The sequence below is a fragment of the Erpetoichthys calabaricus genome, chromosome 4, assembly GCF_900747795.2.
Source record: "Erpetoichthys calabaricus chromosome 4, fErpCal1.3, whole genome shotgun sequence".
NCBI classification, from domain to species: Eukaryota; Metazoa; Chordata; class Cladistia; order Polypteriformes; family Polypteridae; genus Erpetoichthys; species Erpetoichthys calabaricus.
The window spans coordinates 190,263,004-190,335,092 of NC_041397.2; the positions used below are offsets into that span (position 1 = coordinate 190,263,004).

Sequence of the window (72,089 nt, forward strand, 5' to 3'; positions counted from 1 at the left end):
TGGCTGTAATTTAGGAAAGCTGGAATACTTGGATGGAATCTCAAGCAGACTGGGGAGAGCATGCAGACAACACTCAGGTAAAAAATTGGGTATAGAATTCAAAGTCAAGACAATGGCTACAGCACTAAACACTGCACCATCTCATATTATTATTATTGTTATTATTATTATACTGTATGACGATATAATACGGTGTGGAAGATGACCCGGGCACAGACAGGTGGACACATTGAAGTCACCTAACACACGTTTATTCTTCATACTATTATTTACAAATGTGACCCACAACCCCAAAGTCCCCAAAGTCCTGGCCAACAAACAATGCCTCACTTTTTTCAGGCTGCCTTCTTGTCTCTCTTCCAAGACCTTGTCCTTCCTTCACTCCCGACTCCAGCCATCGAATGGAGGGGGGCGGCCCCTTTTATAATCACCCGGATGTACTCCAGGTGCCTCCTGACAATCTTCCGCCGGCACTCCCCAGTGTGGTGGAAGTGCCGGCTGCGCACCCGGAAACACTCCAGGTGTCCCCGATCCTCTTCCCCCCAGCACTTCCGGCCCGAGGTCCAGGGCTCCAAAGGCATTGGGGTGCCCCCTGGCAGTTGACCATGGGCCACTACAGGGTTGAGATTCCAAGCTCTACACCCGTGGTCCCCATAGCCACCAGGGCGGTCACCCCCACATGGTCTGGGGGAAGCGTAAGCCCTCCTCTGGTCCCCCAGCCACCTGTGACAATGGTAAAGGGCTGCAATAGTCTAATATCATCATTATTATAATTGTAAAAGCCAAATCTTTTTAAGTTAATGTTAACGGTAAATTAACCTTAGTTTTTGCTTAATTTGAATAGAATGTAGCTTCCACATAGATAATAGAATATTCTGTTTTAATACCCTATAAGTTAACAAGTTAATTGAGTGTTCTTAATATTCAGTTATGTCCCTCTGAGACAATAGAATACTGTACTCTCATATTGGAGGCAGACAGCCAGAAAGGCATTATGGGCATATAGTTTTCTGACTGTACTAGCTGTGCTAGCTGTCTGAGATGGGTTGAAATGTAAATAATCAACATAGACCTCAGCGTTAATGTTGCATATGTCTCTGTTATGTGCCATTTGGTAGGGAGTTTGGAAAAGCAGTGTTAATCTTTATGATGTGTTAATCAGTGTTAATCTTTCCATCTGTTGGAAAACAGAGAAATAGCAACTGGACAGACAAACAGACTTCCACACAAATAATTGTGCTTTTATTAACGTGAACAAGGTGTGATACCTGTTTAAGACAGATTGAAATCTAAATAATCAAGTATATGTTTGTAGTGCATCATGCAATGTGTATATCTCTGTTATATGTCATTTGGTATTAGATTAGTAAAAGCAGTACTAATGTTTGTGATTTGCCATCTGTTGGAATGAGAAAGACATAGCAACTGGATGGACACACAGACAGACAGGCGCACACTTGTTCTTTTATTAATGTGGAGTAGCTGCGCTACCCATCTAAGATATGTTGAAGTTGAAATAATCAACATAGACCTTGGCATTAAAGTTTACAATGCAAATTGCAATGCATATGCCTATGTTATATACCAATTGGTATGGGATTTGTAAAAGCAGTGTTATAGTGTTTGTGATGTGCCATCTTTTGGAATGACAAATGAAATGCATTTCATTACTAAGAATGTTTATAATGCACCATCTTTTGGAATGACAGTGATATAGCAATCAGACGGACACACAGACACTTGTCCTTTTATTAATGTGGACTATCATAAGATGGGTTTAAATGTAAGTAATCAATGTTGACCTCAGCATTAACATTTGCAGTGCACCATGTAATGCATATGTCACTGTTATATGCCATTTGGTATGGGATTCGTAAAAGCAGTTTTAATGTTTGGATGTGCCATCTGTTGGGATGAGAGATGCAATGCATTTTATTACTAAAAATGTTTGTGATGTGGAATGATAAAGACAGACCTTCTATTAAGGTGGCTGTACGTATGTCAAATGTATGTCCTAGTGTATGTGATTACATAGAAACTTTAAGAAGTGTAATCTAGACACTTAAGCCTTAACAGAATATCACATAGAAGAAGTTTTCCTTGTTTTGTGCGTATTATCAACCATCTCCTTTATTTTTTTGTGTGACAATACTAACTGCTAGAAAGCCTTTCTGGTAGCTGCTTTTTGAACCACTTTAAACTATTTGGAAATCCTTGACAAGCACAGCTACAACAATATTATGGGTTCATATGTTTATGTTTTGTGATCAAAATTGTATTAGTTAATTAAAGATTACAGATCATAAAAACTGATGACAGTAAAGTTTATAAAGTAATAAAACACTCTCCACCCAATTTTCCACCCCAGGTCTGTATGGACAATTAAAGTCCTGAGGGGAGAGCACAACAAAAAGAACCTGAGGATTTAGAGGGGAATACAAAACTGTAAATTCAGCATCCGACATTATTTTTAGTCAGAAGGGATGTCAAACTTGAAGACTGCTGTTTCCCAATCTCGTCGACTGAGGATTTCAGATTACATGACTAAAAATTGTTAGGGATGCCAAATTCGATGACTGTTTGCTGACTCTCCAACACTACATTTCCAAAATACCGTGAGCTTATCTCTTTTTCTGACAGCCAATAACATGTTGTCTGACAGGACTGCTGTTGTACAAATGCTTCCCAGGTACAGTGAGTTCAGCCACAATCTTTTTTTTTTTCCATATTCCATTCTGTCATGGTATGTAAAATATGAGATATCAGACAAACCTTCTCTTCTGTATGCGAGGTCCAAAACACCTGCCTTATTCCTCATAGCTACATATTATGCATTGTATTTCTGAATGAGCATTCAATTGTTCTTAACTCTTACATACAGAATCTACCCCTAAGACTTATGATCCAAATCAAACCTGTTGGATTTTTTCAGGGTGAGTGACAGACTGGTTGGACTCAGTGACTGGGAATGTCAGGCTACACAACTGGCAGTCACGGAGCACAATGTGACTCTCTCTGACTTGCTAAAATTATGGAAATGAAGTCTACAACTGAAATTGCTGGAAAAGTCACATAATATGGCAGGGCCTTTACATCGACAGAGGGCCACAGCTCCCTACTGTGAGACTGAAGACACATTTTGTTAGGATACCGGAGGTGGACACACTGTTAATCCATGTTGCACGTAATTCTAAGGATATAAGATTAATTAAAGAGGTTGTCCAGAATAGCATAGTGGGGCATTACAGAGCAGGAGGCTAGGGCCAGTTTAGCACCGATCGTATCCAAACAGGGTAGCCACTGTTGGAAAATTGAAAGGAAGAATCCAAGAGAAGAAAGATATAAGAGAAGAAAGTGTGTAGGACAACAAAAAAATCAAGACAGTATGCCAAGAAGCCAAGACTGTGGAGCATGTCCTGAACATGTGCGTGAAGTCACCTAGAGGAATGAAGAATGGGGAAAACACTGAGGATAACAAACTACTGTATGTGCCTAGGGTTAAATACAAATGGTGTACAAATTTAAATGAGATATACTGCTGATCATAACAGGTTGAAGCTAGGGTAATATTTTTAAAAACCAGAGCAGTGAAGAAGGAAGAGTCAAGCTCCCAAATCATTAGATCTGGAAGTATGCAGGATTGTATACAAAGTAGAAGCAGGTTTTAGTGTAGATGATAAAGATGGGATAAATGACAGTAAAGGGGAAGATGAAAGAGAAGAGGACAGGGAGACAACATAAGATTTCATCATTATTATTTCATAACATAAGGTTATCATTATTTCTCCTTGTGTCTGCATGGGTTTCCTCCAAGTACTCAAACTGTCCAGACATGCAGGTTAGGTGAAATTGTTAAATTGGCCTGCCCTGTGTGTATCTGTGTGTGTGTGTTCATTCTGTTATGGCATGGCACCCTGTCCTGATGTTGGTATTGCCTTCGCCCCAGTGCCTGCTGGGATAGGCTCCAAATGCTCCATGATCCTGCCTTGGATAAGTAGTTTTAGAAAATGGATATATAGATGGATTAGTTTAATACAAGATGTTTATAAAAATGGAAGAATGTATAGTCAGCTTTCGCAATTCATGGAGGTTAGGGGTGCAGGACCTGTGAATACAAAAATCTGTGAATATGTTCAACAACCTATAGGCTAACACACACACACATATGGAGGCAACACATTCACACACGGCACGATCACAATAGTATGTGGTACTGTATTAAGATAACAGTAAACTGCTCTTTTCATCACATTTTGGACCAATGATTATATTCTAAGTTTACTGAACTAAATACAAAGTGAAAAGTAGCAAGAAACATGAGATGGAATGATCACCAGTGGGAGACTGGCTGGTGAGACAAAGATGCGTGGCGTCCCCCAGACAAAGTGCATAGTTTCACAGTTCTTTAGTAAAGTGTGACTTTTTGCAAAATGTAACTTTATAAAATACATTTTTATATATATTTATGGCAGTAAGTGATAAAAAAAAATGCATACATTCTATGCATTTATGACTGTTTAAGCTTTCATTACATTTTCCAGCCTAGATAAGTTAAGCAAGTAAGTAATAAGCAATAAGCAAGTATTATAGAAAGCAGGGTGTATTCTGTCAGACAGGACTCACCCACCACATTCTCAATTTCAAATTCAGGTCTCGGGTCCCAAAGGATAAAAAGCAACCAGTTCAAATATTCTTTCATTCCAACTGCTATTAATGTTCTAACAATTTTCAGTTTAAATAAACATCCACAGGGTTAAATCATAAGATGAACAGTTAACATTTCCATCAATCATTTGGAAAGCCTAAATGCAGTTTTAATTTTTATATACATTATATTTGATCTAATGTGTCATTGCAATATTTTATTTATTTATACAGTTTATGTCTGATGTTTGTGTTCTTTGTGATGTATTTTTAATGTTATGTCGTGATCCCTTTATAAAATCTGCTGGCAAACCAAATATCCGACAATAAAATTGAATTGAATAAATACCAGTACCCTGGGTTGGACAATATCGGCCCTGGAGAGCCGCAGTGGCTACAGGTTTTCATTCCAACCCAATTGCTTAATTAGAAAGCAATTCTTGCCAGTCTTGCACCTTATTAAATTTTATGGCTTGTTAGTCTGCAATGTAAGGTTCTTATATCATAGATTTTTTCCTTTCCAAGGATATCATCCAAATAACTTGAAGCCTAAAATGGATAATTTTCAATCGGTCACATTTTTGTATTAAGTTTTTTTTTTAAATCAAACAGTGCATGATGAACACACACAGATGTAAATGAAAACAAACTGGACGGAGAACTGCTGGCTGCTTTGTCATTTACATCTTATTGCTAATAAGAAGCCATTTAAACAATGAATGCAGCTGTTTAAGATTGCAATAAGCAATTAAGGGTGTGGAACCTTAACAAGCAAGGCCACTAAAATAAAGTATCAAAATGTCACTTAAACAATAAGTACTTCATCAGCAATAATTGTTTTCTCATTAAGAAACTGGGTTGGAACAAAAACCTGCAGCCACTGCAGCTCCCCAGGAATGACACTGCCCACACCATATGAGTGTTGTCACTGGAACTACCATCAAGTGGTTGCTCCTGCCCCAGAATAAAACAGTTGAGATCTTTTCACCATTAAAAAAGATTTAATGGATAACCCACACACATAGAGAAATGAGCAAAAGAGAACCCCAAATATCATAAACAAGAAACAAAATGAAGCCATTTGATCCCTTTGGGCCTACCTACAAGGATTAATATCCCCTGGTCCATCAGTCAAGTAGGATAGCTGTTCTGCTTCCTCACCTTCCAATACCTCAAAAATATTCTTCCCTGGCACTTCTTGATTGTTTCTCTCTCAATAGCTGACATCCATTCTTCTTGTCTGCTAAGGAGCCCCTTTCCAACTCAACCCATAGTTTGAGATCCTATTGCCGTTCTGTAGGATATTTAATTCCCCCTACTGCTTGTGGTTCACTTCCATAGGTGGAGTTGTGCCATAACACTAATAGAATATATTTGCCCTTGAGTTACTACTGTGTTTAGGGGTTGCACAGAAACCTATTGACACTGCCTAGTCTATATTTTAGACAACAGGATTTCCACTGTCCAACATGGGATACTCCTGCTGTCACCTGCCAGTCACCCATAGCTTTTCACTCATACTGGAAAGCTCAGGTGTGCTTAAGATTTGTTGGTCTGCCTGCCTTCCATCCATCCATTCCATCCATCATTGACAACAGTGGTTCCAACTATCTCCTATACCAGTGTTTTCCAAACTCAGTCCTGGGGACCCACTGTGGCTGCAGGTTTTTGTTCCAATTAGATTCCTAATCAGTGATAACACCTAATAACACTGATCTCATTTAATTAGCGGGTATTATTTTTCTTTTATTCTACATTCAGAAAAGCACAGCAACATGATTTTTACATTTATAAGACATTTAGAAATATTTCTGCTTTTGCTATAGATTTAAATGCTTAACTCTCTTTTGTAGATTTCATTATACTTTGCCCTTTCTCTGTGCAGTTTTTCCCTCTTTGTTGTATCTTAATAATGACAATTAAAAATGAGCAGAGCAGACACGCAGGGAAACAACACAGAATAATCAAAGGCTGCAACTACTTCAGCGTCAGACCCACTAAATAGTAAATAATGGATTAATTAAACAACAACACCTGGAAAAGTAGAATGAAAATCGACATGAAAATATTGAAAAGAAAAAAATACATTATTCCCATATTACTGCTTGGTACATTTTAACATATATATGTATGTATATATATATATATATATATATATATATATATATATATATATATATATATATATATATATACAGTATATATTTTACCAAACTTAGTTTTCTAATTTCTATATTGTTCCCAAAACACAGATCTTGGGAAATAACAATTCACTTAATTAGCCCAGGAGTTGTAACAAAAACCTGCAGCCACAGGGGGTCCCCAGGACCGAGGTTGGGAATCACTGTCCTAGAGGCCCTTTTCTCCTTTTCTGTTGGCCTGGATAATGCCTGGTGCTTTCCTGCCCATGTTCCATCTCCCTTCTCTCATGTCTGTGCCCTGACTACTACCAAAAACAGATGTTCTGCACTTGCTGGTGTGAGCTTCTAGCACTCTTTCTATGGCTCCTAATAGACCCTTGCTCCTTGCATATCTGGTGCTATTTTTCTTGCAGCCAACCATTTCAACATTGTTTAGTGAGCAATATGACACCTTTTATTGGCTAACTAAAAAGATTACAATATGCAAGCTTTCGAGGCAACTCAGGCCCCATCTTCAGGCAAGAGGTAATACATTATCAGTTGTAAGTTTGATTCTAGAATGGTGGGGTTGAAGCTACAGTGTTAGTTAAAAGTTGAATTTGTTTGTTTGAATTGTAACATCAGTCCAACTCACCTCCAATCATGGACTGGCACATAATGACAATCTGCCTCCTTCTTTTTCTTTCTGATGGCTTTTTTCCAGGGTCCAACCATCATCCTTGCCACAAATCTGCTCAACCCTTTACCTGAAAAAGCCCCTCTCTGGTTAGTCCAGGAACTAAAACAGCTAACAGGTGTTAGAACACATTATTTTTAACTTAGCATTAAATAACCTATACCAGCCTCCCAGAACTCAGTCCACATATTTTAGACATTTTATTCCTATTTTCATGAGATGTTATCAACAAAATGAAAGAAGAGCAAGGCTTTAATCAATAAACCAGAAGGAAAAGAAAGACCTTTATCATCTTCTCATTCTTTTTGAGCAGTGTTCCTTAAGCTATGAGTTGCAGACATGTTTGTGGTGGGTCACCTTATGATTAGGTAATAAAATTAGCCAAGTTAATCCAAACCCGAATTCAGTGACGACTGATAAACCACCCTATGTTTACCATACCATTTACTGTGGTAGTATGTAAAACAATGCAGATGTATCACAGGAAGCTTTCATTTCTATGGTACGAAAACATAATAAAATATCCCCTACAACATCATCTACCCCTCTCACAACCAGTGAAAACAAACAAACTGTGATGATTGACAAGCAAAGATGGTTATAAGAAAGGGGAAGAGAGAGAAAGACAAACAAGTTTTTGAGGTGATTGGACCACTGTACTTGTTTGAAATAATGGAAACAAGATGAACAGATGTGGAGCGTTTTTTAGCGTGTTATGAAGGGCAAGTGAATAGGGTTGAGTGTGTATGTTGTATGGTTTAAGTGGCCACGGTCAACTGGCTGGTATCACATTGTGTGTTTGCTGCTACTCCATACATTGAATCTAAATTTGTAAGAGGGGTGCATTGAGGATTTTGAATGAGGCTTAACTGTCCAAAATGGGATACTCCTGTGCCACATCTCGTGTTCAATTTTATGCCATACATTGAATTTAAATTTGTAACAGGGGTGCATTGAGGATTTTGAATGAAGCTTAACATGCCTTGGCGAGGAAGAATAAACCAACTCCAACACAACATACGTATATCACAACAGTGCATTTGTTACAAATCAAAAATGAGGAGGTGATATAAAAGTGTTGAAAACTGTGAAGGAAATTAGAAGAGTGGATACCAGCTGGTATTTTAAAATGTGTTCTTCAATTAGAACACACAGGCACTGATGAAAGTTGGTGAAGGGTAAATTTCACACAAACACAAGAACATATTCACAGAGAGGTCCATGAATGTAGATTCAGCAAATGTTTAACCAGAAGTTTTGTTTTCTTGGGTTCATGGAAGTGCAGTCTTATTTGCGTTGCAGGATCAATATCTCATGCTAATAAAAAGGCCAGCATCTGCAGAATGCTGATAACAGGCTTTAAACCAAATATGACATTTTAAATGGAGAGGAAAAACTGAATCCAGCACTTGAAAAAAGAAAACTTCAACCTTTTATTGAAAATCTTCTAATTTAAAGTACAATCCCCACCCCCCATAATGTTCATTTTTTTAAAAATCCTAATGGCCCTGGTTTCAATCCAAGAATGAGATTCTGAGTCAAGTAGGGACAAACAAAGTGGCTTCTGAAGAATGACAAATGTCCCATGCATGTACTCTAGGGTACAAACAGCTGCTGGGGGTTATAAGAGTATTGTCTTTTTTGGGGTCTCAAAAGTAGGATCTCAGAGCTCTTTGAATTATTTAGAGAATTGGTGCTGCATGGAATCAGTAATACGTATATGATATCCATCTTGGATTCTGTTGCACAATCCACCAACAGGAGTATGAAAATCACATCTCTCCACAGATGTTCTATGAGATTTCAGTCTGGGCTTTGCCTTAGCCACTTAAAAACAGTCAGAGACTTGTCCAGAAGCCACTCCAGCTTTGTCATGGGTGTACAGTATGCTTTCTGCTTTATGAAAGGTGAATTGTCGCAAAAGTCTGAGGTTATATGCATTCTGGAACAGATTTTCTTCAAGGACATTTCCTTATTTGGCTGCATCCATCTTTCACTCAGTTCTCACAAGTCTCCCTGTCTCTGCCGCTGAGGAGCAACCTAGAAGTAGTATACTGCCACCACCATGCTTCACCATACAAATAGTATTAGGTAGGTGAGGAGCAGTGTCTGGTCTTCTCTAGATACAGTGCTTTTAGTTCTGCCCAAATAATTCATTTTTTGTCTCATCAGAACAGAGATTTTTTTCCTCATGTTCTCAGAGTCAATTAAATGCTGTTGGTGAACTCCAAGAAGGAGTTAGCCACTTTACCGTCAAAACTTGCTTGACGGAGTGATGCAGAAATGGTCGTCATTCCGACAGCTTCTCCCATCTCAACAGAGGACCATCAGGTTCTTGGCCACCTCCCTGACCAAGATCATTCTTGCCTGGTTGCTCAGTTTGGCCAACCAGCCAAATCTATTTCACAATTATTGTCGCCACTGTGGTCCTGGAATCATGCAAAGCTTTAAACATGCTTTTCTACCCTTGCCCTTATCTACATCTAACCACAATTTGATCCCAGAGGTCTAGAAAGAGTTCCTTGGACTTCATGGTTTGGTTTTTGTCCTGACCTGCAGTGTGAGTTGTAGGACTTTTTATACTCATGTGTGCACCTTTTCAGAACAATGGTTTATTCAATTTGCCACAGGTGGACTCCAGTCAAGTTCTAGAAACATCTCAAGGATAATTAAAGCAAATAGGATGCACCAGTCCACAATTTGGAGTGCCACAGCAAAGGGTCTGAATACTTATATAAATGAAAGATTTCAGTTTTTGATTTTTAATAAATTTGCAAACCTTTTCGACAATGTTTTCACTTTATCATTGTGGGTTATTGAGTGTAGGTTGATGGGCAAAAAATTCTAGTTTATCCATATAAAACTAAATCTACAAAACAATAAAGTGTGTAGAAAGTGAAGGGGTCTGAAGACTTTATAAATGCACTGTATTTGGCGATTTCCTTTTAGCTAGCCCTACGAACATGTTTACATTTCCAATATCTTTTTTGACCAGACACCCTCCAGGAGGCTGGACAGTAATGAATTGGTACATGGAATTATTTTTATCAGTAGCTAATGTGGCCAGCAGGGGACGTTCCAGTTCCCCAAAAACCTGACACAAAATCTCGGATACAAGTATAAGATAAATAAGAGGCTTTTATTGGGTTAAACTCTTACAGAGAAGAGTTTCCCACACCAGAGTCACAGCTTGAAGAACAATCAGCACACAACAGTCCTTGGCCTTCATCTGTGTCTTTCTCTTTCTCTCTCTTTCTCTGTGCCTCCTCCACTCCTCTTGGCAAGCTTTGTCCTCGTTCCTCCCGATTCTGGCTCCTGAAACTGAGGCAGTGGGCTTCCTTTGTGCAGCAGTCGTGAAATCGGCAAACTCCAAGTCCCATGATGCCTTGTAGGAATCCAGGGAACCGCTGTAATGTGAGGGCTGCCACCTAGTGATTAAGGGGAGACAATCTCCCTTGTCTGTTGTCTCCCCCTGTCTTTCCATGGTAAGGGCATCCCGGCAGTGTAAGTATGTCGGCCATCCTTCACACTGACTGCTGCTCAAATTGTGATTGGGAGCCCCCTGGGAGCACTGACACACATACACAAGTGTGGCAAGACACAGAATAAAGTCCATGCCTGTTTTTATTTACCTTTCTGTCACTCTGACACACATGTGTAGTGGGCAAGAAACAGAATGACAGAACACATGAAACAAAGTCAGATTGGCTCAGCTAATGCACAAATGGTGGCTGCTCTCTTCAAGTAACCACCATTTTTCTCATTATCTTAGTAGCTAGGGTAAAATTCTGATAACTTTTTATATGACGCAAAAGTTTACAAAATGTTGACAGTGTGCTAGCATGCACCCTTTTACTCTTAACTTGATAACTGATGCTATAAAGTCAATATTATGTTAGAGCAAATGTGACACTTTGACCCTGATTATAAAATACCAGGCTAGCAAAATACAGGACAAAAAAGAGCTTTTATTAATTAAAATCAAAGAGAGAAGAAAGGGTTACATAGAGTAGACCCCAAAACAAAATATATCTTGTGTGGACGCTAGGGGCGCTGGTGCCCCGTGAAACCCAACAGACAGACGTCCAGAACACACGTATAAAAGCACTAAGAAGAATTTTTAATTCTTTTTCTTAAATACAGTGCACAAAGCACCACACACACCACGATCCACCAATAACAATAATCAATAATAATATAACAATAATCCTCCACTCCCAGCAGCTTTGTCACCCAATCTCCCAACTCTGGCTCCCTTTGCTGGGTCTCCAACAGTCCTTTATATATTCTATGACCCGGAAGTGCTTATCCTCTTCTTCCAGGTCAAATGCCACATCATCCTTCCTCAAGCCTCCCGGAAGTACTGTGGGTTTCCGTCCTCATGACTCCAAAGTACTTCCGGGTTGTAGGAGAAGTAGAAGTTCCCACGTCCTTTATGAGCTCCCCCTGGCGGCACCCACGGCACCCAACAGGGCTGAGAAAATTGACTCCATGTCCCATGATGCCCTGAGGGAATCCGGGGTACATTTACCGTCCAGGGGAGCTGCTACCTAATGTCCTAGGGGAGGCAGTGTCCTGGAAAGGCTGCCCTTCCCCACTCTTCCCGTTCTGGGACATCCCGGCTGGATTGAGCTGCCGGCTGTCTGTCACACTTGTCATATGGGCTTCATAAGTTTAGACATTTTTTTTATTGCCATGTTATCAATCATCTCCAGCATAATCTCTGCTTACAATCCCTCCTACACCTTCCTCACTGAAACTACTAATTCTTCACTGATGAAAAGCTTTTATTCTTTCCATCAGCCCACTCTAAGCTCATTCAGCTGTGTGAGGAGGCAGGTGTTCAAACCCTCAGAAGGGCTTGATGGGCCAGAACGAGATAATTTTTCCAGCATTCTGCTCTTGCCAATGTCCAGACAGGACCGAAGGCATATTGCTAATAACCAAAATACTAAACAACGCTTCCTGTCATCCAGAAAAGTACAGTATATGAATTCTCCACACTTCTGATGGTGCATCCAAATGGCTAAAGCAAGTCCAGAGGTCCCATACACACTTGAACATAATGTCTATTCCATCTTTTATGGCCACGTTGTCCAGTCTACGGTTTTCTTATTCCTTTGACAACTGAGCTACACACGCAGTCCTCAGAGGAGCCCCAGTCAGGGAAACTCCATTCACTGAATGTTAAGAAATAATCAGAGTTTATGTTGTTTTTCTCCTGTACTTTTGATCGAATTTAACCTAAATTAAAAACAAACATTTTAGTATTGCATCTGGAGACAGATAATGGCATCATTTTTGACTTTTAGTATACATAAGATCCTGTCTGGCTTTACCATTTAGGTAATCTAGGTGGTCACCTAGGGTGGCAAAATTTAGACTGTGACATTTTTTGAACAGTATAGACTTTGAGCTTTGAACACTCAGAATCAATACAATTGCACAATTCTTAAAATCATAAGATAATAGATAGACTAGTCATTTAGCCCGTTACAATAACGGGCGCTAGAACAGTAGTGCATAAACATTAGTAGGAACAGTCTATATTAAATGGCAAGGGACTTTGACCTCATTCTTTTTGTTGGTCGTATTTTTCTTTCTTTCAGCCTTTCTTTTGTTGATGTTTACTTGCTGAGCTGACCGTTCTTCGTGGGCTGCCGCCGTGTATTGTGTGTCTTTAATTTTCTGTGACAGTAATACTGTCTTGTACGGCTTTATTCAATAAGGGCGCGCACAAAAAGGCGAGCTTCAAAAGGGCGACCTCAATTGAGCGCTGCGAATAAAGGCGTTTGTAGATAATTTAGTTCAAATGGCTCTGGAATATGTGAAAAGCAACAAAGGTGCAGATCTTTATTTACGCGCGCCTTTATTCGCTGCGCCCAATTGAGGTCACCCTTTTGAGGCTCGCCTTATTGAAGGATACCGTCTTGTACGTCCGTAATATACCTTTAATTTTCTCTGGTGGTAATACAGGTGTGCGCGTCGGTAATATGCCTTTAATCTCCTCTGACAGTAATACTGGCTTGTATGTGGCTGTAATATGCGTCACTGTATTGTGTACCTTTAATTTCCTCTCGCAGTAATACTGGTTTGTATTTCCGTAAAACGCCTCTAACTTTCTCTGACAGTAATATCGCGCATCGCACCGTGCCCTGGGCATGCGCACTTCACCAGAAGACACCCACACACGGACACCTGGACGCACACAGGGATTTTATATATATAGATAATAATAGTCCTGAAAATGAGCATTGGACACACAGGCACGGCAAAATAAAATTAAATGACCTAATCAGTAACAGAACTGCACCTCTTAAATCCATTGCTAAAGGATAATTTAATTCATATCTTTAATCATCTGGGTTTACACATTGGTTCCCAAACTGTGCAACTGGCCTACAGGGGCACAGTGAAATATTCCAATATTAGACATCTTTTGCAAGCATAAATCCAAAAATAATTCAAAACATATAGAAATAATAATACAGTGATCCCTCGCTACATCGCACTTCGCCTTTCGCGGCTTCACTCCATCGCGGATTTTATATGTAAGCATATTTAAATATATATCGCGGATTTTTCGCTGCTTCGCGGGTTTCTGCGGACAATGGGTCTTTTAATTTCTGGTACATGCTTCCTCAGTTGGTTTGCCCAGTTGATTTCATACAAGGGACGCTATTGGCAGATGGCTGAGAAGCTACCCAACTTACTTTCTCTCTCTCTCTCTCTCTCTCTCTTGCGCTGATGTAGGGGGGTGTGAGCAGGGGGACTGTGTGCAGCTGCTTCCTGAAGGACATGCTGCACAGTGCTTCGCATACTTAAAAGCTCAAAGGGCACGTATTGATTTTTGACTTTGTTTTTCTGTGGCTCTCTCTCTCTCTCCCTCTCTCTCTCTCTCTCTCTCTCTCTTCCTGCTCCTGACAGAGGGGGTGTGAGCTGCTGCCTTCAACAGCTTTGTACCGGCGGTGCTTCGCATACTTAAAAGCCAAAAAGCCCTATTGATTTTTTTTTTGACTGCTTGCTTTGCACTCCTTTGAAAAGGAAGATATGTTTGCATTCTTTTAATTGTGAGACAGAACTGTCATCTCTGTCTTGTCATGGAGCACAGTTTGAACTTTTGAAAAAGAGACAAATGTTTGTTTGCAGTGTTTGAATAACGTTCCTGTCTCTCTACAACCTCCTGTGTTTCTGCACAAGTCTGTGACCCAAGCATGACATTCTAAAAATAACCATATAAACATATGGTTTCTACTTCGCGGATTTTCCTATTTCGCGGGTGGCTCTGGAACGCAACCCCCGCGATGGAGGAGGGATTACTGTACCACAGTCATAATAACAATATCCAACCCTTTTTCTAAGTTAAGCTTTTCTCCGGTGCTTTGATCGGTTTATTCACAGTAAATGATGCGCCACCGACGAGACTGAAGAGTATCATTTTGAGAACAGACCTGAATGAACTCATTCAGATGTCAGGCAACAATTGTATTGATCTGAATTTAATTCTGCATTAGAAGAAAATCTTATTGAACTGTCTTATGACAATACACTCAAGGTAAAATTTGGCAGCATGGATCTTACTGACTTTTGGCTATCAGTAAACGATGAATATCAGCTGCTAAGCAATAAAGCTCAGCGAATCTAAATTTCTTTTGCAACAGCCTAATTTCGCCAGTGATAAAAAGCAAATACTAATGAGAAAATCAACGTAGAACAGGAAATGAAGGTGGCTGTATCCAGTATGATTGCAAAATTTGAAAAGATGTGTAGTGAACAACAGGCTCATCTGTCTCACTAATTATTCCCATCAAAAAATTGTTTGTGATTTTTGTGATGTTTGATGTGGAATCTTTTAAAAAAAAAGATTATTGCCGGTTCTTAACAATTATATTAAGTGTAAAAAGAATATAAATTACTTTGAATTGAATAATTTACAATGTACAAAGACATCAACAAATATTTAATTTGAAACGGTCAATCATCATAGTCAACTAATTTGTAAAATTGGCCTTTTTTCAACTATATGGTGCAGCTCAGAGAAGAAACGATTAAAAACTATTCTAATTTATAATCATTTGCGTTTACTTTTCTTATAACTAAGCCACCAACTGCGCACTGCAACTGTCAGGTATGTATTATAGAACTATAAACTATATTGTGGTTTAGCTTGGGGTGCTGTGGAAAAATCTTGAAACATTAAGTACGCCGTGAAGAGAGAAAGTTTGGGAGCCGCTGGGTTTACATTATAACTTGCATTTAAGTGAGGCAAATATTGTTCTCCGTTGTCCACCACTAAAAAAATTCTTCAAAGGTTGTCCATTAATTGGATAATTATATTGCATTATTTGCAAAAATTAATGAGGATACAATAAATATTAATTGTGGGTAAATGTTTAAAGATAATCATTCTACTACAATTTCATTGAATGTTTGTAATTATATCAAGTTTTTCAATTTATTTCAGTCATATAAATGAAAAGTATATGTTAATGGAGCTGAAATAAATCCAAATCGTCTTATGTGAGATCATCTACTGTTGAATTCTGCTCTGTACTTGTACTATGTTTATTGCACTATTATATTGTATTGAGAGTTAATTGTGTTCTGTTCTGTGTATTGTATTGTATTGACCCCCTTCTTTTTGACACCCACTGCACATCCACCCTACCTGGAAAGGGGTCTCTCTTTGAACTGCCTTTCCAAGGAATCTTCCATTTTTTCCCTACTAGGGTTTTTTTAAGAGTTCTTCCTTGTCTTCTTAGAGAGTCAAGGCTGAGGGTGCCGTCAAAAGGCAGGGCCTGTTAAAGCCCATTGCGGCACTTCTTGTGTGATTTTGGGCTATACAAAAATAAATTGTATTGTATTGTATTTTTATAACTAGAATGACACCATCAACATAAACTACCTGTTAGGCTAGCAGTTTAAATAGAGAGGTGTCGTAATAGTTAAAGTGATAATTTGATTATTGGAAGCCTATTGCTTTTTCCAAAGAGAAACATTAAATGTAATAATTACAAAAATAAGTAAATAAAGCAAGCCTGTAATGCAGCTCGATACCTACATGTTTTCAGTAACGGCACCCTAAAGTCAATCTTGTAAGCAGACCTTGCTATATGAAATCAAATGTCTCCCTCAACGTTTTCAAATTGTAAATTCACTGTTTTGTATCCAAACCCTTCATATTTTGCTCTTCCCCAGTATTGGCTCCTCTCTCGTGTCTCCAGGTTTCTATGTGCAGACCAGGCACTGATACTTGTATTCAAAATAAGAGGGGTGATGGGGTGCCATTTCCAACTTCGCCCAGGGTGGCAAAAATGCTAGAACTGGCTTTGCGTAAGATTGCAATAGTGTGTGACAAAGCATATGCAAGTCAAAAGATGAATTGAAAATGAAATTTCCAGAGTATTTCACATATTACGTGGCTTAGTGGGTGAGAAGCCACAACAATTAGGGAATGTCTCAGCAAAACTATAGAGAAGTTGTGGGTCCTGACTGGCTTCTGCCTGTATCTTCATATAGATGACAGGATTGTACTCAAATTAAAATTTATTTTTATGCACAATTGTGGTAGCAACTGTTACGTAACTTTACATGGCAATATGACACTTGAAGAAGCCTGGCCTTCTCCACCAAGTTTTTCCAATCATCCTGATCTGGGGCTTGATGTCTCCAGCTGGGTTTCTGAATGGCTGGGTACAGGCCGCGGTGGGTCCTATATATTGATATGCAGGTATTGTAAAAAATCGTAAAACGCCTCCTGCAAGCAATACACGCACAACCGGGTCCCTGTCTCTTGACCTTATCATGGTGCAACAGTGGAGTAGCAAACAAGAGCAGGGCAGAAGGCGAGTCTTCGGTGCCTTAAAACGGGAGGAGTCAACTAAGTGACTAGAAGAGGGAGCTATTTGGAGAGCTATGAGGGGTCAGAGGGTTGTGCGTAGGGCTAACAAGCTCACCACAAAAAGCGTATCAGTCATGTAAGCTACATTGAGAGACAGCAACCTGTAACAACTGTACTGGACCAATATAAAGTGTAAGCAGTTACTGACAATGTTAAAGCATTGTGCTAGCTGAATATCAAAGAAGGTAGATGAAAAAGGGGTCCTGTGTAGTGTAAAGTGGTACAGGAAAAACATCAAATGAGTATTAAAGAATCCATAAAAATATAAATTTGCCATTTTTCCACATCTATGTGTGTAAGCACGCAGATAAAATGTGTATCACTCCTGTTAGAGCTCTCTTGTTTGTAATAGAAAAACAACTTTTTTTGGGTTTCTTATGGTTCATGGTGTTCTTGGAATGTGACATTGACCCACCCATACGTCTGAGTAGTCTAAAGCTCCATGGTTATCTAGCTTAAATCGGTAAATCAATAAGCACTTGGCCAATTTTTCAACAGTTTCTGGTAAACATGAGACCCATAATTTGTTCTTGCACAAATTTTCAATGGCACATACTCTGTACTCAATTTCCAGCACCTTTAAATAAAAAAAGAAACTTCTGGAGCCTGAATGTGTTAGGCCCACTACCATTGTTGTCGACTGTCTTCTTTCTTTATGTCCCCCCCCCCCCCACTCCACCAATAATGTCATTTCTTCTTCCCAAATCTTCTGATTATTTTGAAATCGGTTGTCATATTTACTTTAAACAACTACAGAGAGCAAAGATGGCTACAGATATTACCTAAAGTGTTCTTTTTTAAAGTATCGTTGTAGAAAAGTGCAACACAAACTCAAATCAACTCATTTTATTTTGCGCTTCGTTTTCTTTCCATACTTCAGATGCTATATTAAGATTATTGGTGCAAATGTAAGAATGAAAAAAAAAAAATAATAATAACAAAAAAACTCAAGAAGGTTCAGTAGTGATAAATGTATGCCAGTTTAATTTTTAAGGGTGTCACACCGGAGGGTCAAAATATATTTTGGAATGAAAAAATAAACTATAATACAAATATTGTATATATTACCATGGAAACAAACACTGCACAATTTTTGACCTTGTCTACAAAATCTTAAACAGTAGGCCATCCTCGATTACATATTTTTCTATACCATATTGTAAATGGAATATTAATGCAATGTTTACACTGATGTAACATTGGCAGACACTTTAGGATACGGAAGCAGAGGAACGTCCTCTGAATGCACATGGTTATTAATCCAGTTCAAATAACGAGACACCCTAGTATAAATCCCATAGAAGCCTGGCCGGGCACATCCTTTGCCCCAGCTCACGATTCCAGTGAGAAACCAGGTCTTAATATAAAGCGTGGCATGAGGTCCGCCACTATCTCCCTTGCAGGAGTCCTGCTTTCCTTCAAAGTAGCCAGCACAGAACATGTTCTTGGTAATATTCAACTTGCTGTTCTCGACGCACTCCTGTGTCTTTAGCCGTGGCACCGTCAGCTTACGCAGAATGGAAGCAGTAGGGCCGCCTTCACTGAGTTTGCCCCACCCACTTACTGTTGAGTATCTCACAGCTGCCAGTTCATTCTGGGCCAAGTGCTTCTCTGGTAGGCAGATGGGAACAACATAGTCGGAGTAAATAATGGGCTTGTCCAGTCTCAGCAGCGCAATATCACTATCGGTGTTATCTTTTATATATCTTTCATGAATTATTATTTTTTTAACTTTAATCGTCTGTTCAGTACCTTCATTGACATCAATTGTATGTTCACCTGTTAAAGAGAGGAAAAAAATAAGACCCCCAAAAATGTGTAATTAGTATGAAACAATATAAGTTAGAAAACTGCAAAGAATTTTGAGGCCGTGCATCCTGTGGCAATACAATACTTATATTGTCATTGTCATTACAATTCATTTCCCAGAATTACAGCAAGTCAAATCTAAATTAACATTTACTGTGCCAAGTTGGATGTTTCAGTAGTTCATGCTGCTGTCTCATCACTCCAGGCTCTGCCCTCGTCTATGTGTTCTTCCAGTGTCTGTTTTGTGAATGTTATTTCACAAATCTTTATTCATCCAGGGTAGGTGTGAGTGTATGCAAGAGTGTGCCAATGGACAGACCTCCTGTCAAGGGTTTGTACCTGCCTTGTGACCAATGCTGCTAGAAAATTTTCAGTCTCCCAGTCTCTGTGTCTACCTGGTCTCTGCTATCCAGCAAATGGAGCATCTCAAACATTACCACTGCTTTCATGAATCCTGCAGCAAATGTTATGAAACAGAAACACAGAAATCCAACAGATGGCATATCACAAACATTAGCACTGCTTTTATGAATCATGTACCAAATAATATGCAACAGAGACATAGCAATTGGATGAACACACTGCACAGCAATGTTAACACTGACATCGACATTAATTATTTAGATTTCTACCCATCTTAGACAGGTAGAACAGTTAGTCCACCTTAATAAAGTGCCGGTGTGTCTCTTTATGTGTCCATCCAGTCTCTGCTATTGAAAAGATGGAGCATCACAAACATTAGCAGTGCTTTTATGAATCCTGTACCAAAAGGTATGTAACAGAGACACAGCAATCAGATGGATCCACTGCACTGCAACATTAATGCTGAGGTCTTTGTTTATTACAATGACTAGGGGGTTTGCCCCCTGCTCACTTTACTCGAAAGCCAACCCTGGCTTGCACTGCGCACCAGCCACTTCACATCTCTGCTGGTCGTGTTGTGAAGATAGGGGTTGAACGCACCCCAAGGAGACATGGATGCTCCTCCAAAACCCCCTCTTAAACAGTGATACAATGGGAAATAGTTTTTTTCTACCTCCTCTTTGCTCGATCAGCTGCTGGATTGCTGCTGCTGCTGTGCAGAATGATTTGCATCTCATGCGCCGCTTTGAACATTTATTTCCGACCCCGGGCATGGTTAAATCTCTTGGCACAAAGTCTTGTCTCGCGGGATGTGAGTTCTTGATATTTTTTAGTTTATAATTTAAAAACAGAATAAAAATCTGAAAATCTAACAACATCATATTAAAGTTCGATGAAAAGAATGATACCAAACATATATATGTAGTTTTTAAAATAAGCCCAATTTACAAAAAACATGATATAAAATCATTGCACAAAATTGTTGCACATTTAGGGTTAGGATTTTATATATAGAGAGTAGATTTCAACCCATCTCAGGTAGTGGTTTTCATATTTCTACAGTTGAAACCCAGGCACTTTGTTGGACCTTTTTAAGTTCACATAGAGACAGGAAATGAACAGAGCAGATTCAGAGAGCTGATGTGTTTAAGAATTAAATCAAACTATAGAAAGTCTGTTGTGTGGAGGATAAACCGGAAGGAGGACAGGACAGTTCCCCAAGGTGCAGCAGTATCACACACCACCATTTCTGGCACACAGTCCCTCAGCTTCACAAACTGATGTCTGTTGACAGATGGGTTTCCCTCCCATTTAACCCAATGTTCTTACCACATTGCCAAAAATGTTCATTTTGGGTTATTTTACAGAGTGTAATTTAACACTGCCAGCGCCAGTGTAGGAATATGCATGAGCGTGCCCTGAAATGTACTGGCACTCCATTCACAATTACCTTACACCTTACACCCAATTAGTCCTGGTATCATCATTCACTCTTAAAAATGAAGGTGCCAAAGTGTTTATCCATAGGGGAAACATTTATAGTTTCCAAAGGAACCATCTACTTGAAGGATCTAGAAAGAACCTTCTATAAAAGGTTTGATAAATAGATGATGACAGATTTGTGAAATACCATTGAGTTCCTGATTTTAAATGGACTCTTACTGTGTTGAATACCACAGGCTAAGTTCAGGATTTCTTGACCTGTTGTATCCTGTTAGGAAGCATACAATACCATAAAGGGTTCTGTTTCTTCCGCATATTAGAAACATTTTCAAAGGATCAATTCATATGTAAAGAATTGTTCCCACAATGAAATGGTGATAAACACCCCAGTAAGGTGCCATTAATGAATTGGAGAGTCTTTGTGACCCTGATGTTATGTAAATTTGATAATAAGTGGCAGGATGGATATTCTAAGGCCTCTTATAACTCTCTATAAATTCCTGGAAAACAATTTGTCTTAGAAAGTTAACTAATTCACATGTTGTACATACCAACGACTGCTTTCAAGTTAACTGTAGTTACTTTAGGAAAGCAATGAGCTGCAGTAACAACCCAGAGTGGATGAATTATGACGCCACCACAAAAGTGTTTGTCTCCATAAGCTAAGAGAACCTGTGAAAGAAAAAAACAAATTGTAATCCTGCAATCTAGTCTTGCCTTTTGTGATGAATATTTTTCTTAAGTAAAATCAATTAGTTCAACATCAGAAAACATTTTTGCTTGCTTGCTTCTTGGGTAATGTTATAGTTGTTGCTATTAGATACTAAAGGTGTCCAGTTTATTAGGATATCTGGTTTAATTATGTCTTCTTTTGACCATTCTTTCTGCTTTTTGATTTATGAGTTGGGGATTTTGTTTTTTGAAAGTTCTTTTGAAGCTTGTTCTTTCCACCAAGTTATTTTTGCTTTAAGATATTCTTGTTTCTTTCCTTCTCCTCTGGTCTAAATAACTTTACTCTTTGTTCATGTTGTGTGAAAATGTTCATAGGTGTTTGTTTTATCATTGTCTAATAAATGCATTATTTAATTTTTTTAAAATTTTTTTTGAATTTTTTTGGGATTGTATGATTTTGGCCTTACCCTTAACAAAAAATCCTAACATAAATACAGTAAAAGAGTAATTTGGTTTGCGAATGTTATGCAAGATGAACAAAATTTTTTAATAAATTTTAACTTGATATACAAGCAAGGTCTTGCAATACGAGTAGTACGTATACACTTTGTCTGTCGAGTGTCACGTGACCACAACTGAGCTGATGGTTCTTCTCTCTCTCGCTGTGGGAATGTGACCCATGCTTGGTCTCAGTTGGCGTGCCTCACTTGTATAACATTGTGACCACATGTGTGTGCGTAAAGCATTTTTTAATTTTGTGTCCAGGTGTAGTGACTGTTCTTTAGTACCTGTACTGCAACAAAAACAATTTGTAGAAAAGCACCACCCGAATAAGGCTGTAGCAGTGCGAGCAATAAATCTGTTTAACGACAATGCAATATCACATTTCCGTGAAATCCTCAAAAGGAGGCAAAAGCAACTGTCATTGGATAGGTTCCTTGTTAAATTCGCAAAAAAAGAAAAAAATTCCAGTGAGCCAACAGATAGCAGGGATTCCGTTAGTTACAGTGAAAGTCATCCTGCACAGTAATCCTCCTCCTCTTCACCTCTCTCTCGTCTCCCTCACACCAGGTACGATTCTTTTTAAAGGTAAAGTGCAGGTTAATTTGTTTTATGTATTTTTACTTTATATTTTGTATTAATCATTTTTATATGAATGTTTTTGGGTTTCCATTATTTCTTTTGGGGAAATTCGCTTTTGCTTTGGATAACAAGCACGTTTCTGGAACAAATTGTGCTCGCAGACCAAGGCACCACTGCAAGTGTAAAATGTTAAATGTAACTTTTCAAAGAATTCACATAACACGTATTTTATGTTTCTGCATAATTTCACCCATTGTGATCACAGACTCTAGGACCTGCAGATTTTGAACTTTTAAAAGTTGTATTCACAGCAAACCACTGGAAAGATGACAGTACAACCCAAAACTGTAGTGAAGGTGTAGAAAGCAAAGGAGCAACAGCATAGCTGTTATGCGTCAGATTAGATTTTTGGGTATTTTGTGTTTTTATTGTATTTAAGGTCATTTATACTGTTTCTCTAAATGTTTTTATGTTCCATGTTCTTTATGGGAGGAGCGCCTAGAGGTGGAGTCATTTCTTCTGGACCCTCCCTCTACTTATAAAAGGCTGGGAGCTGGACCCATCCAGTAGTGGTTTGTTGAAGATGTCAGTACTGTTTTTTTTTTTTTTTTGCTGATTGCTAGTTTATAGATTTTTGTGCAATTGTATTGTGATGAACATGGAGACAACCTTTGCATAAAGTCATGAAATCAGTAACCAAAAGCCCCTTTAAGGACAAGAATCCATTAGCCTACAGCCTGAAAGAAAAAAAGGGCAGATAGAGATTCTTTATAAACAAAAATATTTATTGCCCAAAAATGTTCTTCTTAACAAAAGCTCCAAGGAGCACAAAAGGCACAGCAGGAGTTGCCTGAAATAGGCAATCCCAAAGCAAACAAGTCCCCAAAAAACAAATCCAGAAGAAGAGTTCAAAAAAGACACGGTAACAATAATCACTAGAACTCGCCAAAAAAAAACCCAAGTATGTTCAAATGAACCGCAAGGGACTGCTTGTTTCTCCCGCCTTTATACGGCTGAGAACAGCCCTTTGACGTTGACAGGCAGGTCGCTCCACCTTTTGGGGAACCTCCCACAAAACACAAGGAACATAAGAGAACAAATATAGACCCTTGGGGTCAGTTGCAGTGTGCCATGAGCTCAGGATGATCCTGTGTTGATCTTGTCTTAGTACGTATTGACAGTAACAAGGTTAACTTCGAGTTTAGCACAGTTGCAGTGTGCCCCAGAGCTGTGGACTTGCAGTGGACCAAGACTAAGGCTAAGTGCAGTTGCAGTGGGCTTCTTGCATTCAGAGAAGGGGAGAAATATTGGCTCAGCAGGTTTAACAGACTTAGTACAGTGGGTAACGCTACAAAATGAATTTGGCATGCATCAGACAGACTGTTATGGACATGAAAAAGCACAAATATGCCATTAAAAATTTAGAAACCATATTTTATATTTATATTTAGGCTGAAGTATAGCATAATACCGTATCAAATATATTTAATGCAATGCCACAGAAAATGGCAGGCAATGCACTGAATTTTATATATTGCATAATATAAGAAATAGAAAATATGGATTAACCAACCATTAATATTTAGTAAAAAAATCCAAAGAGTCAGTGTGCACAGAGCCAACTCAAGGGTACATACAGTAGCGCAACTGTGCACTGGTGTGTGGGTGCTGTTCCTCTCCTTATATGAGGTCAGAGTGGCGTTATATTTCTATATCAAATGAAAGAGCTGGGAGGCTGAGGCTGAGGAGGCTTGGGGGATGCCCTTTCATATTTGTTTGTTACATGTGAAGTGCTAATGTAATAGAAGGTGGGTGAGGCACTTGAATAAACAGTGGTCGGTGCCTACTTGGCCTTAGCAAACAGCTGGTCATGGGTGTTCCTAATGAAGAAATCACTCGGTCGCCAATTCAGAAAGTATGCATTGAAAGAGGCTGCCAGTTTCTTGTAATTCTGTATTCCGTCGGAGTGTGATGGTGAAGTCTTTGTGAGCATTCTCCAGATCTGATATGCAATCCCTCACAATCTTATATGTAATTCGCCAGCCTACTCACTCACTCACTCACTCACTCATTCACTCACTCACTCACTCATTCACTCACTCACTCACTCACTCACTCACTCACTCACTCACTCACTCACTCACTCACTCACGTCTCTCCGAAGCCGAATGCGCAGTCGCCTTCTGCGCACATCTGAAGCCGAATGCGCAGTCGCCTTCTGCACAGCTGCCCGAAAAACCTTACGATACCGACATCGTGGCAGGCGGCGGATTTACGGCCGCGAAAATTCAAAGAGAAAGGCGACTTCGATTAAAGCTCTAGAGGCCTGAAAGGCGATTTCGACTACAGCTCTAGGCCTAATTACGCATTCATTCAATACACCTATATCAGGTTTGTGGAGCTTATACTTAATACTATTCCATATTGTACTGGAACATTCATCATTCAATATTATACTATAGGCCTGGAAAAATCATCAACTAACAGTACAAGCCTGTACAGTAATCAGTAAAGCGGACTACAATCATTACAAAACAACTTCTTTGTTACTTATCATTTGTTCTTCATACACTGCTGACACAAACTCGTGCCCGTTTCATCTTACGTTTTCGAAACGGGCTCTTTGTCTAGTATGTAATATACAGAGCCTGTGCCCTACTGTGAAGTTTGCACTGCAATGAGGAATTGTTTATGAATATTGCCCTGCCTCTTACTTGATATCTTATATGCTTTGGTGACTGTTAGATTAATTTGATTATTAGGAAAAGCTTGGTGCATAATGAATGATGTGTATCAACTCTTCTGTATTATCTACTTAACTGGCAGGGCTCCACAGACCCCATAGTGCCTCACACATATATTTACAATCTATGAACATCACACATAAAAAATGCACCAGGGGTTTTGTCTCCCTAGGAGATTTTAGCCAGTAGTTATTTGTACATTAATACATGCACATTAGTACAGCAACAGATGAAAATAAATATAATGTCAGATTTTAGTTCAAACCGTACTCCAATACAGTAAAGACACGAAATGAATTCATCAAGACTAAAGTGGCAAAATGAAATTAAAGTTAAAAAAAAAGCTAACATTTAATTTGAATTATTTAGCAGACCTCCAAATATACCAAATTATTTTCTTTTAAAAAAGAGGCATCTCATAGGGCCAAACTAAAAATCTCTTTTAAATTACACCAAAGATCCTTTGTTGAACCAAGGCTACCAAAAACTCACATAAAGGTCTGCTAAAGCTGGAAAATGGCAAGAACAGAACCATTAAAATACCGTACATTAAAGACTGACATGTTTATAGGGTGAATGGCACATTCTGGCATACTGTTCTCATGCAGTCTGTATCACTTTGTAAGTATTTACTCTTGGAAATATACTTGAACCCTGTTTTGCAGCCTTTTATATGCAATATTGTTTCCACATATACAGTTAGGTCCATAAGTATTTGGACAGAGACAACTTTTTTCTAATTTTGGTTCTGTACATTACCACAATGAATTTTAAATGAAACAACTCAGATGCAGTTGAAGTGCAGACTTTCAGCTTTAATTCAGTGGGGTGAACAAACTAAAGCATTTTTTTAACACAATACAGTTGTACAGAACCAAAATTAGAAAAAAAGTTGTCTCTGTCCAAATATTTATGGACCTAACTGTAGCAAAAGCGTTCAGCTACAGTAAGCCACTCTAATATCCTTCAGAAGATTAAATGACTTTCACGTTCTGAAAGTGCCTACTCAATTAAATGACAGTAACAGTTTGTCTCTAATTTATTACAAAATGACGCAGTGTATTTGCATGACATTTTCATTGACATCTTCAGCGATCAGCTGTTTATTTGCTTTTCCTAGCTGTCACACAAAATAAGGCAGTGGACCTGCACATACATTTTACAAGGAATGGCATTAGAGGCCAGCCTATATGAGCCATCAGCTCCAAAGTGTGGAAATAAACAGAAACACCTCCAGTATACCCGACAGCACCTTCTCTCTCCTGCCAATACAGATAATCTTATACTCTAACAAATTCAGTAGTGAAGGCATTTATACAGCAACATCTAGTGACATGCAGTGGAATTCCAAACTGTCTATGGTCATGTAATGTTATGTTTCAGCTAGTGTTCAGTTATATTTTTTTGTTTAAGTTTGATTCATTTGTTTATGTTAATTACTCATTTTTCATTAGTTTTGTGTATTATTGTACTTCTGTACGTCCATTTGTTTACTATGTTCCACATGTTTTGTGGATGGTTCCCCAAGAGGCAGGAACACTGAGGCATTGGTGAGTGGATGCTGCTTCTCTCCTAATATGACATCAGAGCAGGATCATATTTGTATATGAAATCGAAGAGCGGGGAGGTTGGAGCTGGTGGGGCTCAATCTCTGTCAATGGACTTCAACGCTGTAAAGGCTGAGAACACACAGTCCCTTTTGGTACATTGTATGCGCTGGGCATTAGTGAGTTCCCTGAGATTATTGCTTTGGTTTGTTGTTGATTCTCTGGATATTTTGATCTCTTTGCTGTTTCTCATCCTTTCTTTATATTTGTGTTTTTGGGACTTGTTCACCAGTGGATTGTCTATTGTGCTAAGGCAACTTCTGGGCCTTTTGCGCTCCTTATAACATGTGTGCTACTTTTTTATTAGAACATTTTTGAAAATAAAACTTAATAAAGATTCTTCGTTTGCCCCTTTGTCATACAAGCCAAGCACTGACAGACCATTCTGTTGGGTTGGTTTTTTGCAACAGCTTTTTGAGACTATGTGTGAAGGAACTCCAAAGTCCATTACACATAAGTTTGAATATGCAAGTGGTAAAAAAAGCAAACAATATAAATGAGAAAGATGAACAGTAGGCATTAAAGAGCCTACCATTCACTTGAAATACAACAAACCAGCAAATGAATAAAATTTATACATTACAATATGTAAATACAATTATATGAAAAATATATAACCTGCATTCCAGAACAGATTGTAGCAGGTGCCACATGTGCTAATGTTCCTTTGTTAGTTTGCGTCTCCTTAAGGAGTACCTCAGGAAATCGGTTACTGAGGGTTCACCGAAAATGGGGAACTACACCTTTAAGGGGAAGACACAGCACGGACAGGACGGTTGGGCTGAAGACAATTTAGCCCGGAAAGGAAGGGAAAGAGACATCAAGCAGTGAAGCAAGGAGCAGTAGCACATTAACACTAAGAATCCACATGCAAGCCACCTGCTGGAAAAAGGTTTTGTTTTACTTAGGGTTGCAAGGGAGGCACGTCTTGAAGATCAACTTTTTTTTTTAGTTTCACTGGAGTGATTGACTGTTGGACCAGTTGGACAGAACATTTATGTTATTGGCATCAGCTGACGACGTATTCCATTGGGCTTCCGGCATTTCACCATCCTCTTGAACTATAATGACAATAAACCAATGTGTGATGATTTGTGGGAATCTGGTTTATCTCTAGTGAGATGCATCTCAGACCCTAATTTGTGAATGTTTGTCTTTAATTCTTGTTATGTACTTGTTGTTTGGGGAAGTACGTTTAAACTGTTTTGTCTGTTAATATGCAAATATACTTTTTTTTTCCTTTCATTGCTTTAATTCTTTTTATCATATGCTGATCTGGGGCATGTGGTGAATGAGTCAAATAGAATGAACATTGGTCACGTAACCCTGAAAGATTTCTATAAAGTGCTGCAGCCCTGGGCTTAGTTGTTCTCCTGGGATGGCGGTAAAGATTAGTGGTGGCCCGTATGGGGACTGACTAGTATACATCCGCTATCTCCTTTCATGCACTTTCACCGCCATAGTTCAGATGTCTTCTGAGGATTTGGCATAGGAGGCTTCCAGCTCAAGAGAGGGGTCAGAGAGAGTTGTTGTGCAGGATGAGCACATCACGGTCAGGGCGCACGAAATGGCGGGTGAAGCAGCAAACCTGCTGGATTCTTTATACATATCTACACTCCAAGGTGCAAAAAGGTGAAGACATCTTGTTGCCATGATGATGTCATGAAAAAATAAAAATACAATTTTATCACATCCTGCAAATGTGTTCAAAACATTAAAAAAATTTTAAAGAGAAAATCATGTTCCAAAACAAATAACGTAATAAATGTATTCATAAATATTCTTAATGACAGGCTTGGCCTTAAAATGCAATTAAAGAAGTATTTCCTCCACTTTTTTAGACCATCTCTTAACTACAACTTGTTATTTGTACTTTGATACTGCACTATAAAGGTCTTTTATGAAAACTGACAACAATGAGTGGAGTGAACAGAAAAGCCACTGTTTGTAGCCATAACAGTGGAAAAAATGGTCTATTCTAATTGTTTATAATAGTTACTGGGATTTGTTCATTTCACATTTAGTTTAAATAATTTTATGTACCAAAGCCTACCAGATAGATAAGAAAAAATATATTATACAGATCATGTTTTTTTCATGATTTTATTTTCTTTACCTGCCATGGACAATGTCCTTTTGGGCAAACTGTTCCACCAACTATTCGTCCTCGTGTGTCGTCCTTTACTTCATCTGGATTTGATGTTTCAAGTGGGATCTTCCCACAGGGATACTTTACTGTTGGAATAAAAAAAAATTCTTTCAGGCTTAATTTTGAATTGAATCATTTAATATATTGATGCTGGTACGTTTAAGATTTGCACACAAAAAGGAATGAAACGAATGCTGTAAAACAGATTGAGGTTGGTCTTGTGTATTAGGAATGGATTCCAATCTTATCTTTATATATGCTATGCTACCATGGCTGTTCATTTGTCTGTCCAGGATTTTAAATCACCTGTAGCTCACAAACCGTTTGACCTATAGACCTGAAATTTGGTACACATATACTACGTGACGTCTACTATCCACTTTTGGGGTGATGATTGACTTCCAAGGTCATTCCTGTTTTTATTTTTATTCTATTTTATTGTAGAATCAACTCTTGGCAGCGGCCAGCAGGGCAGCCATGCAGCGTATGCGTACAGGCGCTTTTCTCATCCCTACCACCTTCGCCTTCACTTCCCCTACCTCCTCATATCTTAAATCATTATTGAGGCAGATTGAACACTTAAGTGCTACTTTAAGTGAAAAGTTAAAGAAAATGTACCAAGTAATTGCAACACAAACACTGACTTAATCAGTTTTAACGCGAAAAGATGCCGACAAAAATAGAGAAGAAGCGGGCTGCTGGCGTGGAGAAAAGAAGAGCTGCTCAGGAAGCAGCAAGTACATCAACCTCTGAGAAAACGAATGATAAACGTACAGAGAAAGAGTATGAAAACTATGAAGTCAAGTGTATTCACTACACGTTATGGTGCAGTGCACCGTTACTAGTTATGAATAAATGCATAAACTATTAATTGAGTCATGTCATTTTCTAACCTTCTTAATCAAGGCCAGGGTTGTGGGGGGTACTGGAGCCTATATCAGTTAGCACAGGGTGCAAGGCAGGAACAAACCCAGGACAGGTACCAGTTCATCGCAGGGCAAACACACACACACCAAACACATACTAGAGCCAAATTAGTGTCACCATTTTACCTAACTTGCATGCGTTTAGACAGAGCTCTGAGAGGAAACCCACACAGACATGTGAGAATATGCAAACTCCATGCAGGCATAACCAGGGACACAAACCCTGGTCCCCTTACCGTGAAGCAGCAGCACTACCACTGTGCCACCATGTTGCCCCCTATTGATAGTGTCCATTTCAAATTACAAATATGGAAAGGGCTGGGGGAGACAAATTGGGGGAGTGCTGGGATAGGGGCAAGTTACTTCTTATTTATCCTTTTTACTCCAACAACTAAGGCTGGGTTTATACTTCACGTGATATGACGCATGCTGCAGTGGACGCTCCTGCTGCTCAAGCGTTTTACTGTTTATACTCACGCGCATACTTTACAGAAGTCTGGAAGAATCCACCAGGTGGCAGTGCGAGATATCATCACGGTAAGAATAGGTTTGGCTTCGCTGTGTTGTGAATTGCCTGGAACCCCCATTAAATTCCAATGACACCTTACAGCAATATCTCTGAAAACGATGTTTAATGATTAAATCCATCAATCCAGGGATGTGTCCATTGCATAAGCTCATTGCAAGGTGAATACAAGCACACACATAAACTAGCGTCATTTTAGTGTCACCACATCTGCATATCTTTGGAAGGAAACCGGAGCACACTGTGGAAACCCAAAAGGAAAACATGCAAACTCCAGGCAGAGAATACCAGCGACGTGACTCCCTGCGAGACAGCAGTGCTAATGCTCCGCCACCGTGTCACCCCCATGTGTGTAATTATTAACAGTATTCATTATTTAAACGAAATTAACGATTTATTTGCAAAATGTAACATACATACTTCAATGCATTTCATCATGAAAGTGATATCAAGTATAAATCTTAGGAATCTAAATGTGCAGAGAGTTGGAATATCGTACATTTAATGTGTTCTGTGTGGTGATCTATTGCTGTTTGGCGCTGATGTCAGGTCCAGAGGAAGCCATAGAAAAAAAAAGACGGCACAGAAGATGATATGTGAGACTTTTAAAATGTATTGTGTCTTTACGATCGGGAATATGCGACGGTTGAATATAAAAGCACCACGAATGCATCTGTATGTCGGCATTTTGTTTCACCACATTGAACCATTCATCAAACATCGAAGCACGCACACCAATCTCGTAGGATCCGCAAAGTGGCTTTCTGTCACATGTAGATAGTAAACAGAGATTCTGATGTCACATTCCAACTTTTAGCACACTGCAACCGACTTTTTGCTAGTATTGCAACACACACACGCGTCAAGTTAATTTCTGAGGACCTGCTCAGAGGATGAACACTGGGAACGCGTGGCAACCATGATGTGGGTGCGTACGCGTTCTGACCTTGAAGTTTAAATGAGCCCTAAGTGTCAACATAATAATATATATATAATATATATGATATATATGATATTTGGAATTATTCATTTTATGACCTGTATAGTACATTTCGGAAAACATTGTGGGACGGATGCAACATTATTCATATTCATTCGCATAACATCTTGCGGTTGTAATCAGTGACCGCGTGTTTTTTATTTATTTTTCCCCGATCTTGCTAGTCCCCACATGTTGCTGTATGGTGCTGTTTCTTTTATACTCCAGGACATGCAGAGGAAAGAATAGTACAGAGAGGTCAGTTCAGCGCTATATGCAATCATCAAATTCAAATGTTAACAGGTCTCACACACGCAAGGACCGTCCTTCCTACATTTACGACATGTGTACCTGTTGCAATGTACACACTTTTCTCTATGTTTTGGTTCCTATTACACACGTGAAAGAAAGAGACAAATATATTTGACATTTTGAAGAAATAATTTTATGACCTGAATAGTACCAATCAGAAAACATCATCTCACTAATGCAATATTATTTGAAAACGAACAGCGTCAGATCAGGTGTGAATTTATGCTGGCACTGTTACTTAGAGTCAGATCAGGAGGGGTAGAGCGTGATCGTGTTTCAGAGAAAAAAACTGAAAAAAGCTAACTTTTACACATACCATAAATTTATACCCAATGTCCCATATATTTGTCTCTTCCTTTTTTTTCTCCGTGCTGCATTGACATTGTGCACCAGAAGGCGTGAGTTTATTCAGTGCAAGCAGGAACACACGGGTGGCTGGTTGCTGTGTACTATAACAAGTTTGACCTGGCGGAGATCAACGCACATGTACTGTGCAAGGCATGTATGGGGTCCACTGAGAAAAGAAGAGTGTTCATGGCTCATCTTGCAGAGGAACTTCGTCGTCACGTCTTACTAGAAAAGGCAATGGAAAAAGAAAAGGAGGATGCAACATCGACAAGCTTCTGTTCCAAGCCAGCCGTTATCCTCAGGAAAGTAAACTCAGTCAGTGTCAGGCGCCCCTTCAATGTAATAGGAACCACAGCATAGAGAGAAGTGTGCGCATTGCAAAAGGTACACATGTCGTAAATGTAGGAAGGATGGTCCTTGGGTGTGTGTGAACTGTTAACATTTGAATTTGATGATTGCATATAGTGCTGAACTGACTTCTCTGTGCTATTCTTTCCTCAGCATGTCCTGGAGTACAAAAGAAACAGCACCATACAGCAACATGTGGGGACTGGCAAGATCGGGGGAAAAAAAAAACACGCGGTCACTGATTACAACCGCAAGATGTTATGCGAATGAATATGAATAATATGAATTATGTTGCATCCGTCCCACAATGTTTTCCGAAACGTACTATACAGGTCATAAAATGAATAATTCCAAATATCATATATACTTATGTCTCTGTGTTTTTTTTTTTTGTCAGTGCGTCTTTGACATCATGGACCATAAGGTGCATACTAATTCAGCGTGAGCAGGAACACTCAATAAAACTGAATTTTAAAAAAATCAAGTGACGATGAGATACGAAGAAGGCAGATTCACCAGCGTTTGTGTGTCAGCTTTTATCCCTCCAGATCAGAGAATGTCCAGTTCCATTGCCTCAAAACATCACTCACATCTACAGTTATTCCCAGTTTCAGATAAAAAGTAACAGTGTCAGATCCCTAGGGCTGACCGAGAGAATAAAAGTGAAAAAAAATGCTAACTTTTACAAGTCCTATAAATGTACAGCGTCTGTTACAGACACAAACCAAATGTATGTGTTTATTGTATAATATTAACAACTAGCCAACCCGCGGCGTAGCATACGCCGCATAATTATGTATTGATGGGTGAACACTTCCTGAACGACACAGTTGTCCAAATGGGGTGGGTTTGTGGATACCACTGTGAGTGAATGAAAAGATAGACCTCTGGAGAGAGCAACATATAATTATCCATGACTGAAACCGGGATCGTCTGTGACGAAGAAGGCAACTTGATAACTTCCGGTTTGAGTGAACGCTGGCGGGACTGGTCGCCGCTGCTCGCCGGTAACTAGACTATGTGATTTTGTGGGTATTTTTTTTTTTTTTTTGCTATTTTGTTGACATCTCTGCGTGGCTGTATATGCTGTGTATGCATTTAGCTTCATCCTAACCTCCGTTTCGTTTGAAACTTACCGGCTTATTCTCTGGACGTCTGAGCTGCCTCTGGCCTCCTCACCTACAATGTGGACTGGTAGGATAATCGCCTGGTTAATGCTTGTTTGGAGTCTTCTGTCGCTCGTTATCCAACCTGCGACTGGCCTCCTCCAGTATCCAGCTCCTGAGCTTCTTCAACTGCGTCTTCTCCAGTCTGTGCCTCTGGTGTCGGTGCTGTATTTCGACCCGGACGTCATACTTCTCCCTCGTCGGAGATACATCCACCGTGGGTCTCGCCGGAGATTCCGAACGGACGTCTCGAAAGGAATTAACACTTTTTGGTCTGATTTTCGGCACCCTCCACACAACACAGATAGGAACGCTGATCATAGCGTGTTGGCCAGCTTAGCTCGGTCGACTAACACCACTGTCAAATGTGACAGCAACATTGTCAGCTTTGGTCTACTGAACATCCGCTCACTCACGAGCAAGGGACATCTCATTCAGGATCTCCTCATTGACCGTAAGTTTGACTTTCTCTGTTTAACTGAGACTTGGCAGCAACCTCAAGACTTTTCACAACTTAATGAATGCACCCCCCCCGGGGTTTGTTTACACTTGTCAACCCCGTGCCTCTGGCCATGGAGGAGGTGTCGCGATTATTTATCGCGAGAAGTGGAAAGTCCTGTCGTTGTCTGCTCCTGCTGTTAGCTCTTTTGAATCGACTGTGTGTCAACTGTCTGGCCCAGTTCCTACCATCATTGCAACTGTCTACCGTCCTCCTAAGTCAAACAACAATTTTTTGAACGATCTTGTTACCTTCCTTACTCATTTATCTGTAATTACCCCAAATATAATTCTGCTGGGGGATTTTAATGAACATCTGGACAATATCAATATCCCTCTCACTAGAGACTTTTTATCTTGCCTGGAGAGTTTTGGATACCAGCAGCACACTGATGTTCCTACTCATTGTAAAGGACATATCTTGGACCTGATCTGCTGCTCTGGTGTTGTTCCTTTTGATCTCACAGCAGATGAACTCACTATAACCGACCATTTTCTTCTTTCATTCAATGCCAAACTTACCTTTTCTGTTCCTAAGCTTCCACGTCTCATAGCCTTTCGCAACATTAAGAATATTAACTTGAATTTGCTGTTTTCTAGAATCGATTCCCAAATGGACTTTTATAATTTATCCACTCCCATAGAACTGGTCTCATATTATAACACCTGTCTTAATGGTATTCTTAATTCTCTGGCTCCGCTAAAAACCCGTTCTGTTTCTTTTTCTTTTTCTGCCCCTTGGTTTACGCCTGAACTTCGGCTTCTGAAAGCTAAGGGCAGGCAACTTGAAAGGTTGTTTAAAAAATCCGGACTCTTTGTCCACAAAGAGATGTATAAAAATCATCTTCTCTATTATAAGGATTGTATAGCTCAAACCAAGTCTAATTATTACACTCAGTTAATTACTCGTAATACAGGTAACACCAAGACTTTGTTTTCTTTACTTAATAATGTTACACAACCTCCAGACTCTTTACCATCTCACCTTTACTCAACTGCTTTCTGTAATTCTCTTATGTCTTTTTTCAACGAGAAAATCCAAAAGATACATCAGCACCTTGGTCCAGATCCTCTCTATATTCCTTCTGAACTACACTCGCCTATTCACTTTTTCTCTTCTTTCCAGCTTCCCACTTCCTCTGAAATTTCAGATTTCATCTGCAAATCCAAGTCATCTACTTGTCAGCTGGGCCCCCTGCCTACAGTTCTGGTTAAAGCCTGCCTCCCCTCTCTAGTCCCTCTCATTTCTGCCATCATTCACTCTTCTCTCACTACTGGTATTATTCCCTCATCTTTTAAAACTGCTGCTATAACCCCAATACTAAAAAAACCTGGTGCTGATCCTACTAATTTCAATAATTTTCGCCCCATTTCTAACTTGCCCTCTATCTCCAAAATTCTTGAAAAAATAGTAGCTATCCAACTTCACACCCATTTATCTCACAATAATCTATATGAAAAGTTCCAGTCTGGTTTTCGCCCCCTTCATAGTACAGAAAGCACTTGTTAAAATTACTAATGACCTCCTTATGGCTGCTGATTCTGGTCTAATCACTATTCTCATCCTCCTTGATCTGAGTGCGGCCTTTGATACTATTTGTCATACCACTCTCCTTAATAGATTATCTCTGATTGGCATTACCCACACTCCACTTGATTGGTTTAGATCCTACCTCTTAGGCCGCACTCAGTTCATACAACTTAAAACCTTCACATCCCAACCCACTGCTGTTACTTCTGGTGTGCCCCAGGGCTCTGTCCTGGGGCCTCTTCTTTTTATTATTTACCTTCTTCCCCATGGCAATATTTTTCGCAAATATAACATTAATTTTCACTGTTATGCTGATGACACCCAGCTCTACCTTGCTGGTAATCCCACCTCCTCTTTTCCACCACCCTCGCTTATTGACTGCATTGCTGAAATTAAATCCTGGTTTTCTTCGAATTTTCTTAAATTAAACAGTGACAAAACTGAGGTTCTCCTCATTGGTTCAAAATCATCATTATCCAAAACCAATAATCTTTCTCTTATTATTGATGACTTTGTTGTTTCTCCATCATCTCAGGTCAAGAGTCTGGGTGTCATCCTCGACAGTACTCTATCCTTCCATTCTCACATTAATAACATCACCCGGTCTGCTTACTTCCACCTACGTAATATTAATCGCATTCGCCCCTCCCTTACTCCTCATACTACTGCCATTCTTGTTCATAGTCTTGTCACTTCTCGGCTGGACTACTGCAATTCACTCCTCTTTGGTCTCCCGAATAAATCTCTTCATAAGCTTCAGTTAGTCCAGAATTCTGCAGCACGTATCATCACTCAAATCCCATCTATTCACCATATTACTCCGGTCTTGCAGCAGCTTCATTGGCTCCCGATTAAGTTTCGTATTGATTTTAAGATTCTACTATTAACATTTAAGGCCATCCATAACCTCGCCCCTCCATATCTGTCTGACCTTCTTCATGTTGCCATTCCATCCCGTAACCTTAGATCCTCTTCCTCCACCCATCTGACTGTCCCTCCCGCCCGTCTAACCACCATGGGGAGCAGAGCTTTCAGCCGTTCTGCTCCCAAGCTCTGGAATTCATTGCCTGCGGATCTCCAAAATATCAAATCATATTCATCCTTCAAATGTAAACTTAAAACGCATCTGTTTAAAATGGCCTTTTCTTTTTCCTCCTGATTATAATGGTTTTGTTTGGTTTTAATTTCTAGATTTTCTGATGTTTTAAGTTTTTTATAATTGTGTCTTTTATTTATTTATTTGTTTATTTATTTATTTATTTATTTATTTATTGTTGTTCGGTGTCCTTGAGTTCCCTGAAAGGCGCCTTGTATAAATAAAATGTATTATTATTATTATTATTACACTGGTGAAAGTTACTTCATTGGTAGGGATAAGTGTCAGTACTTGTAGATTAAGGTGTAGCGAGTCTTCATTGTTGACGCTTAATATAGCTTGCGTACTGAGATGTTCCGGAGTCACAGTTGAGAAACACTTTGTTAATGTCTTTTAAGCACAGGGGAAAAAATTAACATGTGAAACATCCGTAATGTAATAAGCCACCAAGAAAAGTAACATTGCAACAATGCTATCTACGACCCGATCTCTGTAAACAGAAGTGAAAACAAAATCGAGCCCGGTGCATTCTTTAACTGCCTTGTGGCGCTGTAGTAGTGCTGCTGCTTTGCAGTAAGGAGACTGTGGAAGACTGTGGTTTTGCTTCCCTGTTCCTCCCTATGAGGATAGTGCTTTGAATACTGAGAACACCGCTATATCAATGTAACGAAGTATTAACAGGAAATTGCCTTTGTGTAATAGTAAAAGGCAAATTATCCGCGACAAACAAACTGTTTTACACGCTACATACCAACCCGTGGCGTAGTATACGCCGCATAATCACGCCGCTTTTTAAATGTGTTTTAAGCAGAGGGAAAAAAAATGAACATTTGCAAAATCCGTAACGCTACTTTCAGTAAGTACAATGCACACGCGTTTAATTTGTCGGCCACTTTTTGCCAGCCGTCTTTTCTGGTTTGGGCTGCTTTTGCAGTGTTACCACTTGTGCATAGTAAATCTTGAAATCCTTCGAGTAACTAATTAACTAACTAACACCCACCCACACAGCTTGTGTGAAAAAATGCGCCCGTACTTTCATAAGTTTGTTGCAGCCTATAGTTGAGTCAGGCACAGAGCAGGTCAGCTGCTGAGAGAGTGTCTCGACTGTTGCAGGGCCTGCATCGGTGAAGCAGGTGAGACGCTAATGAAACAGAGGCACAGGGCTTATTGGTTTTTAAAGACTGCTTCCTTCATTGTGTTTCAACCTCAGTTTTAAAGGATTGTTTTAAGGATCCCATGGGATACCCCTCGCAAACTGTTTTAGACGCTGCATTCAGCAATTCACATCCGTGACAAACATGCCTGTTCTTACATGGTCCTGCCGTGTCCACCCTCGTTCTCAAAGCATACACACCGCCTGGTCATGTGCCCGCTCGCAAGAGCAACTCATGGAGACCCGCCCACCAACTCTAAGACCATGGCGTGTAAAACAGTTTGCGATGGTGGTGCATGCATCATAACCAAAAAGAATAATGAAAAGTCAACGTGGCTCAGAGGTGCATGTGGACTCCTAGCAACAGACGAAAGCGACTTATGGGGTGGTTGGTGAGTTGTTTCGTCCGGGCACATGAGCAGGCAGCGGGAATGCCTAGAGAGCGAGGGTGAACGCGGGCCGGGGAATAAGGAGTGTTGGTGGGCGGGGAAACGTTTTCCGTGTTCCTGCAGGACCATCTAAGAAGACGCATGTTTGTCACGGATGTGAATTGCTGTATGTAGCGTGTAACACAGTTTGCGATGTTGCACGTGGTCGTGCGTCGTAACCAAAAAGTCAACGTGGCTCAGAGTTGCATGTGGACTGTAACACAGACAAACAGAAATGACGGCGTGTTTTCCGAGGCGTCGCGTCCGAGTTGGTGGGCGTGGCTGTGCGAGTTTTCGTCGTATCCAATGGTCTTAGAGTTGGTGGGCATGGCTCCTTCCTGCGTGCTTTCATGGGTGTCTTGCCCGCTCTGGCGACGGCTTAGAGAATTATATATATAGATAAGAGCAGCTCACTACTTAAAATGGTAAATATAGGAGGCAGTCAGGACCGAACTGGGGACTCTTGATTACCGCTACGCCACGGAAGCTGTTGTATCGTCCTTGAACCTTTTGTGAAAGTGTTTATTTGATCTTTGGACTTCAGGTTTCACACATTATATAGTTTATGCCTACATTTTGCCATTTATTACTAAAATATGAAAAACATTTCTGTTTTAACAATGTGTGTACACAGATTATTGTAGAAACAGAACACACATGAAATGCATTTGTTCCAAATAACGATCCATTATTTCCACTCTAAAACTCCAGCACTTCACTCCCAGATAATCAAGGCATGAGCCGGGAGAACTTTGTGCACGTTCTGCGGGGGATGGAATAGCAGGCTGCTTGCTGCTTGTCTTTATCGGCACATTTATAGGACAAAAGACGCTGATGGAGAGGTGCGAGGGATTTAAGGTGGGCTGGATTTAAAAGGTTTTTCATAGGCTTTGGTAATTCTAGTGTTAAGCGGGTTTTTGAATGTTATGTTATTTTTTATCTTTAATACTTACTTTGATTTAAAACATTTTGTGCAATTTCAACCATGATAATGCTTTCAAATCTGCTTGAAAATTAACAGTAGAAAAGTATTTGCAAGTTACAATTTTATTTTACAATTTTAGTATAATAAAATTGTAAATTAGTATACCAAAAAAGTGTTTTCAATCTTTATTAAATTAACAATTTTAAATAAAGTGGAAAGAAAAAAAATCCACAAAACTCATGTAGTATTTACTGACTAGACATTATAAACATACACTTTTTTTAGGCAAATATTCAATATGAGAAATTTTCACCTGTAGGTATACATGACGTCACGTCCGCATCAAGCTTGTACCCCTCAGCACATGTGCAAACTGAGCCATTGTTGGTGTCATTGCAGAAGTGCTCACAACCTCCATTCAGGTATAGGCATTTCTGAGTATCTTCAAAAGCTACAAAAGCAAAGAGTTGAAACGTCATTAAAACATATTATAAAGTATTTGATATGCAGTAGGCATTAATGGAGTACATGACAGTATGAAGACCATAGAAAGTCTGTTCGATAAAAAAAAGAAAAGAATTAGAGAAACTATGAAAAAAGCAGACTTGCCCTCATCCCCAGCTGTAATGTATCTGGGGGTTAAGTAAAGGGATGTGAATATAAAACTGTTATGAGAACACCCATAATCTCTCAAATTTAAGCAGCAGTCGAGCCCTACTTGTGACTTTTCATGCAATCAAGCAGCTCAGGAACAAATAAAGTAAAGTGTGCAATATATCCAGGAGCCTCTAGAGGGAGGTGGGCTGAGATGGTTCTGGACTTTATCCAGCTGTACATAACCTCTGAGGTTAACTCTAGGACAAGATATAAATGGCTGCTTCCTCTCAGAGCTATTTACATTGAAGTCAGGAGGTTAGCTGGTGCAAAGGGTTATAGGTGAATGTCAGCAAACAGAGTAGATCTGGGAAATGGCAGAACAGAAAACAGAAAAGGGTCAAAACCAACAGGTCAACTCCAAAACTAGAGACAAAAAATCATGGTCAAAATTAAAGGGCAAAAAAGGTCAGAAGCAGGTGTAAGGGACGGCCAGTAGCTCAACCTGGCCAGACCGCCCAGAGACTGTAAGGATGGGGAAAGGCTGCTACTTTGGGACACTGTCTCCCCCAAAATGATAGATGGCAGCTTCCCTGGACTGTAGCGGTGCCCCAGATTCCCGCAGGGAATCAGGGTACATGGAGTTCGCTATCACAGCCCTGCTGGGTACCATGGGTTCCGCCAGGAGACACTGTGGGAAGACATTGGGTGACAAGGTTCTCACTTAGCCCAGAAGTACTAGCAAGTCACGAGGACAGAAGCCCTGAAGTACTCCCGGGCTGATCAAAAACTTGAATTCTCCATCTGACCCAGTAGTGCTGGCAGGTCACGTGGACAGAAGAGCAGAAGCACTTCCAGGTCGGGGACTATATAAAGGACTGCTGAAAATCCAGCAAGGGAGCCTGAGTTGGGAGGAGGTGGACAATGCTTTCTGGGAAGTGTGGAGGTGGAAATAAAAAGAGAGAGAAGATTTGTGCATTGTGCTTGTGTATTTGCCTATTTCTGTGACTGTGGTGCTAAGGGAGCACTGTGCAAGAAAGAACAAGGAATAAAAATGTTCTTAGTGCTTTTACCTTGTGTCCTACGAGTCTGTCTGTTGGGTTTAAGGGGCAACAGTGATCCCTAGCGTCCAGACAGGAAAAACACCAAAAACTTTTAGAAAGAGCATTACAGAAACAGGTTTTGTATCTACAACTCTGATAAGGAGGTACATTTCTAGATGACCTTTTATCCTATCACGTTGTTACCCAAAGTTCACACCCTCTAAGGACACACCCCTAGTAACGCATTAAGTAATCCTGACAATGGAAACAAAATATAACAACAATCATAAGAGATACAAAATTGTGGTTGAAATTGTCCACAAAAATACATAACTTTTTACAAGGTTGGACAATCCAAAAATGAACATCATAATCATAACCAGAAGTCATAAAAACCTTTGAAACAAAGCTATGATTTTGAATACCCATGAGAAAAAACATAAAAAAATAAAATCAACTAAAACCCTAACAATGGTCAGGTTTGTTGCATGACCAAAGTTCAGGAAAGTGAGAACAGGAGTGGACAAGACTCTTTAGAGGCAGTGAAACCTTACTTTGTTCATTATATTTTATTTGTACTTTTTGTTTCTTGTAGTTTTGGTATAATAAAAGACATTCTTCAAACAGGTTTGATTTTGTTGGAAGTTATAGGGTGGGCTCAGACCAATAAAATCAACAGAGAAGAGCAATGGCAACCTTAAAACACAAAGGAAAATAAGTGTTTTGGACTTTACAAACAGAGGATAAGTATGTGGAACTCTGGAGCCAGCAAAAATGCCTGCTTGATGTCTTGCCTTTGGTGTACCATGAAAGAATGGAGAAAGACTCAAATGTTGATTGGCTACCAAAGTGTGTTGATTTTGCAATACTTTGGGGTACAAAAGGAAATTTGAAACTGTGCTGAGAAGTCATGGGTTAGTCATGTAAACTGCTATTCTCTATAATTTCTAGTCATGTAAATTGGCATCTTCAAGGCAATGAGATCTATCAAATGTAGTCCAAGGTCAAAGTCATGTATTATCACAATGGCCTAATGATCCATTTTTGGATGCTTTTCTAAATTCAGTAACAGCATTTATTAATTCTAATTAAGCTTATGAAAGCCCCATTCCAGTGACCCTGATCTGGCACAGTTTTACTCAGTTTTCCATTTTCCCCCTATGTCCAAGTAAAGGTTCTCTCAGAGTATTCCAGCTTTCCTCCTACATCTCAAACATGTATGTGTTAAGTACATTATTCATTGTAAACTGGGCACATTGTACTCATGAGTGTACCCTGTGTTGAACTGGCACTCCTTTCAGAGCTGCTTAAAACCTTCTGCCCAATGATGTTGAGGTTGCTTGTAGCCCATGCAACCTTTGTTTTAAGTGGTTGAGAAAATCAATCAGTTAATGAAGCTCATTGATATTTTTCCATGTCCTCTTTATTCAAATTTTTGTCAGCCAATCGCAAGTAATGCAGTTAAAAAATTTCAAAATGGACAATATAAAAAAGCACAGAAAAAAATCACAACACCGGATACAAAATACAAGATAAATATAGTAAACATAAACCTCTGAATTAGAATAAGCTTATTCTAATTAGAATAAGATTGATGTTATTAACTGTGCTAGTGATATATAGTCAAAAAAGCTTCATTTCAGCTTACAATTTATTTCAGGCTTATCCTAATATTTAAGAATGAAATAACAAGCTTGCTCTAAAAGACACAACAAACCAGAATAAAATCCAAAATAGAACAAGAAAACCACAAACAAATAACATAATTTATAACACAAATACAAATAATTCTGACTACCAGGACAGAGAAAATAAACTGAGAAATAGTGAGAATGCCAGGGAAGGCTAAGTGTCTCCCTGAACAAATCTGTTTTAAGTTGCTTTTTAAAAAGAATTAATTAAATCATTACCACATCCATCCATCCATCCATCCATTTTCCAACCCGCTGAATCCGACCACAGGGTCACGGGGGTCTGCTGGAGCCAATCCCAGCCAACACAGGGCACAAGGCAGGAACCAATCCTGGGCAGGGTGCCAACCCACCGCAGGACACACACAAACACACCCACACACCAAGCATTACCACATTACCATTTTAAATTTTGGGCTATTTCATGGGCACTGTCATTTCATGTGTTTGTGCAGTGCCGCAGCCATATTGTTTATGGTCATTAAACTCACTGCCAATTATGTGACATATTCTCAGTATCCAAGTTTCTAAACAATCACAAATAAATTCTTGTGTGTTTATTCTTTGACATTCTTTTAGGGAGTGAGGACTTTTTGTTTGTTTATTTTGGCTTTGATTCTACTTTACGTTCTGGGCTTTTAAATTTGGTTTCATTTTTGTCTTGTTCTTTCATTTCCTGGTCTTTGTGTCAAACAGGTTTCTCTGCTTTTTCCTTCAGTGGCAGAACAATCACTTACTAACCACAACTTCCCCCTGCACTTAGTAAACTGGGCTTAGAAAAATCAGAAACAATTATTTTTCTGTGTTTGAATCTTATCCTATTCTGAAAAAGTGATGATAGGCTCACTCATTTGTGCTTCATGCTAGGATTATTCTAATAAGTCCTACGTCACTGAACATTAAGGACACCTGGCTACTTAATACATGGTCTGAAATATAGATGGCACACTATACCTGTAGGACACAGCCAAGGAGCTTGCGTTACAGTGTTTGATGGGAAAGAACCCTTAAGAGATAATAAATTGTGAATGAGGCTGCATATATGAAGGGGTGCTGTGAAGGCTTGGTGCCCCATCCAGGGCTTGTTCTTAACTTGCACATGATGCTGTCGAAATTAGCTCTAACCCAACTCCACTGCAACCATGAACTGAATGAAGTAATTTTGAAAATGTCACATTATGCTATGGTTGACAATGCAGTGACCTTACAATTAATAATGAATTAGGATATCATATTTCAATTCGTGCAGTTAGTGCTAGAGCAGCATGCTGGGACAGCAGTTAGCACTGTTGCCACACAAATCCAGCATCCTGGATTCAAATCATGTGTCTATGTTTTGGCCCTGGTGAGTCTTCTTATACAGTATTTCTCCCAGATGCCTGAAGGAGATTTGGAGCTTTGTAATACTGTGATACTGTAATTCTGAAGGCTCAAAATTATAAATGCAAAATTTAGACAATTGTAAAATGAAATTTCTTACAAAAAATACACTTCAGAAGAGGTCATCCACGAGAAGCTATGCATGTTTGGGCCAGTACTTGGATGGGAAGCCATCCAGAAAAAGCTTGGTTTCCTACTGAACAGGCCAGTATTGGGGTGCTTACGCTGTGGTTTGTGTGTGAATCTCAGTTCCTCAGTGCTGTGATGAGGACACTGTGCTGTAAGTATGGCGCTGTCCTTCAGATGAGACATAAAACTGAGGTCCTGACTCTCTCTGAGGTCATTAAAGATTCCCTGGGCATCCTTTGTAAAGAGCAGGTTGTATCCCGCTCATGCTATCTCATCATCCAGGTGGATGCTACAAATTAGTGGTGGTTAAAGTGGTTCCCTACTATGTAAAAGCACTTCCAATTGTGAAAAAAGTGCTAAATAAATGTAAAGAATCATTTTTATTATTATTACTAGCCATGTGCGCCCAACTACGTTGCGCGTGTTAAAGTTGTCTGTGAAGGGCTCCCTGTTTAAAAGCGGCTGCCAGTTGTGAACTGGGCCCTTCGTCGCACAGCATTATGATTTTTTTATAAGGGAAACAAAATTACAAAACAAAACCCTTGGACATTGATTCGATAGGAACGGCCTACTCGGAATCACTGTCCAAATAGTAATTATGTGGTGGTGTAGGAGCATTTCTCCTTCTCTCCGTTCACAGTCCGTCTCGTTTTCATGACGCTGTCATTTCCTCTCACAAACTCTTCTCAACCTTTCTCCAATCTCGCAGGTTGCTTTGTGGCAATCCAAAGAGTAAGGCAATATACACGGAGCAATGGTTATAAAAGGGGGACACATAGGTATCCAGGCTCTTTAAAGCATAAATAGGGATCACTTCACTGACATGTGAGCAAGCCATGGTACAACTGTGAGACGCGCAGCACTTGCCGGTAACAACGTAACAATAATAATTTCCGGAAAATGCTGTTACGTTGTCATTCATTTTACCCACTGCCTTTCTTTCATTCATATGTTACGTAGGCACGTACCTTTTATCTTCGGCAATCTCATTCTCTAACCAGGCCTCAGGAGCTAACCAGCGTAACACTGTCCACCAGCCCTTTCATTATTCCGGCACATTGTTGACATCTGTGAGTAACAACAACGTACTAAACTGGAAGGTGGTTTACGCATGCGTGGAATTCGCGGACAAACAAAGATCAAGATCCAAATGAAGATTATATATAAAGATTAGTTAATTTAAAGCACAACAATTTGTTTAGTTTGAATGTCTGTGTTTTGAGGTGTGACTGGAGTACTACAGTCTTCAGTAGTATAAGCCTGGAGGAGATTCTTAATGCAATGCCTATGTTTTAGCTGTCTCTCTACTGCCATCTAGTGCTGCTTCTTCTAATTCATTCGTGGACAAACAAAGATCAAGATCCAAATGAAGATTATATATAGAGATGGGTCATAAATAACAGAATTTTTAAAAATGTGACAGTGTTTAACAAAGTATTTAGCTACTCAAAAAGTCTACCCCACTGTGTTATAAACAGTGCACTATAAGGCACAGTACTGCTGGCTCCCAGAACAAAACGAATAAGATGTAAACTTGTTCCAAATGGGTGGCTTAATCTCTTCCTGCTAAGAATCTGAAAAATCCCTAATTTATATGGATTCTACATGCCTAAAGACTTGCGCCACTGTGTTCATGGACTTCAAGATGGACTGGCGTCCCTACCTTGAGCCTGATATCTCTGTCATAGACTTTGGATCCTCACATTGGATTAAATGGGCTTGTGAATATTATGTTATTTTATATTGGTCTTAAAAATTCACGTATTTATTCAATGTATCTTTGAACATTAAAATACTCTAAAAATAATAACAGCTTATTACAGGATTATTCAAGATTTTAAATAAATACCAAGATTAGCAGTTTCTAAAAAAAACACTACTGTTTCTTTTTTAAACTGCAGAAATATTCACTCTGAATTTTGCAATTTCTGGTGTCTGGGTTATGTTTTACAGACACAAAGTTGTATGATGAAATTTCAATAAATAATATATTATTACCAAGTTCACAATTTCTTCCCTCAAATGCTTCTGGACAGCGACACATGTAAGACTGGAATTCATCCACACATGTTCCACCATTTTGACAGGGGTTGGATAAACACTGATCTGGATCTGAGGGAAGGAATAATTAAAAAAAATTGAAATAGCTGGAAAAGGCACTAAAATGAAACAATCAGAATGAGAAATTAAAAATGGAAAACTTACCATTATATACTTTCCAGAATTCTTGCTGAAGGAATAAACACAAATAGCAAATCAAGTTTAATAAATAACATCATAATGGACAAGGTAAGGCAGTGAAAACAAGACAAAATTAATTTGTAGATATTAGCATAGTTATCTTATGTTGCAAATGTTGCAATGTTACAACTAATATTTTTTTTCAACAGGTGATAATTTTCATTAAGTACTAAGGTGCTCTGTCCACTTCATGGATCTGCCACCCATATAGGGGGAAGCGGATGTATAATTTAAACAGATTATTGTTTTCATGGGAATTGTTACATATGCATAATACAGCGAGTAATTAGCCATAGTAAAAAATAGTAAAACGTAATAAATTGAAAGAAAATTATGTTTCATGTTGCGTTAGAGGTATTCGTGGCGTTATATGTTTTCATTCTGTTTGACTTTAAAATTTACACACAAATAGTTTTTAAACTTACACTTTTACTATAAAACTTCAGTAAAAACAATTTTTTTAATTAACTTTTCAGCAATATCGCACTGAATTTTTATTCTGTGTTTGGACTTACATCGTAACAACATGACGTATAATTGCCCATGAGTGAAAATCGTTTCTTTCTCTCTAATAAATAAACTGATTTTTTTGAATGTTTGTCCCTGTGATTTGTTAATTGTCATAGCAAAAGTTATTGTAATGGGAAACTGTAAATGTTTTAACACGAATGGCATATTAAGATCTCCCTTGGTGTCTAATGTTATCTGTGGAAAATGTACCACATTACCTTTCTTGTCGACTGTTAAAATTTTACATGTCATTGCTGTGTAACTGATGGACAATTTTCATGTTAATTTGTTTGACTTCATTGTTTTTCTGTGCTAGGATTGCCCGTGTACTCATTTCATCTGTTGATAATCTTTTGGATGAAATTCTTCAATATGATTTGGACATAATAAGTCTTCTTTTATTGGGAACTTAAACTGAGGAAAACGTAAAAATTTATTAAGCTGAGAGCGCAGGAACTGTGTCTGACAAAAGCATTCACACGAATGAGAGATGAGAGGACCGTGGGCATGGTTGAAAAATGGTTGAGAGGAGGGCGGGACTTGAAAAAAATCTCTTGGCAATAGTCTCGTCTCAAGACATTTTATGATCCTAATTAATTTTACTCCAGATGATCTCTCATATTAAAAGAGTTTAGCTTCTGGCTCTCTGAAAATCTATTTAAATGTGCTGTGTATGTCTGGCTTACACAAAGACAGAAATAAAAACTGATTTGCTTGCTCCAGACCATTAGCTGGAACACAGGTATTAGATTTCCTGCTAAAACTAAATTAGGTTCAATAAGAGTAGAACATGTTGGTAGCGAAGACTTCAGAGTAGCATCTTTATATGGTCTGAACATTGTAAGGCAACTTTTTTGGTGCTCACAGGCTCCTGATATTTACTATAAAGCAGGAAATGAGTGTCCCAACACCCTTTTATTAAGTTCGTTTCTGCCTGTTAAGTGCCAGGGGTGCATGGGAAGGCAATATGGATTCCATACTGTGCAAAAGGAAATGCAGGCATCTTATAAGCAGTGATGGCTGACCAGATCTATCCTTTGAGAATAATGGACAATGTAGCCTGGAGGTCAGGGTACTTAAAAATCAAACAACAGCCTGAATGTTATTCCAACTTTGCCTTCTTACCTACTTTACTTGCCAACTGGCAGAGGCAAACAAATGGAAAGCTGGGAAGCATGGAGTAATTATAACCAGACAAAATAGGTTAGAAAACAGTGGTTAGGGATGTTGCAGGAACTCAGCACCAGTGAAGGCAAGCACATTGGAGCCTTATCTTTTATTATTTTTTTTGTGGGTTAATTTGAGTTTATTTCCACTGTTACTCTGTTTACAAGGGTGTCTCTCACCTTGTGGGTTTTATAGACAGGTCATGAATAGCTTTCCACAATATGCAAAGGAAAACACATAAAATGCAAAAACAAGTATACAAATACTGTACCGTTCTCTCATCATCCTCAAAGATTTCTCTTGCTTCTTCTTGGGAACATATCTCCTCTCTGCATTCACGCTCCAGTGATCCTGCTTTCAGTTCTTCAAATAAAGTGTTTGCTCGCTTCTGTCTAGGCAACATGCTGTTAGCCACATCCTTTGTTAGGAATACTAAACAGAAACAAAAATCACAAATAAAGGGAAAAAAGGCAGATGATCAGATGAGAGAATGTTGGATACAGTAATGGCAGTTAGTCAGCCACCAAGACACAACCTTTTGCTAAAGGTCACTGCCATTAATGAAGTCCTCACTTACTGTAATGTGACCAATCAAAAGAACAGTCTTTTAAATGAGGAAAAGGTCAAAGCCAGATAATTGATAAATCTTGCAAACGAAGCTTAAAACACTGACCGAACATTTTAGTCAGATTTAATATCCACAGATTTGTTTCACTGAAAGATTTGAGTTTTAAAATATTACAAAGAATTCACCTGCAACATCCACAAACTTGGACATGGAGGCTGGTGAGGCACTATTCTATATAATAGTTGGACAATGATGTCACATGATACAACCACTTGTTATCACATGGCAGCAACAGAGGGCCATAACTAACAACAGCATGGTCAACACCAATAATAACACACAAAATGGTAGCTTCTGTATCAGAAAACAATAATCAAAATGGTGTAGCATAAACACCAAAATGTTAAGAAAAATATAAAAAATAAATACAAACATGTTTTATGCACAGAACAAAATCCTTAAATCACAAAATGTATGATTTTTAGCAATTGGATGGACCACAAATTTTAAAATCATCCTATGCAAAAGGAATTGCTTTCTTAAGATGGTGTGTCATTTAATTTTTTTCTTTGCAAAATTTGCAGCTGGGTATTTTGGAAGAAAAATTAGATTTAGGGGTAATATAGTTAGGGATGCACAAACCAGGGTGTTTCTTTGTGCCGGTCCCAAGCCCGGATAAATGGGAAGGGTTACGTCAGGAAGGGCATCTGGTGTAAAATTTTGCCAAATCAATATGCGGACAAAGATGATCTGCTGTGGCAACCCCTAACGGGAGCAGCCGAAAGAAGAAGAAGATAGTTATTGAGCATAAAATGTTTTGGTATGCATTCTTAGAGGTGGTATAAAAAGGCTAATAAATGTCATAAACTTGAATTTGAATTCAGCACTGTTATGTAAATTCAGTTATCTATAAATATAGCTATCTGTCTTTATTTTTTAACCATTTGTTAACAACTTCTGCCCACAGCACTGCCCATTAGTAGACTGCTGTAACAGGAAGGCACCATCTTCAAGCATTTGCTGAAAAGAAAAATAAAGGATGAAATGAGCAAGTTTCCTCCTGCCTGGTTCCTGATTCAAAGAGGTCCTAGTTGAGGGCAAAATTTCCTTCATAAATATATTTCCAATTTAATTTCTTCCACAGTATTAACTGCAAAGAGATTGTTTTTTTGATCTCATCAAAAATCTTTTATTATTTAATCTTAGACTTCGCCATACACAGACAAAGGAAGAAAGTCAATTCATTATATTATTACATGTTTTAATTAATAATGAAAATGTGTTGAAGAAATATACATTAGTGTTGGATCAGTACTAAAATTTTGATGTTGGTATTAATACCAGCTTCCGGACCTCAGTACCAGTGTTGAAATGGTACTGAAGAAAATAACAATTAACTCCCCATAATTCCACAACACTACCAGGAGTTGCAAAGTCACAAGCCTACCCAGTGTGCAGTACAAATACACGTTGCACTTGTTGAGTCATATAATCGCGTGCTTCCCTATTTTGCTACAGGTTACAGTTTTGTTTCAAATTTTTCAGTGTGTCAAAATTTGCTATCCCCTGCAGAGTATGTAGCATGTCAAAGAAAAGAAGGGGAAAGTTATGGCTGTTTGTCTACCGCAGAGTCTGAAGTTTGTCAAAAGGGATCGATGCTGAAGCTGTGTTCACGCAGACCCAAATAAGAAAATCAGTACCATATTGAGACCCAAGAAGAGGATTATTATCATAATGACAGCAGAGTCATAAATAGACAAATAACAATCACCATATAATAAAAGAATAAACAACTTTGTTTCCTTTAAAGTATACTTCTCACATGACTATTATTAAAACAGAAAAGTGGGCAAAAAACCTACTGTTAAAATAATACTCCATCCATCCAAACCTGCTTATCTTGAGCAGGGTGGCAGGATAGCTGGTGTCTATCCCAGCAAGCACATGGCACAAAGCAGGAACAACCCCTAAATAGGGTGCCGGTCCATCACAGAACACTTAAATCACACTTAGGATCTCAAAGAATGAAATATTTGAGTGGAAAATCTTTACTGAGTAATACTGTGCAATTTGTTGAGAACAAAATGATGTAACCATGGTCAATGAAAACCAAACTCACCAACCCATTGAGAGCTGGATTCAACATCACACTGAAAATCAAAGTCAAAAATTGAAATCACAAGCTGATCCAACTTGCATGAATTTCATCTTGGCACCTCATAATGTGACTCAGTAGTGTGTGTCCTGGGTGATCTCCTCCCTGACCTGGATCAGGGCATCAGTGAGCACCAGTACAGTCTGTGGTGTTACTTGGCGGTGTCGGATGCACCAATACATAATGTCCCGGGAGCTCTCAGTTGGATTCAGGTCTGGGGAATGTGCGGGCCAGTCAATGGCATCAATGCCTTTGTCATCCAGGAACATCCTACACACTCTGATGCATGAGACTGGGCATTGTCCTTCACCATGGTCCACTGCACCAGTGTAAGTTCTGACAGTGGCTCTGAGGATTTCATCTCAGTACCTAAAAGTAGTCAGGGTACTATTGCTTAGCATGTGGAGGTCTTTTGAACCTCCAAGGATATGCCTCCCCAGACCATCACTGACCCACTGCCAAAATGGTCATGCTAGATGATGTTAATAATAATAATAATAATAATAATAATAATAATTCATTACATTTATATAGCGCTTTTCTCAATGTTGCAGGCTGCATAACATTCACCACCATGCCTTCAGACTCTTTCACGTCTGTCACATGCGCTCAGTGTGAACTTGCTCTCATCTGTGAAGAGAACAGAGTGCCAATGGCGGAGCAAATTGTGTATTCTATGGTGAATGCTAATTGAGCTGCACCATGATGGGCTGTGAGCACAGGTCTCACTACAGGATGCTGGGCCTTCATGGAGTGTTTCTAACAGTTTGGTCAGAAAACTGCACACCAGTAGCCAGCTGGAGGTCATTCTGTAGAGCTCTGGCAGTGCTCCACCTGTTCCTTCTTGCACAAAGTGCAGATACTGGTCCTGCTGCTGGGTTGATGCCCACCTACAGCCTTGTTCAGCTCTCCTGGTGTAATGGGCCATCTCTTGATATTTCGTATGGATGTGCCATCCTGGTGGGGCTAAACTACCTGTGCAACCTTAATCAACAGCAGGTTACACCTCATGCTATCAGTAGTGACAAGGACACCAGCAAAATGCAAAATTAAAGAAGAATCAATCTGGAAGGATAAGGAGAGAGAAATTGTTTGTGTCCATCACATGCAAAACCATGCCATTTTTGGGGGTTGTCTTGCTGTTGCCTCTCCAGTGTACCCGTTGTCACTTTCATTTGCCGCAAAGCAGGTGAAGTAAATTCACACTTTTGCTTCCTCGCTGGACAGATTGATATCCTTGAAACTTAATTGACTTGGTATTAGACTGTGATATTATGTGTTTCCTTTATATATATATATAAATAGATATATGATATATATATATATATATATATATATATATATATATATATATATATATATATATATATATATATATATATATATATATAAATATATATAAATATATATATATATATATATAAATATATACATATATATATATATATATATATATATGACATAATTTACTGTCAAATAATGCAAAGAGTACATGACACGTGGGATCACGACACACTGCATCCCCTCACGGGGATCACACGCCGTGGCACAACATAAAAGGGCTTCGCCTATGACGCTGACATCCGATGTTCAATCCCCGCAAGGGGATGCAGTGAGTGTGTACGCCTGATGAGCCCAACTAAAGGCGAAACACGTGTCACGTACTCTTTGCATTATTTGACAGTAAACTTTGTAACATTCTATGATCTGCTTCTCGCAACTGAGAGGGCGTGGTGGATGTTTGCCGACTTGCAGACCAACCACACAATACAATCAGATTGTGTTTCAGACTACGAATGCTATGAATATATATACAGTATATACGTATATGTTTACTATTTGCTTTATATACAGTATATTTTTAAGGTTTTGGGAGAGGTCAACTTTCTGGCGATTTCAAAAAAATTTAATTTAGGATATTAAACAAAATGTCCACTCTGTATTACCTGAAAGACCGAGCACCATAAAGATCTAGGGATGGCAACAACTCAGGGCTTTTTCTACTTTCCTTGTTTTGCTCATATCTAACTGATAGGAGATGTTCAGCCTCCTTAGGGCCATGTTACATTACTCGGCTTTTCTAGTGATTTTCAGTCATAGCCTTCATTTACATAATCTTTGCAAGTCAGAGGCAGTTGGTAGTTAAAGCAGTCACCTAATGTGACATGCCCAGCAACTCACTCCAACTAGTTTGTATCTTGAAACAGGTTTCATTTTGCCTTTAGTCACAGGGGTGGGCTCTTTGTGCATCAGAGCTGACAGCCAATGATTGCTTATCTGGAAGTACAATTCATATAATGCAGTTACGAGTAATAAGGTACACAGTGGCTTTGGACCTCACGAACTAAAAAGAAGCTCATCTGTCTGATGTCTCATGTTTAACGTACCACAACAGAATGGGAAAAAGAAAAAAAGGGGTAGAGATTGCGGCTGAACTTGCCATATCTGTTAACATGACACGGGCTTCATTAAGCAGCACGCTATGGCTGTCATAAAAAGGTGCTGGAAACTTGGCACACAATCGCTAAATGTGACATGGCCAGAGATTCCCTGTGATTGAAATTGTCATGATCCAACAATGAGATCAGCAATTTTTGCATCAGCATCAGCATCTTAATCAGCTTCGACTAGACTTGATGTTATTTTGGAAGAATTAAGTGGATAGGACTGGTGAACTTTGTTGGGTTGAATGGCCTATTCTCGTCTAGATAGTTCTAATGTTCTAATTGTTGTTGGCAAATCGGACATACCCCCAACTAAAAGTCAGGTAATGTGATATAGGTTTAGGTAGTTTCAATTTTCATTCCAAAGTAATTGACTCAGGAGGCCTAAAAATGCAATGCATACTGTATGTGGCTATTCATTGTGGTGATTACATTGTTTATTTTTACTTTTCTTTTTATTCTAATCACACAAATATATTTCTTCTGATCAGATATTGTATGCATGTTCTCGAATTTTTCAGACTCTCTTGTCAACTGTTAAATTTCCACAGTGTCTTTACTAAAAACAGACCACATGCTGAGATATTTTATGCATTCAAATATTTTTGTTTTCTATTTCTAGCTAAACAATTTGTGTTAAAAAAAAAAAATAAAAAAAATAAATAAAACATATGAAAGACAACCAGAAATCTTATGATTTGTGACCACAATCACAGTATAACATAACAAAACAAAAATAAGTTGGCATACTATTTAGAAGAAGCTATAGAAATCATAGCATTTTACAAAATTACTTGATAATTGTAGTCATTAGTTTAGAACTTATTACGTCTGTTATAAAATTTGCTTAGTGTTCTCAACTGAACATGTTACTTATGCACAAAATCAAATTACAGGGTACAATTTTATGAACAGATGGTAAAAGATCAAACAATAGGCAGATTGAATTTATTAAATGCTACTTACAAATCTATTTTAGTTGAACATAAGATGAATTATGGTAATAAAAATATCTTCTAAGAAAGGATCAAAATAGATTAAAAGTGTAATACTGTAAACACATTTACAAATACACTCAGTATGAAAAGGCACCAAATGCTCAGCAATCTATTAAACTACTTTCCTCTCTTTTTTTCTGAACAATGTATATTTCAGACAGACATTTAACAGCAATATGTAATACAAGTTTATTCTTACCTGTAGCTGATAAACAACAAAAAGGGAGAAAAGAGAGACAGAGAAGCCGTTGCAACAACATGGTGTACTGAAGTATTTTTTTGTAAATCCCAGCATAGGCTCTGACGTCCAAAGTTCACTCTGGCCACACTGCTTGGATAAGCTAGGACTATTTGTTACTCTGGGGTCCTGACATTATCAAGGCTAGCTATTTTGTGTCAACCCCCAAAGGGACAATAAGACATTTACTTGGGGACACAGAAGGTCTATTTTCAATACAAATTGTTTAAATGGATTTTTATCTAAAAGACTATTGTGTAGTGTAAGCTTGGTGAGTGTCTTAGAGGGACGGATTGGAGAAATCATGAGGGGGCAGAAAAGAGGATTTCGCTATCTCCAATACAATACGCCCATCCCACTCTCTGGTTTAAAGATAATTGTTTAAGCAATCAATGATGCCACTTTTAATCTACCCCTGACCCCACCCCTTCAAACTGATGACACAGAAAAGAGGAGTCAGACAGGAGGCTGGCATCATTTAACTGACAAACACTCCAGAAGTGCCCCTTCTCACATTTGTACAAATGAAGAATGGATCCTTCCTTTTTTATTTTAATGAAAAAACTCTTACATTTTGCCAACTGGAAAATGTAGTTTTTCCTATTTGGATCCCCAATTTTTTTCATGTCTCTTTTGCTTTTTTCACAGTAGGCATCTATACACATAAAAATCCTTATCTTATTTATTATTCCATATCTTCTCCATCATCATCACAATACAAGATTTGCTGTCTGTTTTTCTACTTTTGTTATTTCATTATTTATTCTGCTCTCATTTTCATCTATTATGCCTCATCAGACGGTTGTGTTCCTCATAACAGCATTTTTTGCTTTATAAAAAGTCTTCAAAACCACTTTTGTAATAAACAAGTGCACATTTTCCATGACTCTGTAGCTCAGTTATATAAGAGATAAGGAGTGCTGATGTTCATTTCTCTTTCAGAGGGGACATGGGGTTTTGTTTACCTTGGCATGAAGCATCTGTTAGTTGAAACGCGGGACAATGGCTTATAAACTTTGTTGATTTCTAATGTAATCCTGACATTACAAATTCACAAATTAACACTGAATTTATTAGTGTTTTGCTGTGGAACGTCTGGGATGCCTGCGGTGGGTTGGCACCCTGCCCAGGATTGTTTCCTGCCTTGTGCCCTGTGTTGGCTGGGATTGGCTCCAGCAGACCCCCGTGACCCTGTGTTCGGATTCAGCAGGTTAGAAAATGGATGGATGGAGGTCTGGGATGCATGCCCTCTAAAGTATTATCCCCTTTCTGTGCAACAAGGTTCTTTTTAGTGATGTCCCACCCCATGCCACTTGCCGGCTACTGTGCATGACCATTGCTCTGCCCTGTTCCTGTGGACACCTGCACACTGTCTCCCGGGCCTAATGTCTCGCCACCAGTTAGTCCTAAGGATGCTACTGTGCCCCACTTCTTCCTGCTACTTAATTACTTCTCTGTGGTTAGGTATCACTTGGCCCATGGCGGTAGTACACCCTTCCCCTTGGGCCTACTCAAAATTGATCAAATGACCCTACAGCTCTTAGGGGATGTCTCCTGCAAAACCTTCTTATCTGAAAGCTAGAGCAATAACCTAGCCAGAGGAGAAGGTGGTCTCAATTTATATATTCATTAACATATTATACATCATATCAAAGCAGACGCAAATAGGTGCAACAAATGACATTATATGACCTGAGTTCCAGTAGCACGTAAATGTTAGTAGGCAATAGGCAGTTTCAGTCTTTGTCCTCTGAGGCTGCCAGCCCTTGCGGTAAAACAGTTACATCTTGCTTACAGCTGTCTGCCTACCCTCTTCCAATGGTCTGTGTCACACGCCCTTGCCGACCCTTTGTAGCTCTCTCTCAACTCCCTTCACTTTGTGCCTGTATCAATTCACTCCCAGCTTTAGTTTTCTTGCAGTTTTTTACGTTCACTTCTTCTGTAGCTGTTCAGCACCAGCAGCAACAAGACAAGGGTCCCAGCATGTGAACCTTTGGAGATAAGCTGTGGTTGAGAGACCAGCTCATGGCTAGTCCATGCCCTTTGTTTAACCATATCTTAAAACGTCTTAGCCTTTAACAACTATTTGATGTATTTTCAAGCATAATACAAACATAGCAATAACTGCATAAAAATGCATCACTAGTCTAACAGAAAAGTATACCATTATCACCACAATTATTTTTAATGTTTAAACAGTGTGAAATTTTCAGACTCGACACACTCAAAAAGGTGTGGGGAAGCCACCCGTGTATTATCCCTGGCTGCAATGGGTTTTGAAAATAAGACTGATGTGTTTTCAGTGAAGTCCAAATAAGAACTGATGACTGGTTGTAAAAATGGCGGCATTAAATACCAAGACCGGATGTTATATACGGGAACCGGAAGTGACCTTCTTCTGATGTCATAACTGGAAGTGACATTCTTTCAGTTTCTGGAAACGGAAGTGATGTTCTTTCAGGCGCCGGAACCAGAAGTGACGTCTTCAGGGATGGGTCAGATAGGGTTTCCCACGTATGGTCTGCAGAGACAACAGAATAAGGTTTAGCACACCCTGCCACCCCCTAGCCTGGCGTGGAATTACCCTCACTTGGTCCATACAACTTTCTCCTACTCGCATGTGTGTGACAACAGATATTTACTTAGATGTGGCATGGTGCCATTGTGCCTGGGGTGGGTTATCCATGAAGATTAACAAAGGGGGGCAGTTCCTCAACACTCTTTTGAAATAAATTTTGCTTTATAGAAAGGGCTATGGTGTGCATTCCTGGAGTTCACTAATGGCACCTCACTGTTGGCCTTTGGCATGCACTGTCTGCCATACACAAATTACACAGTATGAAGGATTCACAGGAGTCCATTAACATAATTCATTCATTTTCCAATACTTTCTCTTGTTTGGTAGTGTGATTCTGTCTCTTATTTGAAGGATGCACTGGCTCTTTTCCCTCAGCCCACTGCCATCTCAGAAATGCCTTTGCCTTTGTTAGCCAAGCACATCTTTAAAACAATATTCCTATCCTATCTGACTGGCATATTGGGTGACAATAACATGCCTCCATTTATTTTTGTCCAGAATGGTCTTAATTTGGTGCATGCCCAAAACAGGCAGAAGGTGGCATGGCTTTACCTAATTTTCAGCTTTATTACTGGGCAGCAAACATACAAGCCATAAAAACCTGGATACAAATAAATGAACATACACAGGCTTGGTCCGCAATGGAAGTAAAATCCTGTAGTACTTCTTTATACTCCCTGCTCTGCGCTCCAATAAATGCAAGTTATCACAAATATACTAATAACCCAATTGTGCTTTACTCACTCAGAATATGGAACCAACTTAGAAAGCATTTTAAGATGGAAAATCATTTATCTGTGGCACCTCTGCAAGAGAACCACCTCTTTCAACCCTCGCAAACATATCCAGTTTTTAATACCTGGAAAAGTTTTGGGATTAAAATGCTCAGAGATCTTTATATAGACAACATATTTGCATCTTTTGAACAATTACGTTCAAAATTCAACCTCCCAGCTACACATTTCTTTCACTATCTTCAAATTAGAAATTTTGTTAAACAGAAATTGCCCAATTTCCCCCACCTCACACCCTCCATAATGCTGGAAAAAATACTGCTCAATTTCGAGGAATTAAACACCATTTCCACATTATATAAAATCCTATTAGAGTCCCTACCTTTCAAAGATCCAAGAGGACATTGGGAAGAAGATCTCTTAATCAATATATCAGAAAAGGAGTGGAAGGTAGCAAAGCAGAGAATTCACTCGAGCTCCATATGCGCAAAGCATAGAATTATTCAACTAAAAATTATATATCGAGCTCATCTGTCTCGCTTAAAACTGTCCAAAATGTTTCCAGGGCAAGATCCAACCTGCTGAACGCTGGGCCTGCACCAAATTAACATCATTTTGGACCAAAATTTTTTTTTTTTTTAATATTTTTATTTTACTAATTTTCATTGTAATCATTCCATACAAATAGATCAATTTATAACCCAACAAAATTGAAGACAAATCAAACCCCACCCCTGAGAAGAAGAGCTTAGTCGAAGGAGAATTGCTTAGGGCTTTTTAATAAGACAACAAAATACAAAAGAAAGGGAGAAATAAATATATATGTAAATAAGAGATGGAGAAGGGGATTAAATGCGGTAATAGTTATTTCTCTTATTCTAAAATAATATTGATTAAATCCTGCCAGGTTTTGAAAAAAATTTGTACAGATCCTCTAACTGAGAATTTGATTTTTTCCAATTTCAAATAATATAAAACATCGGTTTCCCACTGACATATCAGAGGAGAATTAGGATTCTTCCAATTTAACAGAATAAGTCTGCGTGCCAAAAGTGTAGTGAATGCAATCACCGTTTGCTTGTCCTTCTCCAATTCAAGTCCATCTGGAAGAACACCGAACACAGCTGTTAATGGGTTAGGAGGGATTGTGATACCAAGGCTGTCTGAAAGGCACTTAAAAATTTTGGTCCAAAATGATGTTAGTTGGGTGCAGGCCCAGAACATGTGACCCAGTGAGGCAGGAGCTTGGTTGCAGCGTTCGCAGGTTGGATCCTGCCCTGGAAACATTTTGGACAGTTTTAAGCGAGACAGATATTGATTAAGAGATCTTCTTCCCAATGTCCTCTTGGATCTTTGAAAGGTAGGGACTCTAATAAGATTTTATATAATGTGGAAATGGTGTTTAATTCCTCGAAATTGAGCAGTATTTTTTCCAGCATTGTGGAAGGTGCGAGATGGGGGAAATCGGGTAATTTCTGTTTAACAAAATTTTTAATTTGAAAATTGTGAAAGAAATGTGTAGCTGGGAGGTTGAATTTTGAACGCAATTGTTCAAAAGATGTAAATATGTTGTCTATATAAAGATCTCTGAGCATTTTAATCCCAAAACTTTTCCAGGTATTAAAAACTGGATATACTTGCGAAGGTTGAAATAGGTGGTTCTCTTGCAGCGGTGCCACCGATAAAAGATTTTCCATCTTATAATGCTTTCTAATTTGGTTCCATATTCTGAGTGAGTAAAGCACAATTGGGTTATTAGTATATTTGCGATGACTTACATTTATTGGAGAGCAGAGCAGGGAGTATAAAGAAATACTACAGGATTTTACTTCTATTGTGGACCAAGCCTGTGTATGTTCATTTATTTGTGTCCAGGTTTTTATGACTTGTATGTTTGCTGCCAGTAATAAAACTGAAAATTAGGTAAAGCCATGCCACCCTCCGCCTGAGGTCTTTGTAGGGTCGCTCTTCGGATACGTGGGTGTTTTGAGTTCTAAATGAATGAGGTTATTGTTGAATCTAACTGTTTAAAAAATGATTTATTGATATATATTGGAATGTTTTGAAATAAAAAGAGAAGTTTAGGAAGGATATTCATCTTAACAATGTTAATTCTTCCGGCTAGAGTGAGATGAAGTGTTGACCATCTATGCAAGTCTTGCTTAATTTTTTCCATACAGACGCCAAAATTTTGTTGATAAAGAGCTTTATGTTTACTTGTGATATTTACCCCTAGGTATTTAAACTGATCTGCTATGGTAAAAGGTAGGGTGTCTAATCTAATATTATATGCTTGTGAATTCACTGGAAAGAGTATACTTTTATTCAGATTAATTCTAAGACCAGATATCTTTTGAAATTCTGTTAGTGCTGTTAAAACAGCAGGGACAGTGTTTTCTGGGTCTGATATATATAAGACCATATCATCTGCATATAGAGAAATTTTCTGTTCCAGTCCTTCTCTGACAATCCCCTTTATCTAATAAGAATTTCGGCAGTGAACCGCCAGTGGTTCAATAGCGATTGCAAACAACAGTTGCGACAAGGGACATCCTTGTCTGGTACCACGTTCTAGTTTAAAGTAGTCTGAGCAAATGTTATTAATACAAACTGAAGCTTCTGGATTGGTATACAGTAGTTTGATCCATGCACAAATATTCGGGCCAAACCCAAATTTCTCCAATGCAGTGAAAAGGTAGTTCCATTCAATCATATCAAATGCTTTTTCTGCGTCTAATGATAGTAATATCTCTGGGGTGTTTGATTTTGCTGGTGAATATATAACATTAAACAAGCGTCGGAGATTGGAAGATAGGTGTCGGCCTTTAATAAATCCTGTTTGATCCTATGATATTACCGAGGGCAGCACTTTCTCCATCCTTCTAGCTAGAATTTTTGAGAGTATCTTAACATCATTATTCAGGAGTGAAATTGGTCTGTATGATGCACATTGTAACAAGTCCTTATTTTGTTTAGGAAAGACGGTGATTAATGCTTGTCGAAATGTTTGAGGTAGTATTTGGTTGTCTCTAGCTTCTGTAAATGTTGCCAATAAGAGGGGAGCTAGCTGAGTGGAGAATTTCTTATAAAATTCTACGGGGTAACCATCAGGGCCTGCTGATTTCCCGCTTTGTAGTGACTTTATAGCATCTAGTAATTCTGTTAGCGTTAGAGGTTTATCCAGTTCCTCAGCACTTAAAGCATCTATTTGTGGTATCTGTGATGTATCCAGAAATGCATTAGATTGTGTGTTGTCTTCTTTGGGCTCAGTAGAATATAAAGACTTATAATAATCTCTAAATGTGTGCATTATATTTTTATGGTCAATAATTTCTTCTCCATTGTTGTTGGTGATTACTGGTATTGCATTTGTGAATTTGTTGAGCTAAAAGCTTATTAGCTTTTTCTCCGTGTTCATAGTAATGATGTCTAGACTTATAAATAAGTTGTTCAGTTTCTTTAGTTGTTAAGATGTTAAGTTCTGTATGCAGGGCCTGCCTTTTCCTGTGGAGAACTTCATTTGGATGCCTGGCTTGTTCTTCATCTATTCTAGTAATTTCACTTCTTAGCTCTGACACTTTCTTGGTTTCTAATTTATTTCTGTGAGAAAGATATGAAATAATCTGTCCTCTTAAGAAGGCCTTTAGAGTTTCCCAGAGTGTTCCTGCAGAAACCTCTGTGGGCGTGTTTGTCTCTAGGAAGAAGCTGATTTGTTTGGATATAAATTCTGTGCAATTCTCGTCTGCCAATAGAAGAGGGTTAAGGCGCCATCTACGAGGTGAGTGTGAGGAGCTTAATGATTTTAGCTCCAAGACTAGAGGGGCATGGTCGGAGATAACAATTGTGTTGTATTTGCATGAATTAATTGTAGGCAGGAAATTATTATCTATAAAAAAATAATCAATTCTTGAAGTAGCTATAATGCACTGGTGAGTAGAATGAATATGTTCTTGAGTTTGGGTTAAGAAACCTCCAGGGGTCTGGTAAGTTGTGATCATTTAAAAACTGTGTAATTGTCTTTGCAGTATTAGATGTCGTCACCCCTGTCACAGGATTCCTATCTAAGAGTGGATTTAGAACACAATTAAAGTCCCCAGCCATTATAATTTTATGAGTGTTCACGTTGGGGATGGATGCAAATAGATTTTGCATGAATTCCTTATCATCAATATTGGGTGCATAAACATTATCAAAATCATTTTACTGTTATACAAGTTGCCCATAACCATCACATATCTCCCTTCAGGGTCCGATACTACATCTGATGCTACAAATGGAACTGTTCTATGTATGAAAATTCCAACCCCTCTAGTTTTCTTTATACAGCTAGAATGGAACATTTGGCCAGTCCAGTCTTTTTGTACAGTAATCCCTCCTCCATCGCGGGGGTTGCGTTCCAGAGCCACCCGCGAAATAAGAAAATCCGCGAAGTAGAAACCATATGTTTATATGGTTATTTTTATATTGTCATGCTTGGGTCACAGATTTGCGCAGAAACACAGGAGGTTGTAGAGAGACAGGAACGTTATTCAAAAACTGCAAACAAACATTTGTCTCTTTTTCAAAAGTTTAAACTGTGCTCCATGACAAGACAGAGATGACAGTTCCATCTCACAATTAAAAGAATGCAAACATATCTTCCTCTTCAAAGGAGTGCGTGTCAGGAGCACAGAATGTCACATAGATAGAGAAAACAATCTCTAGCAAACAAATCAATAGGGCTGTTTGGCTTTTAAGTATGCGAAGCACCGTGGCACAAAGCTGTTGAAGGCGGCAGCTCACACCCCCTCCGTCAGGAACAGGGAGAGAGAGAGAGAGAGAGAGAGAGAGAGAGAGAGACAGAGTTTGTTTTTCAGTCAAAAATCAATACGTGCCCTTCAAGCTTTTAAGTATGCGAAGCACCGTGCAGCATGTCGTTTCAGGAAGCAGCTGCACATAAGATAGCAACGTGAAGATAATCTTTCAGCATTTTTAGACAAGCGTCCATATCGTCTAGGTGTGCGAACAGCCCCCCTGCTCAATCCCCCTACGTCAGGATCAGAGAAAGTCAGCGCAAGAGAGACAGAGAAAAGTAAGCTGGGTAGCTTCTCAGCCATCTGCCAATAGCGTCCCTTGTATGAAATCAACTGGGCAAACCAACTGAGGAAGCATGTACCAGAAATTAAAAGACCCATTGTCCGCAGAAATCCGCGAACCAGCAAAAAATCCGCGTTATATATTTAAATATGCTTACATATTAAATTCGCGATGGAGTGAAGCTGCGAAAGGCGAAGCGCGATATAGCGAGGGATCACTGTAGTCTGAACTGATCCTTGCTTAGTAAGTGGGTCTCCTGTAAAAATACTATTTTAGCGTTTAAGCCTGTTAGGTGAGAGCATACTTTCTTTCTCTTTAGTTCGTGATTCAGGCCTTTAATATTCCAGCTCACAAAGTTAACTGTCCCATTATGGAGACATTGGTTCTGAGTTTTTAATGTCATTTTATAGTTTTAATTGGTAATGAGGCAGTTTTAATCTTAGTTTCAAGATTCCCCATGAGTTACTGAATTTTAGCCTATTGTTGCATTGATATTTATAATTATAATGATTACAAAAATAGATTAGATATAGCCTGCTCTCCTTCTTTCTCCCCTTTTAGCCCCCCACCCCTCCCCCCATTTTGCCTCCCCACATGAGGCTTGATCCCACTTTGCGATGTCCCGGTCCTCTGACATACGAAGAGACAGAGCACGTCCAAAACAAAACAAACCCCACCCCGCAGTGGCGTTAGAGAATTAAAACAGAGATATCTATTGCAGCTAAATTCTTAATACTATTTGCCGAAAATATAATCATTAACAGTCTTTAAGCTTAAAATAATCTTCAGCACTTTTAAGATATTAAGATGTTAAGATAAAAAAAAAAATAAAAATAAAAAATAAAAAAAGAATCAACCCTGGGAATGATTTTAAAGACTAGTCTAGGATAGACCTGGTAATTCCTACTGTAATAGTATAATAGTAATAGTATAAATAGTAGAGATAGCAATAAACCAAGGGTATTATGTTAAACAGTATACATAAAAAAAAAAAAATCCTACTTTAAGTACTTCCACACTTTCACACTCACGTCTATAACTCTAAGTAAAACATAAACATATGATGTCCAGATAAAGAAAAGGATGTATAATTATAATACCAGACTCTTTAAATATGGATCCAGAGAGCAGATCATAGGTCCTTCTTGTGCCTTGATAGAATACGGCTCCTTATTAACTTTCAAAAGAGTGTCGGAAACAGCTTCTTTAATTCTTTTTCAGCTTCTTCTTTGCTTGAAAAAATATAATATTGATCTTGAACTTCCACTTTCAGTTTGGCGGAATACAAGAGACTGTATTTGATATCGGCTTTCTGTAGCAACTTTTTAATGTCAATGTAGGCTGCACGTTTTGCAGCTGTTGATGGTGAGAAGTCGGGGAAAATACGAATAAGATTATTTTCAAATATAATCTCTTGCTTGTGTCTGAGAAGTGCCATCACATCAAGCTTACATCGTAATCGCTCAAAGTGGACAATAAAAGACCTAGGTTTAAAGATGCTAGGCCTGTTTGTGCGATAAGCCACTGCTATTTCAATGTCGAGTTTAAAGTCATCTCCAATTATTTTAGACAGTAATTCTACTGCAAATTTCAATGGGCTTGAGCTTTCTCGTTTCTCAGGTATACCCTCAATTCTTATATTGTTTCTTTTATACCCATCTTCCAGGGCCGCAAGTCTGTCTCCAAGTTTTTTGCATTCGGAATTCGCAGCTGTGGCTTTTTCATCGGCGTTAGATGCCAGTTGTTCCACTGTTTCAACTCGAGCAGTGAGTGCCTGCTTAACGTCATCCAGCTGATCTGTAACGTCGTTAATATGGTCGGCAAGCATTTTCAGTTTGGATCTAGTTTCTTCGATGTGTTCCTCTAATTTCTCCAACATGCCTTTAAAGTTCATGTCGAAACGTTTAAATAGATTCGTTTCCTTATCTTTGTTATCCTTCTTAAGCTCGTTCTTATGCTCAATGTTCGCCTTCTTAAGCTCAATGTTTGCCTTCTTAAGATCATTCTTGTTATCTTTCTTAAGCTCATTTATGGCCTTAACCATGGCAGTGGCCAGTGTAGCAATCATCTCTTTCAATTCGGACAGTTCGTTTCGGATTTCGTGCTCCGCGAGTGGAAATGCAGCTCCTGTTACAGCAGGTGCTGCGGGCTCGCGATGAGTAGATGAGAGCACATCCTGCAGGGCCTTTTCTAGTCTCGAATGATCCTCAAAAATCGGCGATCCATCGCGACCTGTATCACTTGCACTTGCACCTTCGCTCCCATTTTCACTCTCGACTGGAGACGATACAATGGAGCGGGGTCCCAGGAAATCTGCGCATTCGTCTGCCTGTTCCAGGTCAGTCTCCGAGAGGCCATACCTTGCACTCAGTCCAGACTTTGACGCAGCTTTAAGTTTCTTTTCCGGTTCTTTCAGACTTTTCTTCTTGTTACTCATGCTTGTATATTGTAGTGGACGTTCCTTGGTCGGGTTAAATACAGGATATCTCTAAATAATATGAAATACGTGGGGAAATAAAGCCGCTGCTAGCAGAGCTCTGCTTCAGACGTCCATCTCCTATAAACGAACGAGACCAACTCCCTGGACCAAAATTTTTAAGTGCCTTTCAGACAGCCTTGGGGTCACAATTCCTCCTAACCCACTAACAGCTGTGTTCGGTGTTCTTCCAGACGGACTTGAAGTGGAAAAGGACAAGCAAATGGTGATTGCGTTCACTTCACTTTTGGCACACAGACTTATTCTGTTAAACTGGAAGAATCCTAACTCTCCTCTGATAAGTCAGTGGGAAACCGATGTTTTATATTATTTGAAATTGGAAAAAATCTAATTCTCAGTTAGAGGATCTGTACAAATTTTTTTGAAAACCTGGCAGGATCTAATCAATATTATTTTAGAATAAGAGAAATAACTATTACCGCATTTAATCCCCTTCTCCATCTCTTATTTACATATATATTTATTTCTCCCTTTCTTTTATTTATTGTTGCCTTATTAAAAAGCCCTAAGCAATTCTCCTTTGGCTAAGCTCTCCTTCTCAGGGGTGGGGTTTGATTTGTCTTCAGTTTTGTTTGGTTATAAATTGATCTATTTGTATGGAATGATTACAATAAAAATTAATAAACAGAAAAAATAAATAAATAAGACAGATGTGCTCGATAAAAGATTTTAAGTTGAATGATTGAATGTTTTGTGCGTATGGAGCAAGAGTATTCTGAAATGTTAAGTGAACGTGAAAGATCCTTTCCCCTTTGTGAGAGGGCAGAACGTCATACAACACATAAGAACGTCTCTGTCTTAAAGTCCTTCCTACATTGGTTCCATATTCTGAGTGATTGATGGGAAATTGGATTATTAATATACTGACAATAATTTGTGCTTACTGGGGCACAAAGCAAGGTACATAAAGAAGTGCAGCAAGATTTTATTTCTATTGCAGGCCTTGCTTGTCTATATTGTTTGATGTTCTTTATATTTTAGGTACATTAAACTTCTTCATCAAACATAGTTGTAAAAGAAGGCAAACTCATTTCATTGCTATAGAACTTTGCCCAATTTTTGACCAGTCCTAGACTTAAATTGTTACATAATGTATGAAGCAGATAAAAAGATGGGAAACCTGGTAGTAATGGAGCTTAGAGTTGCCCCATAGCTAGTGCACAACTGAGTTCAGACTTGGGATGAGAAGTTATGAATGTGGGTGGTAGAAAGGCCATAGTGTGAAGAGCATAAAATAGAGACAGGAGGTAATAATGGGAGTGGTTTAATGTTTACTATGGTGAGCAACTGAACAAGCCACCCCACCTGACAGAAGGGGCTTCCAACTTGTAAACTTAGGCCCAGAGGTGCGACAGGGGCATTATTTTACTTTTGTTTCTTTTTTACATTGACTTTACTTTTTGTGTAACTCTCCCATTGGATAGTTTTGTTAATAATCCATCCATCCATCCATCCATCCATCCATCCATCCATCCATCCATCCATCCATCCATCTATCCATCCTCTTCCACTTATCTGAGATCGGGTTGCGGGGGCAGCAGCTTCAGCAGAGATGCCCAGACTTCCCTCTCCCTGGCCACTTCTACTAGCTCTTCTGGGGGAATTCCGAGGCGTTCCCAGGCCAGCCGAAAGACATAGTCCCTCCAGCGTGTCCTGGGTCTTCCCCGGGGCCTCCTCCCAGTTAGATGTGCTCGGAACACCTCACCAGGGAGGTGTCCAGGAGGCATCTTGATCAGATGTCTGAGCCAACTCATCTGACTCCTCTTGATGTGGAAGAGCAGTGGCTCTACTCTGTGTAAACCCCAATGAACAGGCTCCAAGTCGGGGGGCAATAAGTATGCCCACACCCTCTTGGCGCCTCTCACCAGGGGCAACTCCAGAGTGGTAGAGAGTCCAGCCCCTCTCAAGGAGATTGGTTCCAGAGTCCACGCTGTGCGTTGAGTTGAGCCCGACTATATCTAGCCGGAACCGCTCGACCTCGCGCACTAGCTTAGGCTCCTTCCCCTTCAGAGAGGTGACATTCCACATTCTAAGAGCCAGCTTCTGTAGCCGAGGATCGGACTGCCAAGGTCCCCGCCTTCGGCCACCACCCGACTCACACTGCACCCAACCTCCTTGGCCCCTCCTACAGGTGGTAAGCCCATGGGAAGGGGGACCCACGTTACCTCTTCGGGCTGTGCCCGGCTGAGCCCCATGGGTGTAGACCCGGCCACCAGGTGCGCGCCATAGAGGCCCATCTCCAGGCCTGGCTCTAGAGGGGGGTCCCCGGTGACCCACGTCCGGGCGAGGGAAGACGCCGTCCAAAGTTTTTATTCTTCATAGTAGGTTTTATGAACCGCTCTGAACCTCACCTAGGACTAGTTTGCCTTGGGTGACCCTACCAGGGGCATAAAGCCCCCAACAACAGAGCTCCTAGGATCACTGGGACACGCAAACCCTTCCACCACGATAAGGTGGCGGCTCAAAGAGGAGTTTGTTAATAATGGCTCCATATTTTGTACCTCCTGCTTCCTTGGGGGATTTCTAGGAAGTGAAAGTTGACACCAAGCCTATAAAAGTAAATATGGATAAACCTTGTCTTTCTTAATATGATACTACTGAAATAATCAATGCTAGCCAGTATATTTCTAAAACAATGCAGACATGCAAATGTAAATCAGCATTTAATTCAGCAAATGATGGAAGCTCCTTTATCAACTATCATAGTAATGAAACATTTACTGTAGGTACAAAGTGTTTTAAATCTGCTTTGAGGAATCATTCTCCTTTTTGTCACCTGGAGAATGCTTTCCAAGATGTAACAAAAGAAGTGATAATTAGATAATTGCACTTTTAGCCATTCAAGTGAAAGATGCAAAACAAACTGGCACATGTAAGGAAGTCTGCCTGCACGCTCTGTATTTTGTGTATTCACCTCAAGACTACTACATATGTTTGCAGATAAAAATTCAACCACTTCCTTTCCTGGTACATCTGGAAGCTGCACTATATATAGTATATGGTGCCGAGGGGTGTCCACAATTTCAAATCTTACTACCAGAGGTTCATCCTCAGACACTATGTTTCTATGATAAAATCTAGAAGCATCTCTGCCCAGTTTTGACCATCACCAGTTTAACTGAAATCAGCCAACATTCTCTTTTCATGCTGACAGAACCAGGAATTGAGCTTCGTCAATTACAAAATGAATGGTAACGTTGGATGCAATTATCTTATGAATGTTTAAGCAGCATTCAGGCTGAGGACTATGACTCAGCTTTACTGAAGCTGTAAGTTGGCCTGTTTACCCATCCGAATTTGTTTATCAATATGCCTAATGTTAGTGTCTGCAGCATCCCCTAAAATTTCTGCTGTATGGCCATGCAGGGTGTGGCTGTTATCTGCTTCTGCACTCGCTTATATTTGTCAGTCTGCCTAGGCAGACTGTGATGCAGCACTTTTGGATGTATTATCTATTACATCAATTCTCTTTGGCAGTGAATTAAGAGCAAGTGTAGGATTCTAGTGTATTTTCAATTTTACAACAACTATACGGCTGAAATAATCTATTTTTTTATATGTTGTGTCATTTATTTAAGCAATGTCTAGTAAATTATAGGCTTGACTTTTGCTGTTTGAAATCCTGTCATTCCCTAGGCACAGATTATTCTAAAGACCGGCTATCAGTGAAGACAGAAGGGTAAATCAAAAAGTAAAGGCAATTTGGAAAGCACATGGTAACTACAATTGACAGAAGCTGAAACAATACAACATGTTCACAAAAGGCTTATGGGTAGTGTGGCCTGAATGGGGCGCTCCAGCTAACCAAACCTGGGCACAAGTCTGGCACAACACACACGCCTTTACTACACTCTTCCCTATGCATTTCCCACACCAAAGCACAGTACAGAAGTACAGGAATAAACACAGTAACAAGAAGCACAGCACTTTGCCTTCACTCTCTGTCTTCCTTCTCTCTCTGCTGCCTCCCCTTTCTTCTAGCAATCTTCTTCCTCCTTCCTCCCAATTCTGGCTCCTGGAATGAAGGTGGTGGGCTGCTTTTATCCTGAACACGGAGGCCCGTTAGCATGGTCTGGAAGCACATCTGGGTGAGGTGCAGCCCCTGAAGCACCCCCTGGCAACACCAATGTAACCCAGCAGGGCTGAGTAGCAGGACTCAACTTCCCATGAAGCCCTGAGGAAATCCATGGTGCTGCATTAGCCCAGAGAGGCTGTCATGTAGTGTTCCAGGAGAGGTAATGGCCTATGCCTGTTCTTTTCTATCCCCTGGTCCTTCCATTTTGGAGGTGTCCGGGCTGAGATAATATGAACATACGCAGGGGAGCACTCTGCTGTTAGTCTAGTTAAAGCCAAGGACAAATGAACATCCACTGCGGAATTGCACCATTGTTGAACAACGCACCTTAGTAAGATTTCTTTGGGGATAGTGTATTATTGTAGTATTTCCCTCTACTTAGCCTTTACCTATTTTCTCAAGGGTAAGTGTTTTCGTCAAGTTCGTTATCAGGTTGGTCTACTGTTGCACTTTAAGATGAACACACACACATACATAGATAAACACACACACACAGACCCTAACCACAACAGTGCCCCATGAATGACACACACACACACACACACACGCTGATTAACCTTTAGCACTTTAAACCACACAAGTGCTTTAGGAATAACACAGCCTGTCACTCTCTCAGCACTTCAAGAGACTTGTTTATTATTGGCACGAAGAACATACAATGTTTTAATGATATCTCAGACCTAAATATTACTTTTGGTCTACAAGAATATATTTAAACATACAAATGCTCAGCACTCTTGACTATAGGTCATTTATCAGGCAAGAATACCTTCTTTATGTACTGTCCCCTACTATTGAGTGGAGCTCCCACTCACAGCCAAAATAAATCTCGCAGCACAGAGGTAATGACAAATCTCTGGCTGCACTAGGTGCTCAAAGAAATCTAACTTATTATTTCAATCACTCTATAGACATTAAGACAAAGCATAGAAAGTTAAAAGCAGCATGGTATTTATTACAAGAATAATAATAATACCACTGGAACAAATAATAATAGAAAATAGGTACTGATAGGAAAGTCTGGATATATATAGTCTTTAGAAAAAGCTTACGAAAAAAAGTAGAGATGACAAGGATGAATGTCACAGGCGGCTTCTGATCTAGCATTCGTAGTTAATAAATGATGATGCTTTTCTGATGACCAGTGACGTCTTTGTCCGTTCTTCTTCCTCCATCCTTCCTTACGTCCTTACTTCCCTACTCACTCCTCAGACGATGCATATTTATTCTAAAATTGTACCAGGGGGTTTTGCAAGATGTGATGTGATAGATATTCTGATTGGCTGGCTGTCAATATGAAGAATTAATTCATTGTCCGTTTTCCCAAACAATAAAACCTTTTATGTTCTCTGAGGTGTCGGCAGATATTCCTTTCCCAGGCTGTAAAATAATTAGGCATCGGCTCAGTCTTCCTTTCCCAGGTTATAAAGTAATTGAGCAACCAGCATGTCTTCCTTTCTATGTTGGAACAGCTGTTTTAAAAGTGAGGTGTAAGGGAAGAAAACCTGCTTTGATTTGTCCTGAATGTAGTTCATCTGTTGTCTTGTCTTGAACAAAATATAATGGAAAATTAAATCAAAATGTACAGATTTTGTACCCCACAACAGGTAGGGATTGAAACCTCCAGAAATTTACCAAAGTAATTAGCATCTCCTCAATCTTTTAATGGCTTCCAGCACAGTAAGCATGATGGAGTGAAGCTTGGCTGAGATATTCCTGACCTGTTGGCTAGTTCCCTGAAAAGTGACAACAGGTAGCCGATAAAAACTGACAAATTGATAAACCAAAAAGTTCTTTGCAAATGCACAGACACTGGCCCTTTTGAAGGGAACTACAATAGAGTCAATACAACATATTCATCACTTTTGAGGTTTAATATGTTTGTCACATCAGTGCACATTTTAATAATGACTTGGTGATATGAATTATTATATGTGTGAGATGTCATTTAGCTGGTTTGGCTGCATCTCCCTACTTTTATCAAGGGTGTTGTTTTTTCCCACTTTCCCTGAAATGTTGCTGTAAATATGAGCATGTTTTTCCATCAAGTTTTCTTTTATAAATTGTGACTTTTGAAAATGAGTTTGAAAGTTTAATAGTCATTAAGTTTTATCAATCTAACCCCAGGAAATTAACATTGTTGTTTTGAAGCCATTCCTGTTTAACTTTGGCTTTATGCTTGGGGTCATTGTCTTGTTAAAAAACAAATCTTCTCTAAAAGTACAGGTTTCTTGCAGACTGTACTAGGTTTTCCTTCAGGATATCTATGAATTTTGCTTCAATAATTTTGCCATCTACTTACAAAAGCCTTCCAGGACCTACTGCAGAGAACTATCCACATAGCATGAAGCTGCCATCACTACGTTGGAAGATGTGTTTTTCACAATGTGCAGTGTTTGAGCAAACAAGTCTGTTTTGGTCTCATTAGACCAAAGAACCCTATTCCAGCTGACTTCAGAGTCTTCCATGTGTCTTCTGGCAAACTCTAGCTGACACGTTATGT

The 72,089-nt window shown here is 39.2% G+C and overlaps 1 protein-coding gene across 1 annotated transcript; it reads right to left on the reverse strand.

Moving 5' to 3' along the window:
- Nucleotides 1–18,323: 18,323 nt before the first annotated feature.
- LOC127527447 (coagulation factor VII-like) lies at nucleotides 18,324–54,984 on the reverse strand. The gene is made up of 8 exons (XM_051926223.1): nucleotides 54,588–54,984; nucleotides 48,495–48,655; nucleotides 46,511–46,535; nucleotides 46,304–46,417; nucleotides 39,782–39,919; nucleotides 29,200–29,318; nucleotides 21,529–21,649; nucleotides 18,324–19,141 (listed from the first exon to the last, which is right to left on the reverse strand). The coding sequence occupies exons 1-8, from the start codon at nucleotides 54,646–54,648 to the stop codon at nucleotides 18,546–18,548; spliced, it is 1,335 nt and encodes a 444-aa protein (XP_051782183.1). The 5' UTR covers nucleotides 54,649–54,984; the 3' UTR covers nucleotides 18,324–18,545.
- Nucleotides 54,985–72,089: the final 17,105 nt, after the last annotated feature.

What these genes read in the sequence shown, in the direction of transcription:
- LOC127527447 (XM_051926223.1), bottom strand. Translation starts at nt 54,648, where the DNA reads ATGTTGTTGCAACGGCTTCTCTGTCTCTCTTTTCTCCCTTTTTGTTGT. An exon ending in TTGTTGTTTATCAGCTACAG is followed by an intron (nt 48,656 to 54,587) that starts GTAAGAATAAAC and finishes GTTTCTGTTTAG; the next exon opens with TATTCCTAACAAAGGATGTG. An exon ending in GGGAAGAAATTGTGAACTTG is followed by an intron (nt 39,920 to 46,303) that starts GTAATAATATAT and finishes TTGCTTTTGTAG; the next exon opens with CTTTTGAAGATACTCAGAAA.